The 72,089-nt window shown below is 45.1% G+C and overlaps 3 protein-coding genes across 3 annotated transcripts; 1 reads left to right on the forward strand and 2 right to left on the reverse strand.

Moving 5' to 3' along the window:
• Window positions 1-6,653: 6,653 nt before the first annotated feature.
• Window positions 6,654-8,573, forward strand: LOC123057478 (putative serine/threonine-protein kinase-like protein CCR3). The gene has a single exon (XM_044480437.1). It carries the CDS (start codon window positions 6,787-6,789, stop codon window positions 8,143-8,145), a length of 1,359 nt encoding a protein of 452 aa, XP_044336372.1. The 5' UTR covers window positions 6,654-6,786; the 3' UTR covers window positions 8,146-8,573.
• Window positions 8,574-27,155: 18,582 nt separating this feature from the next.
• Window positions 27,156-28,756, reverse strand: LOC123057479 (putative serine/threonine-protein kinase-like protein CCR3). The gene has a single exon (XM_044480438.1). It carries the CDS (start codon window positions 28,717-28,719, stop codon window positions 27,250-27,252), a length of 1,470 nt encoding a protein of 489 aa, XP_044336373.1. The 5' UTR covers window positions 28,720-28,756; the 3' UTR covers window positions 27,156-27,249.
• A 6,827-nt stretch (window positions 28,757-35,583) lies between these two features.
• LOC123059777 (disease resistance protein RGA4) lies at window positions 35,584-41,395 on the reverse strand. Its single transcript, XM_044482260.1, has 2 exons — window positions 40,486-41,395; window positions 35,584-37,919 (listed from the first exon to the last, which is right to left on the reverse strand). Exons 1-2 carry the CDS (start codon window positions 41,382-41,384, stop codon window positions 35,738-35,740), a joined length of 3,081 nt encoding a protein of 1,026 aa, XP_044338195.1. The 5' UTR covers window positions 41,385-41,395; the 3' UTR covers window positions 35,584-35,737.
• Window positions 41,396-72,089: the final 30,694 nt, after the last annotated feature.

Consider the following 72,089-nt stretch of genomic DNA (forward strand, 5'->3'; position numbering starts at 1 on the left):
GAATGTCCTAGACAAAATACACAACTCCAATAATTCTTAAGCATGTTTCTCTTTTGTCTGATTTTGTGCACGACCAACTATCTAAGTAGGTATTATCCATTATTACAATATCCATCAGGAGGAAGAGTGCTTTGCATTTAAGGAAAAGAAGTCATTGGCCGAAGCTATTCTTTTGCAAAATGAGTTACATAAAAAGGATGACATATGCTTTTCCCACACTTTTTTGAAAGAAATGCGACGATGGTGACAATATTATAATTCATTCACACTATACAAAAAGTTCAATTGCTAAGTCAGTACAAACAACTCCGACCAGTAAACACACCGCCTTGAGTATGATCTGGACAATCTTGAAGTCGGAGGTGACAAGGGCCTCAAGTGTTATATTATATGTTCTGGGGTTGATAATGGAACTAACGAACCTGTCCTCCCGAAAAAGGGAGAGAAAATGGAAGGTCAAGGATCTGAGATGTGTGGATGATCTTGAAGATGAAGACGGAGTTGGCAAGGGTTAGAGGTGGTGGAAATTCTGAATGTTGCATAAACCGCAATAGATGAAATATAAGATCCATAATATGGGTGTATGAAATGTGTGCATGTGCTATGTGCATATTCATTGTGTATGAAATTGTGTAATGAATGTCGAATGTGTGCAATGCATTTGATTTTTTTTTATGAATTTTGAAATGTGTATGAAATGTATATGATTGATTATGTGATATGCTTGACAACAGCTCGGGCTATTGAGAGGTAGTGTGTGATGGGTTGTACTGCTAGCGGTGTGTCTTTTGTAAGCTCTACTTGTAGATGCAACCCTAACCGCCAAAAACATTATAGAAGCCACCACTAATGGGTCCATACGGAAGGCCCCTCGGTAATGTCCTCACTGCTGACATGCCCCATCACTCGACCCATTAGTGGTGACCTATGTATCTAGGACACACTGCTCACAAACCGGCTATTCCATAGTACTGACTGACATTGTTCAAATCTGGGTTTAGCCACCCCAAACTGCTCAGGGGACCGACTGACGTTGGCAACTAGGGGGGGGGGGGGGGGGGGATTACACACATCAACAAGAAAAGGGATAAATTTACATGCCCGATAAGTTTAGAGATACAATGTATACTTACCCTTTTTTATAAGCTAGTATAATTCATTTTTTTAACCTTGAACACCAGCCATTCCAATAATTATTGGCCATGTCAAGATCGTTGGTGACCATGCTGGTTAGACCAACAAGCAGACTCATGAGGCTTACACACAATATGGCTGCACTGAACACTGCTAGCACCGATATTATTCACGAGCACATGCATGCGCTAGTTTATTGCAGAATTGAAAGGAGTATTCAACACGGTCACGCTATCATGGTTAATTTACGCAGAACGTGTGTACGTGAGCTAGGCCAGGGGTATGCAGAATGTGTGTGCGTGAGCTAGTCCAGGGGACGACGCGTGCCGTCTTTGTCAGCAGAGGTGAGCCCTGCCCAAAAGATGAGGGACTTAGACCAAATGTTAAATATACTAAAGTTTAAGTTTTGTTTCTACTATAAGTTCAATAATTTGCATTGGAGTGCAAGTTTGGATTGTAGTGCCATAGGTCCAATATATAGTTTGCATTATTCCACTGTCAGTTTGAATTATGTAGTGCCATAGGTTCAATAATTTGCATTATTATCGGTTCCATTCTAAGTTGGAAGTTGGCTGAAGCGAGTAGCTCCATATAATAAAATTAAGATTCCCCATAGAAAACCTAGCAACTAGCTCCACTTGTACTACGAGTCTACGACTACTTCTTCTGGTTGCTGATTATTAGCTAGTATATATTAATAGGGGAACACCACACGTACTTAGTGTTCGTAGACCAGTAGTACATTGTAAACTGTCATTGAGCCATCATGGCGACGCTTGCTGTTGTGGGGCATGTGGCGGCAGTGACGTAGCTCGTCGGCAACGCATTCGGGCTCATCTGCAAGATCAAGCGGGCGGTGGAGACGGCGTGCCAGAACAAGATGGAGTGTGACCTCATCGCACGCCATGTGCCCACCATCAACGGGGTGTTGTCTAGCCTGAAAATAATTGGATGTTGATGTAATCATGGGCTGAGTTTATTAAGAGTGAGGACATGCATGTGGATTCTTGTTGGGGAACGTAGTAATTTCAAAAAAATTCCGATGCACACGCAAGATCATGGTGATGCATAGCAACGAGAGGGGAGAGTGTTGTCTACGTACCAGCGCAGACCGACTGCGGAAGCGATCACACAACGTAGAGGAAGTAGTCGTACGTCTTCCCGATCCGACCGATCCAAGCACCGTTACTCCGGCACCTCCGAGTTCTTAGCACACGTACAGCTCGATGACGATCCCCGGGCTCCGATCCAGCAAAGCGTCGGGGAAGAGTTCCGTCAGCACGACGGCGTGGTGACGATCTTGATGTTCTACCGACACAGGGCTTCGCCTAAGCACTACAACGATATGATTGAGGTGGAATATGGTGGTAGGGGGCACCGCACACGGCTAAGGAACGATCTCAAGGATCAACTTGTGTGTCTAGAGGTGCCCCTTGCCCCCGTATATAAAGGATCCAAGGGGAAGGGGCTGCCCGGCCAAGGGAGGCGCGCCAGGAGAGTCCTACTCCCTCTGGGAGTAGGATTCCCCCCCCCCCCCAATCCTAGTTGGAATAGGATTCATCAAGGGGGGGGGAAGAGAGAGAGGGGGGCCGGCCACCTCTCCTAGTCCTAATAGGACTAGGGGAGGGGGGAGGCGCGCGGCCACCTTGGGCTGCCCCTTTCTCCTTTCCCCTAAAGCCCACTAAGGCCCATATGACTTCCGGGGGGTTCCGGTAACCTCCCGGTACTCCGGTAAAATCCCGATTTCACCCGGAACACTTCCGATGTCCAAACATAGGCTTCCAATATATCAATCTTTATGTCCCGACCATTTCGAGACTCCTCGTCATGTCCGTGATCACATCCGGGACTCCAAACAACCTTCGGTACATCAAAATGCATAAACTCATAATAACTGTCATCGTAACGTTAAGCGTGCGGACCCTACGGTTTGAGAACAATGTAGACATGACCGAGACACATCTCCGGTCAATAACCAATAGCGGGACCTGGATGCCCATATTGGCTCCTACATATTCTACGAAGATCTTTATCGGTCAGACCGCATAACAACATAGGTTGTTCCCTTTGTCATCGGTATGTTACTTGCCCGAGATTCGATCGTCGGTATCCAATACCTAGTTCAATCTCGTTACTGGCAAGTCTCTTTACTCGTTCTGTAATACATCATCCCGCAACTAACTCATTAGTTGCAATGCTTGCAAGGCTTATGTGATGTGCATTACCGAGAGGGCCCAGAGATACCTCTCCGACAATCAGAGTGACAAATCTTATTCTCGAAATACGCCAAGAGACACCTGTAGAGCTCCTTTATAATCACCCAGTTACGTTGTGACGTTTGGTAGCACACAAAGTGTTCCTCCGGCAAACGGGAGTTGCATAATCTCATAGTCATAGGAACATGTATAAGTCATGAAGAAAGCAATAGCAACATACTAAACGATCGGGTGCTAAGCTAATGGAATGGGTCATGTCAATCAGATCATTCAACTAATGATGTGACCTCGTTAATCAAATAACAACTCTTTGGTCATGGTTAGGAAACATAACCATCTTTGATTAACGAGCTAGTCAAGTAGAGGCATACTAGTGACACTCTGTTTGTCTATGTATTCACACATGTATTATGTTTCCGGTTAATACAATTCTAGCATGAATAATAAACATTTATCATGATATAAGGAAATAAATAATAACTTTATTATTGCCTCTAGGGCATATTTCCTTCAATTCTTTCTACTGATACTAACTCCTAATGAAAACAAGAGCATCATATCTCCCTTTCTTATTTGCTAAAATATTATCGTTCAATACTAAACATATTATTTGTTTCTAGAGGTACTATGTCGATTGTTCAAAGATCTCATCTTCATGAGACTAGCAAAGGGGTACACTTTAGGAAGAATGAGATGAGGTCACCTTTTGAAGTTCAACCTCCAATCCAAGGATCATAAAAGGTGAACATTACCATCCAAAGAAAAAATAACATATTAAATATTTTTAGAGGAATTAACCAATTTATCAAAAAACAATAGAATTAACCAGTTAGAATCTGACCCAATAAAGTGAGCTACATACTATTTTTAGAATGGTATGGTGCTGAAATAGAGGAGCCATGTTTGTTAGAGATATATCGAATTCTTATTTGAATGATTTTTCGGTTGTCAAAAAACATTACATTTATCATGACATATTGATATACGTGATAGCTTAGATTCATGGCTGTGTAGCTATGTTCCACAACACTGTCTCGAGGTTGGCCACGACGGTAAACATGGCTGGCCGGCCCTTTCCCTGCGGGCACAGGCACCACACCGGCATGATCTCTAGCGCCTCCAGTTGCCACACCGACGCCAGGTGGCGACCCAACATACCCTACAGGCTCCCGTTTCTTATGTGTTGGAGTATAGATTATGGAAGGATAGGATTTGTTAAGATTGATTGTATCAATTATATCTTTTGAACAAAATATCCGATTGACAACAATTTGGGATATTAGTACTCATGACATCTTCAAAACAAGATCAATTTTGGACATTTTTGAATTTTTTTCAAATCCAAAAAAAAAAAATCGCTGCAAGTTTTCATTGCCTTTTCATTCCAGATATTGGTACTATTTCATTCAGTTTTCGTTTCTATTTTTGGAGTCTTGAAATAAGTATTCATATCATTTTGGTAAATTATCTTTCATGGTTGGGTTGAGTTCTAAAGGTGTTATTTTCATATTTTCCAATATGGTTTCATTTCTGTGGCACGGCTATTTTACATGTTTTCATTATATTTTCATTCATGTTTGCATATTTTTCATCATTGTTTCATTCTATGCATCATTAATGTTTCATCTATGATTTGATATAAGTTTCATTATGTTTTATTATTATTTGTGCATGTTTTCATTATTGGTTCACTCCGGTTGTACCATCCGGTGTACTACCTCCGTTTCAGTTTACAAGTCCTACACGTATACTTAGGTTGCCAGTTTTATCACCCTAATATAAACTATATAACACAAAAATTATACATTTTAAAAGTAGAAACTTCGAAGTTATGTTGGTATATTTTTTGTAATATATGACTTGTATTAGGTTGGTCAAATTGATGACTTAGGGGTACGTGCACGCCCTGTAAACTGAGAGAGAGGTAGTACTATTATATATGTTTCATTACTGTATAAACATTCGAATTTGAACTTGTACAAACCATGTCCAAAATTGTTGTTGTTTTAACGATTTAAATGTCATGAACCTAAATCGGCAAACGAATTGAAAAACGCATCATTGGTGTAAAAGTTAAAAGTGTTATGAAGTGTGGAATCAAACTAAAAGTATGGCTGGTTGATCCTGGGCTGAAAGAATAAAAATATGTGAAGTGCAATACATTCCTGCTGTCAAACAGTGATTGAGCCCAGAGAAAAAAATCACATGTGTTGAAGCAAAATAAGAAGAAAAAAAATACTCCCTCCATTCTCTTATACAAGGCCACAAACTCAAATTACAGATATCAAGGTAAAAATTAATGACCCCTTTGCAAGTCAACTTTTCTTCTCGTTAAAAGATATCATTAATAAGCCCTCATGCATGCAAGGAAAGAATAAGAAAAAAACGCACAACATCATTATGACTGCATGCATGCAAGTATTAAACAAGTTGCTAGTTCAAGGAAACATCATTAATTTTTGTCTCAATTATTATTAGTGACCTTATATAGATGCAAAATGTATTTTTCATAGCGACCTTTTATAAGGGAATGAAAGGAGTACATCGTATCTGATATGTGTAAGCACATATCCCCGAATAAAATGTGCGGCTTCCCACTGCCCAGTAGAAACCCGGCAAGTTTTTCATTTCTGAGCTGTGGTGTCGTTGTCGCAGCTTAAAACTGGTTGTAATGGGGAGTATCATATACTAGTATCATGCATATGATACTAGTCTATGATACTACATCTCTAATGCATAGTATCATAAGTTGGTACCATAGAGAACTATATTTATTGTCATGCATAACACAAAGTAGCACATCATTTAATATGATACGGTATCATGATATGATATTCAAGCCTCTTTTTCTTCATTTAATTCTATGTCACCTTATCAAAATTGCTTAGTTGGCATGCATGATACTACATATGATACTTCCATTACAGGCAGCCTAACAGCAGGCAGGCGGACGTCTGTGCTGTAGTGAGTAGCTGCGTCACTTCACCCAGCCGGATGAGGAACCCAGCCCACTCCACAGCGTGTAAGTCTTTGTATGTCTAGCATTTTTGCTGTACTTTCTCCATCTAGAGAGCCGCGGACCAGTCCGTTCAAACCGCGTGTTTGACGGCTCATCGAAGATACTCATGGGGATTTCCTCGAACGCCTCGAGAGAAGCTCGCTTCCAAGTAGTATATCAGAATCAGAATTAAATGGGGAGAGCGAAAGCATTTGAAATTTTCTTCTCTGGGAAATTTTTCACACCGTGCCAATACCTAACGCGGCTAATATATCAAGGCCATGTATACCTCCTAACATACTCCACGTAGTACAGCATATATTACTCCTAGCTAGTACCAGTCTAGTTCTAGTACTATCTCCTCGTCTTCCTCCTCCTCCTCCTCCTTTTTCTTCGTATTACTACTACGTAGTACTACCTAGTAGAGCACAGTGAGTCATGGACATGCTTGGGAATGCAGCCTCGGTGGCTCAACTCGTCGGGACTGTGGGCAGGCTCATCTCCAAGATCATTGATGCGGCGAGGACGGCGCGCCAGAACAAGCGGGAGTGCCTGTACCTCACGGTCCGCCTGTCCATCATCGGCGAGGTGCTGCCTCGCCTGCCGCAGGACGCCAAGGTGAAGCGGTCGCTCACGGAGCTGGGCAAGACGCTGGGCGAGGCGCACGAGCTGGTCCTCGACTGCCAGAACTGGAGCACCGCCCGGCAGCTCATCGGGGCCCGCCGCCACGCCGACAGCTTGAAGGAGGTCAACGGCAGGATCGACTCCCACATCAACCTCCTCAACTTGGTCTTTAACACCTCCGGCCGCTTCGACCAAACCCGCCCTCCCAACCACACGGCGACGGTGCCGTCGCCGGGCTCCTCCTCGGGTCCTGCCGCCCCCGTGAGGCTCACGTGGGCGCAAATTGCAGCGGCGACCGATTACTTTGCCGACGAACTCAGCCGGCGCAGCTCACAGGTGTTGTACAAGGGCCGTCTCCGCAACGGCCGGGAGGTGGCCGTGAAGGTTCTTATCAAGAACGGGCGGCAGGACGTGGAGGGCGCGGTCGTGACGGAGGTCGAGATCCTCTCCCCCCTCCGCCACCCACACATCGTGCGACTCGTCGGCTGGTGCTCCGAGGAGGAGGACCACATCGTCGTCTACCTCCACGAGCATACGAGCAACGGCACGCTCAGAGACCACCTGCTGCGCCTGCGCGTGCGCGTGCGCGTTCGAGCGCGCCTGAGGGGCCGCTCTAGCTTTAGGTCGTCGCCGGTGAGGTCGACCTGGAAGATGCGCGTCGAGGTGCTGCTGGGCGCATCGCGGGCCATGGAGCACTTGCACCGTTTCGGGGTTATCCACCGCAACGTGACCTCGTTCAACATCCTGCTGGACGGCAGCTGGGCGCCGCGCCTGTCCGGCTTCGGCCAAGCGATCTTGCTGGCGGCGGCCGGAGACCAGGTCGACACTGAGGTCGTCGGCACTCCTGGTTACGTCGACCCGGAGTACGGCCGCACTGGGCGTGTGAGCGCAGCGAGCGACGTGTACAGTTTCGGGGTGGTGATACTAGAGACGCTGACGGGGGAGGATGCCGCCACCATGCAGATGGACTCGGTGCTCCTGGCCATACGCAACAGGAAGCTACGGGATGTGCTGGTCCGCCGCCCTGCGGCGACGCCGCGGCAGCTGGAGGCGCTGGAGCTCGTGGCGCACACGGCGGAGTGCTGCCTGTTTCCACATGGGAACGACCGGCCTGCCATGTCGAACGTTGTGACCAACCTCGAGAGGGCGCTCACGATCATAAATACGTACTAAGCAGTCAGAAATGAGCTGAAGCTAGCTATTATGTCCGTAATAGCTATTTTTAAGCTGCCTCACAGCCGGAGGAGAGGCAACGACAAGGAGATGAGGGGTTGCTGCCATGCTGGAGGAAGAAGAAGAAGTCTGGGCCATTGGGATCTCAATCCAACGACGAGGAAAAATCGACTGGTTCTGGATAAAAAAAATCTGGAAACCTATATATTTCGTTCCTCGTTATAGTATTAATACCATTTGAGTGACGGCGACGGCTCACCAAAATGTTTCAGCCGTGCTTGTACACCGAACATAATTGTTTCAGTGTATATGGTGTGTACTACTACATGTATCGTTGTGTATGGTATACCATCATAATTGATGACTTCCCCCAATCCCGTGTAAGTTGAGTTAGCTTTTTTTGTGGTTGTTTTTCTATTCTAGTGGTTGTAGAACAAGAGAAATGCGCCGAGTAATTTCAGCCTCTAGTGCTACGAGTGAATCGTATACGGACAAAGAAAAATGCTTCAGATTTTGCTGCTAGGCATCCATCCAGCACAACAGAACAAGAAAAAATGGTTCAGACTTGGACGCTTTCAGCCATTAGAAAATAAAAACAGCAGCTTTTCAGTTAGTTAGCAATACAAAATAACTGTTTTCAATTAGTTAGCAATACACATATTGTACATATACATTAGAAACTAGCATTGTATATGTACACTATAAGCTGCTACATTGTAGAGAAGCTATCATGTATACTTCAATTGATGCACAATATGGCTAGAACAGTAGCGCTGATATTATTCACGATTACATGCATGCGACAGTTTTTTGCACAATGGAGAGGACTACTCAACACGGTCACGCAGTCGTGGTTTACGCAGAATGTGTGTGTGTGTGTGTGTGTGTGAGCTAGGCAAGGGGACGATGCGTGCCGTCTTTGCCAGCAGAGGTGAGCCCTGCCCAAAAGATGAGGGACGTAGACCAAATGTTAAATATACTAAAGTTTAAGTTTTGTTTCTGGTGTAAGCTCAATAATTTGCATTCCAATGCAAGTTCGGATTCGAGTCCCATAGGTTCAATATAGTTTGCATTATTCCACTGTGAGCTTGCATTCTATAGTGCCATAGGTTCAATAATTTGCATTATTATTTCAGTGTAAGTTGGAAGTTGGGACAGACTTGGTCTCTGAGCGGGGATCTCCCTATAACAAATTAAGATTCCCCATATATAGAAAAACCTAGCAACTAGCTCCACTTGTACTACGACTACTACTTCTTCTGGTTGCTGAGCATTAGCTAGTAATAGGGGAATACCACACGTACTTAGTGTTCGTAGACCAGTACACTATCATTGAGCCATCATGGTGACGCTTGCGGTTGTGGGGCCACTGGTGGAAAAAGGGCCTTTGGTCGCGGTTCGCAACTGCCATTAGTCGCGGTTGCGCAACCGCGACAGACCGGGCGCGACTAAAGGCCCCCCCTTTAGTCGCGGTTGCTTAAGAACCGCGACTAAAGGACCGTCCACGTGGGCGCCAGGTGGCCGTCGGGGCGGAGGACCTTTAGTCGCGGTTCTTCTGGCCAATCACGACTAAAGGCCGCCGCAGGTTTAGGGTTTTAGCCCCCCCCTTAAACCTGTTTTCTGTTTAATTTGTATTATTTTATTTCTTTTGTGCTTTATTTTAATTTTGAAGGAGTTTCATATATTCTACGGTACTACATACATGCATATGAATGTACAATTTCAAATAAATTTGAAATTAGAACCAAAAAGAATTCAAGAGGAATATACAATATATATTCAATATCATCGGATGACCATATACAATTTTGAACAAGTTTCCATACATGATTTAATGCATATAAAGTTCTACGTCCTCGTAATAGTGTTCTCCTTTAGGATGGAGGACTTCCCTGCTGAACCATCCAGCTAGTTCCTCTTGAAGTGGTCGGAAGCGAGCTTCTGGACTAAGCATCCACCGGAGGTTATTCCTCTGAGCATTGGTATCACTCGGAACCCGCTCAGAGGTGTATCTCCGGATCATCTCACAGACATAGTATCCACATAGATTGGTCTCCGGTGGCTGAATATCCCCAGCATTCTTAGCCTTTAACATTTTGAATTCTAGCTCTTTTTTGAATTCACCGACCTTTGTATCTACGAACCGTCTCCAAACCCTACGAGGCAAAGAAAATTAAATGAACAAGAGAGTTATTAATTAGTTACTTGATATTAGGAAATGAACGAAATAGGCCGATCGATATAGAGCGCAAATGAATGAAAATAATTACTTCTGCAGCATTCTTCTCATGCCGCCCCAAAGCTTTGGATCCATATTCACAGAGTCGTGGACGAGACATTCTGAGGTGTTAACTTTAATTACTAGCAGAATCCAGTGGAACCTGCGGACACGATACATGCACAGTACGTCATGCATAACTCATCGATTAGCCGGCCACATACCATGCATGGAGTAAACAAAAGAGAATGTGCTCAAGACAGAAACACTCACTCAAAATGGTAAGGAAATAGAATATCACTTTTGAGTTCCTGCTTTGTAAGAAAGTGCCACAGGTCTGCCTCCACGTCGGCGGGGTGACGCTCCAACACATGTCCATTAACGATGTGTGGGTCAATGAACCCAACATCATGGATGTTCCTTACTCTGCATTCCTTAATCTTCATTCTGCATGTATAATAGCGGACACAACAATATAGTTAGGACATATATATAGTGCAGGCAATATGAACGAGATGGGGTAGAAATTAATAAATCACTTACAGAACATAGCAACTGATGATAGATTTATCGAGCTCGCGCAGATTGAAAAGCTGGAACAATTCACTCAGTTCAATTTGTACATAGTAATGTTTGAAGTGATGCTCATGTCTAACTTCCGCATAAATATATTCTTTGGCGTTTTTATTTTTTATGTAACCCTTGTACCATTTCAGCAGACCTTTCATTTGTGGAGGTAGATCCTTTTCCTGCGCAGGCTCGACGAGAGGCCCATTCTTGACATATGTAATTACTACCTCCTTCACTGGCGCCTCATCAAGGCCTAACAGTTCACGAAGAGTAATACCTAAGTTGGCCGCTTGTTCTCTGGCACTCGTTACAGTCAATCCCTGTGCTGCCGCAGCTTGTATGATCTCGGGGGCATCCGGACAGAAGGCTTCCACTATAAGCGGGGCAATCGATTGTTTACTTTGTTCCCCGAGCTGGGCAACTTGTTTCCCGCTTTTTTTACTTTCGGCCTTCTCCCGCTCTTTGTTCTCCTTGAACATGAGTGCCTGCCTGCGAAGTTCACGTGCATAGTCGTTAGGCAGATTCTTCGCGGCTTGGGACGGTGTGCTCAAAAATGACTTAGCCCACTTCTTTTGCTCATCAGAAAATACTGGCTTGGGCTCGGGCTCTCTTTTCTTCTTGCAGTCCGCCTTCCATTTCTCCAAATCAGCAGCCGAGGCCGCGTCGACTTCCTCGGCACTACGTTCCCAAGGCCTTGTGGGGAGAGGCTTCAGTGATGGCTCCGGTACCTTTGTGGTCTTAGGTACATAAGGGTCCGGGTTAATAATCCAGGACTGCTTCTGCTTCTTTGCCGGAGGTGGATTGGGGGGCGGCGTCTGATCACCCGCCGGACGAGGACTGGGGGGCGGCGGCTGATCACCCGCCGGACGTTGTGGACTGGGGGGCGGCGTCGGCTGACGTGACGGAGGTGTAGGTGAACCGCCACCACCACCACCACCACCACCACCACCACCACCGCCACCGCCACCACCACCACCGTAGGGGGGTGGACTTGTTGTCCTTGGCGCCTCGCCTGGAAACTTGATAAACTTCTTTTGCCATAGAATGAAATGGCGCTTGACATCTCCAAGTCTTTTCTCTCCTTCAGGTGTAGCAATGTCAATCTCCAGGTCCTCAAACCCTTGGACTATGTCCTCCACCGTGACACGAGCATAGCCATCTTGAATGGGGTTGTTGTGGTGGAGTGCTCCAGGTAAACATGGTAAAGCACTGCCGATGGCTACCTTCATGGACATGTTCCCGATAGGATAATACAGATGACATTCTTTCATCTCCTTTATATCGTCCACGGGGTAGCGAGGATGCTCCGGTGAAGTAATTTCGACCACCAGAGGCTCCGGTGCAGTAATTTGGACCACCAGAGGCTCCGGTGCAGTAATTTCGATCGTCGGTGCATCTGCACCAGCCGGTGGGGCCTCCGTGGAAGCCACGCTGCTTCTCCGCTGCTGGCTTCCGAGATCCGCTGGATGATCTTCATGCTGCACCCGAGCTGCATCTCTTTCGGCTACTAGTACACTCATGGTTTTCTTCATCACATCCATTTCCGATGCCAACCGCGCCACAACATCTGCTTCCCGATCCATCTTTCTCTTACGGCTTCTGTAACCGTACGGGTCATCGTTCTGGGGGAACCCTATTTTCCACGGAATGTGCCCCATGCCTCGTACACGTCCTCCGTGTTCAGGATTCCCGAGGGCTTTTGTCAGCGCGTCGTTCTCTCTGTTGAACTTGATCTTCCCCTGTTGAGCATCCCTCATTGCGTTAATAAGGGCTTGGGTGGGTTTAATTAATTTGCCCCGGTAAACACACTCCCCTGTCTCCGGGTTCAGCGTTCCCCCATGCCCGTACCACCAGCTTTTGGCCCTTGGGTCCCATCCCTCCGTACCTGGACGGATTCCTCGCGCCCTCAGCTCGTTCTCCATCTTCTCCCACCTAGGCTCCCAAAGGCGATACCCTCCTGGCCCCATAACATGATTGTACTCCTTCTTAGCCGCATTTTCCTTATTTTTTTTCGATATTTGAATGAACTGCTCCGATTTCTTTTGCTTCACAAATTCTGGCCAATCATCTTTCAGTTTCTCATATTGTCCTTTGAAATCCGGAGTCTTGTTCTGCTTGACAAAGTCATGGGCTAGATTTTGCTTGAATTTCCGGAATGCGTCGGCCATCTTATGAAGAGCGAACTGTTTGACTAGCCTCCTCCTCTCCTTGTTTTCCTCAATCTTGTTACCCTCCTCATCGAATTTGTTGTATTCCGGAGGTAGAACGAAATGTTCCATAAGCTTCTTGAAGCAATCTTTTTTTGTTCTCTTATCGACAAAAGTGAAACCATCAATTCGTGCCTTCTTTGGCTCATTCCACTCCTGGACGGTGATCGAGACGTTGTCTCTAACAATGGCTCCGCATTGGCTGACAAACTTGGTGGCGTTCTTGCGGGGCTCCAGCGGCCTGCCGGTTGCACTGTCGACAACCTCGATGGTGCATGTTTCTCCTTGTTTCATCGTCTTGGTTGCGCCACGCTTTGACGACGTACTCGATTGTTTCGACGATCCGGCCGAGGGCTAAAATAAGAAAGAGTCGCGCGCGTTAGTACACACATAAGAAAGAGGCTCAATGTATATATATACCTCGGCGCCGAAGGTGGTTGCTACTTCCATTTGAAGATCGTCGTTTATCGACGTTTGTTCGGCATCATCTTGCTGACGGCGCCCTTCATCTTCACCGTCAAGGTTCAGATAAGAAGAGATATCATCTTCTTCTTCTCCGGTCGGCACATATAGAATATCGCCGTTTATGATGCCGAACATATGTGCTTCACCGTCCGGATCATAGTTGTCCATAATCGGGTCAGCTCTATCGTCCGCCATTATGTCAGTCCTGAAAACATGTAGTAAAAACAAATTAATTAAGTGAAGAAGGGGGTGAGGAAGGGGGCGAGGAAGGGGTGGGAGAGGGTGTCGCGGTAGAGGGGGCGAGGAAGGGGTGCTGGCCACACTCTTTTTTCTTTTCTTTTTCATTTCATTTCATTTTTTCTTTTCCTGTTTTTATCCTTTTTTTTCTTTTCTTTTTCATTTCATTTTTTCTTTTTCATTTCATTTCATTTTTTCGTGTATTTCAAAAAATTGATTTTATTAGACACAAAAAAATTCATCAAAACAAAAAAATATTAATGAATTCCAAAACATATTCTTTCTTCTTTCTTTCTTCTTTCTTTTTTTCTTCTTCCTTTTTTTTCTTCTTTCTTTTTTCTTCTGTTGTTTTCTTCCTTTTCTTTTTTCTTCCTTTTTCCTTTTTTCTTCCTTTTTCTTGTTTTTCTTCTGTTTTTCTTTTGTTTTTTTCTTCCTTCCTTCTTCTTCTTTCTTCTTCTTCTTCTTTCTTCCTGCAGGGCGGGCGGCAGGGCGGCGGGCGGCGGGCGGCGGGCGGCGGGCAGGGCACGGGCGGAGGCGGGCAGGGCACGGGCGGAGGCGGCGGGCAGGGCACGGGCGGAGGCGGGCAGGGCACGGGCGGCGGGCAGGGCACGGGCGGAGGCGGCGCTCACTCGGGACGGGGCGGCGGCGCGCAGGGCTTCGGCGTCGGCCGGGGCAGCGCTTCGGCGTCGAGAGAGAGCAGAATGGGAAGTGGCAAAACTGCTAAGTGCAGTATTTATGGACGCACCTTTAGTCGCGGTTGGAGAGGCGGATCGCGACTAAAGGTACCCTTTAGTCGCGGCCCGCCACCCCAACCGCGACTAAAGGGTGCCCTTTAGTCGCGGTCCGCCTCCCCAACCGCGACCAAAGGGTTTTGGCGCCGCCTCCGTTCCCGCGCAGAAAGACCCTTTAGTCGCGGCCCGCCACCCCAACCGCGACTAAAGGTATCCTTTAGTCGCGGTCCGCCTCCCCAACCGCGACTAAAGGGCTGTGCTAGAACTGGCGCGGTGCGGTGGGATGTTTAGTCCCACCTCGCTAGCCGAGAGGCTTCGACAGTGGTTTATAAGCGCGGCTGCGCTTACCACTTCGAGCTCCTCTCAATTGCAGGCTTACGGGCCTATTCTGTCACTGTGTGCCTGTGGGCCTACTGGGCCTTCTGCGGGCCTGAATCCTGGCCCGTTAATGGGTTTCTAGTCGTATTCCGGCCGTGGTGGCCCAGTAGGTGGCATATTTTCTTTTTTTCTTCCTTTTTTCCTTTTTTCTTATGTTTTTCTTCTGTTTGTTTTTTTCTTCTGTTTTTCCTTTTTTCTTCTGTTTTTTTCTTCTGTTTTTTCTTCCTTTTTCTTCTGTTTTTTTCTTCCTTTTTCCTTTTTCCTTTTTTCTTCTGTTTGCTTTTTTCTTCTGTTTTTTTCTTCATTTTCAAATCTTAAAAATACAATTATATATCAAAAAAATCAGAAAAATAAAACTAATTCATTTTAAAACCCCTTGAAGGTTTGACAAAAGGTTTGATACAATAAATTATTACACATCATTTCTTCCCTTGTGTCCCTGCTTGCTTACGATTGTGCCGTATCCATGGAGCATCCTCATCATTTAACTTAATGCTTGGGTCGGTGTTCACTTTGAAGGGCGGAATTTCAGCAAACATATTATAATCTTCTGACATGTCTGTCTTGTCCTCCACTCCCACGATGTTTCTTTTCCCTGAAAGAACAATGTGGCGCTTTGGATCATCGCATGATGCACTGATCGTTTTCTTATCTTTCCGTTTCCTCGGTTTGCTACTCATGTCCTTCACATAGAAAACCTGAGCGACATCTTTCGCTAGGACGAATGGTTCGTCAAGGTAACCAAGATTGTTGAAATCCACCATTGTCATTCCGTATTGCTGGTCCACCTTTACCCCACCTCCTGTTAGCTTGAACCATTTGCACCGGAACAAAGGGACCTTAAAGGAGGGTCCATAGTCAAGTTCCCATATCTTCTCTATGTAACCATAATATGTGACCTTTTGCCCATTCTCGGTTGCTGCATCAAAGCGGACACCACTGTTTTGGTTGGTGCTCTTTTTATCTTGGGCGATCGTGTAAAATGTATTCCCATTTATCTCGTACCCTTGGAAAGTCGTTATAGTCGAAGATGGTGTCTTGGCCAACATGTACAGCTGATCTACAACATCATTGTCATTCATTAAATGTTTTTTCAACCAACTGCCGAAAGTCTCCATGTGGGCCTTCCTAATCCAGGATTCAGGCTTCCCCGGGTTGTCCGAGCGTAAAATATTCTTGTGTTTCTCAAAGTACGGAGCCACCAAGCTGGAATTGGTCAGTACAGTGTGGTGTGCTTCAGTCAGAGAATGGCCGTCCATACATATCGTTGATTTCCTTCCGATCGTGCCTTTTCCACTTAGTCTCCCCTCGTGCCGCGATCGAGGAAGACCAATCGGCTTAAGGTCAGGAATAAAGTCAACACAAAACTCAATTACCTCCTCATTTCCATAGCCCTTGGCGATGCTTCCTTCTGGCCTAGCACGGTTACGAACATATTTCTTTAATACTCCCATGAACCTCTCGAAGGGGAACATATTGTGTAGAAATACAGGACCGAGAACGAAAATCTCTTCGACTAGGTGAACCAGGAGGTGCGTCATAATATTGAAGAAGGATGGTGGGAACACCAACTCGAAACTGACAAGACATTGGATCACATCGTTCTGTAACCGTGGTAGAACTTCTGGATTGATTACCTTCTGAGAGATTGCATTGAGGAATGCACATAGCTTCACAATGGCTACTCGAACATTTTCCGGCAGGAGCCCCCTCAAAGCAATCGGAAGCAATTGCGTCATAATCACGTGACAGTCGTGAGACTTCAGGTTTTGGAACTTTTTCTCCGCCATGTTTATTATTCCCTTTATATTGGACGAGAATCCAGACGGGACCTTCATACTGCTCAGGCATTCAAAAAAGATGACCTTCTCTTCTTTGGTCAGAGCGTAGCTGGCACGACCTTGAAACCATTCCGGATGCCGGTCATCAGGGTCTTTCAAACGTTGCTGGTCCTGCCGTGCTTCCTTTGTATCATTTGTCTTCCCATACACGCCCAAGAAGCTTAGGAGGTTCACGCAAATATTCTTCGTAACGTGCATCACGTCGATTGCAGAGCGGACATCTAGGACTTTCCAATATTCTAGCTCCCAGAATATAGATTTCTTCTTCCACATGGCTGCGTGCCCGTCAGCTCCCTTCGGAACTGATTGTCCGCCAGGACCCTTTCCAAAGATGACTTTCAAATCCTTGACCATATCAAATACCTCAGCACCAGTGCGTTCCGCAGGCTTCGGCCGGTGATCTGCCTTGCCGTTGTAATGCTTGCCTTTCTTTCTTACTGGATGAATTTTCGGAAGAAATCGACGATGCCCAAGGTACACGTTCTTCTTACAATTTGGCAAATGTACACTTTCAGTCTCATGTAAGCAGTGCGTGCATGCATTGTATCCCTTATTTGACAGTCCCGAAAGGTTACTAAGAGCAGGCCAATCGTTGATGGTTACGAAAAGCAACGCTCGTAGGTCAAATTCCTCTTGTTTGTGCTCATCCCACACACGGACACCACCCCACAGCTGTAAAAGTTCATCAACTAATGGCCTTAGGTACACATCGATGTCGTTGCCGGGTTGCTTCGGACCTTGGATGAGCACTGGCATCATAATGAACTTCCGCTTCATGCACAACCAAGGAGGAAGGTTGTAGATGCATAGAGTCACGGGCCAGGTGCTATGGCTGGAGCTCTGCTCGCCAAAAGGATTCATGCCATCCGTACTTAGAGCAAATCTTATGTTCCTTGCGTCAGCTGCAAAATCTTTGAACCATCTGTCGATCTTTCTCCATTGCGTTCCATCTGCGGTGTGTCTCAACTCCCCGTCCGACTTACGGTCCTCTTTGTGCCATCGCAACAACTTGGCATGCTCTTTGTTCCTGAACAGACGTTTCAACCGTGGTATTATAGGAGCATACCACATCACCTTGGCGGGAACCCTCTTCCTGGGTTTCTGGCCCTCAACATCGTCACCAGGGTCATCGCCTCTGATCTTATAACGCAATGCAGTGCATACCGGGCATTCATTCAAATTCTCGTATTCACCGCGGTAGAGGATGCAGTCGTTGATGCATGCATGTATCTTCAGAACCTCTAAACCTAGAGGGCAGACAACCTTCTTTGCTTCGTACGTACTGGCGGGCAACTCGTTATCCTTTGGAAACATATTCTTCAACATTTTCAGCAAGTTTTCAAATGCCGAGTCAGCTACACCTGCCTCTGCCTTCCATTTCAGCAAATCCAGTGTGCAGCCCAGCTTTTTCAGACCATCATCGCATCCGGGGTACAGCGCCTTTCTGTGATCCTCTAACATGCGATCCAAATTCTCCCTCTCCTTTTCAGTTTCGCAGCGTCTCCGTGCATCAGCAATGGTCCGACCAAGATCATCAACGGGATCATCACGTGCCTCTTCTTCACCTTCCCCTTCACCTTCAGCATCCTCCATGAAAGTATCACCGAAATGAGCAAGATAGCTTTCATCGATGAAATCATCCCCTTCTTCATCTTCTTCCATTATAACCCCTCTTTCTCCATGCTTGGTCCAACAATTATAGCTTGGCATGAAACCGTGCCGAAGCAGATGCATGTGAACATCTCTTGAGGAAGAGTAACCCTTCTGATTCTTACAGATAACACATGGACAGATAACAAAACCCCCCTGCTTGTTCGCATTAGCCACTACGAGGAAATCTTTCAAACCCGTAGTGAACTCGTCGGAGAGTCGGTTACCGTACATCCATTGCCGATTCATCTGCATTATTATAATATAAAATATATAATTAACCATCATGCATTTGTTAAACTAACTAGCTACAAACAATATAAATTAAACAATGAACTGCACACATGCATATTTTATCAATGACACACATGCATGAAAGGTTCAAGTTGCTAACCGCGATCGAGGAGGAAAAAATAAATGAGGAACCTCAAGTGTGGCTCCAACACTTCATATCATGTTTGTTTCACCCTCTTAGGGTATTTCATCAAACACCTTGTGTGCATAAGAGGAACCAAAAGCAAACCTACACCCCCTTGTGAAGCTTGTGAAGAGAAGTGGCACCAAATGGCTAAGTGAGTGTGCTGAACTGGTATATATAGGGGAGGAGCTTTAGTCGCGGTTGGCCTGGACAACCGCGACTAAAGGCCTTTGCGTACCTTTAGTCGCGGTTGGCCTGGCCAACCGCGACTAAAGCCCCTCACGTGCACCAGCTGGCCACCGAGCGCCCTGGGCCCAGGCCTTTGGTCGCGGTTCGTCTGCCGAACCGCGACTAAAGACCTCATTAGTCGCGGTTCCTACAGTTTCGCGACTAATGGGGCTGGACGGAAGCCTCTTTTTCTACCAGTGGGCATGCGCCGGCGGTGATGCAGCTCGTCGGCAATGCGTTCGGGCTCATCTACAAGATTAAGCGGGCGGTGGAGACGGCACACCAGAACAAGCTGGAGTGCGACCTCATCAAGATCTCTTCAATGGAGATTTTAGTTTGGTTGCGGTAATACAAGTTATGCTGGTTCGTCAAGTCCAGCCTTGCAAACGCCGGCCTCTTCGCCTATGGGAGTTCAATCCCGAGGGACCGCGTGTCATTCAAGATTTTCTCGGCCTGACGCACGAGGAGATGTACAAGTCATTCTTCGGACCTCAGGTGGAGTGTCCGGAAATCACCGAGGATGTGGGCCTGAGTAGTAACCGCGCCGCCGAACAGGTAAGGTATCCTCCAGCCGAACATACTATCTCTCTTTTGTTACGAAGGTTTTTTTTTGAGAGTTTGCTTTTTGACCAGGACTGGCTAACAAAGGCGAAGTTGATTCGGTGTTCGGCCCCCCTCCCTGAGGGTTTGGAAAACTCGGTATTGGAAAAGATGCTCCAGACCGCACCTTGCCCGGAGCCCTTGAAGGAAGATACTGTGGAGGATAATGCGGGCGGACGCGGACCCCCAACGCTGCCCATTCTAACCGACGGAGCAAGCGTCTCCATGAAGGAAGACGACCTGAAGAGGAAAAGGACTGCGCCCGGGGATTCGGAAGCCGAAGCTTCCAAACGGGAGAAAAAGTCTCCCACAGAGGGTCCTTCCTTGGGGGGCGTTGTTGCCGCACAAAGTCCGCGGGGGGATCAATTCTTCCGTGAGTCATAAGTGACTCGAAATACTTTAATAGTACAGATATGCCATCCTTTTCTTCTGAGAAGATAACCACCGCATATATTTTTGCAGTTCGGGCCTTAGCCCCTCTCAAATGAGCTCGTCTTCGGGGGATCTTCTTCCAGAGATGATGGAGAGCGAAACGCCTCCTCCACTCCGGAAGCGAGCGACCCTGAAGTGTCGTCGCGGAGGGCCTCTCCGAGTCCGGTGAGGCCAGAAGATAATCCCATTGACCCCCGAAGCTCCCAGTGTCCGGCTCCCGAAGAGAGCAGACAAAAGAGTTCGGCACCGTCTAGTGTGCGATCAGATGTTCTGAGGGAGTTGGTGGGGCGAGCGGCCATCTCAGATGAACATCGTGTGCTGATGAATACGATGATGGAGAGAATATTGTCCACCGAAAGCGGATTGCATGAAGCTTTTATAAGTCTACTGACAGGCTTTGAGGTACGTAAAAGAATGTATGATAGTCCTGCACATACTAGGTGTGCCCTGTGTAGATAGTAGCCCCTGAGACTCTGGTTGTCATCGAAAACGACGACGAACAGAGGATCATATTCCCAGGTAATAACCATACTGCCTCTATGTGCAGGTGATGGAAGCTCCGGTGGCTAGCCGGACTAGCGAGTTTGCCCATTTAGAACGGCAGTTGGATGCGGCGGACGCCGACATCAAGCTTGTTAACAAAAGGCTTGACGAGGGACAGGGTGAGTGTCCTTATCTGATAAACGCCATAATAGGGAGAGCAGTATGATGCCAGCATCTTTAATATGTTGTGACTGCAGATGGAGCTGCCACTGTTGAAGCCTTGCGCGCAGAACTTGCTCGAGCCAAGGAACACGCGAGGTTGGGTAATGCGGCTGCTTTGAAGGCGGCCGAAGAGTTTCAAGCCGAGAAGGCCGCACATGGCGAGAGCCGAGACAAGATGGCCAAGATGGCCAAAGAATTAAAAGCCTCCGCCGACCGTTGCCGGGTTCTTGAAAAGGAAAACCAGGCGAAGGCATTGGACCTTGAGAAGGCTGATGCGACGAGAAAAGACCACCGCTCTGCTATGAGGGCAAAGAAGGAGGAGCTGCGGTAAGTCGGGGATATTGTAGCTGGGAAATCATTTATGTTGCAGAGGAGGTTCAGAGATCCACGGTATGCCCCTCTGGATCGGCTGTGGAGTTCGGAGGATGTGTATATGGATTTGGCGGCGAGCGCTGCCGATGCGGCCAAGTACTTCCAGGGTCAGACGGACCGTGAAGTAGATCAGCTGTTTTGGAGACAATTCCATTCTCCCGAGCGTCTGCTGTCATTAACTGACCAATTAGCCGAATGGGACGAACTAAATAGGTTGTCCAGACTCTCCATGAGGTCTGTTGTGGATCAGTTATGGCCGGAAGGGTCAAAACCGAACAGCTATTTCAGCTTGGTGCAGCAGTTACTTGATGTGGTGCCACGCATTGGTGCAATGAAGAGGTCGGCGTGCATAGAGGGCGCACGGATGGCCTTTGCCTGTGTCAAGGCATACTGGGCGGAGATGGATGCTACCAATGTTGCAGCGCGGGATTCGGCCATAGGCCGAAAGGCTGCTAAGCACTACTTTGAAGAGGTTCTTGAGGGTGCCCGTTTGGTAGAGGCCCAGTGTTCAAAAAAATATTATGTTTGAGTGATATGTAATCTCATTGTAAGCGAAATGCTTTTATAGAGTTTGATAAGGCTATTTTTATACTTTTGCCTGAAAGTAATATGATGCCTCCTGGGCGGCCGTTTTTGTATACGTGTGTATAACCTGAAAGATTGCAGTCGTCGGCTTCAACCCCCACGCATATAATACGGAGGTGCTAGCAAAAACACGCATTCACACTTAACCCAATGTCTTGGTCCTATTAAGGAGGTGATAGCGGAGCGAGCGAGGCAACCGGACTATAATGCTTTAACACTTTCACTTAGCCATAGGAGTTTGACAGTGGGGCTACTAGATATCCCCTGGTGGCTCCGTACTCTCCCGTGCATACATGCCTGGCCGGAAAACGGCCCTTCGTTTAGGCGGAGGAATTCTAGCATTCTCATAGGTCATCGAGTGGTTGACCAGTCTCACGCTATATCATGACAGTCTGTTTTCGGCTTTCTCTACTGAGGTACTCGTCCGGATGAACCAGGGCACAATCGCAGTAGTTCTCCTGGTGCTACCTTAGCCGGTAAAGCGGAACGTAAGGCACAAAACACAGGAGCCGGGCAAACCCAACATTTGACCAAAGACAATGATTCGGAGCTGATGCATATAGGGCCAAACTCGCGACGCCGAAACACTCCCTAGGGTATTCGGTCTTTGTGGTATAAACCGGGCCTAAATAATGGCCTTTGTAAGAAGCCCCTTGTGTCCAGGTACGTGCATTGTTCTGGCATGGCCACATGCCAAGACGTCAGCATCCTTCACAACGGTGGATATGTATCAACAAGAGGCAGTAAAAAAGGTTTACGCAGGGTCTTAATCTAAAAAGAATCCTTTGAGCGGGTCCCTGCTGGCTGCACGTCTGCGCCTGTGTCTCCGTTGTGCCGTATCCTGGACGGGTGTAGCACGATGATCGTCTGTAAAAGAGAGGAAGTTAAGTGAGAAAGTTGTCGTGCGAAAAGGTGTTTTTTAAAGAAACCATGTATAATTGAAGATGATAAGAAATTGCCACTTGTCTGCGCGCGTTGAGCCCCTTGTATTGACAAATAGGGGTGTGGTCACTTATTCGGTGTAAATAGCGGCGCCGGACTCGATCGCTGGTCCGGACGCCTTTAATGTTCGGCTGCCAAGGCAGCCTCACTCTCTTCGGCGCGCAGAGAGCGCTTGATATCTCCGTGCACTGTAATGATGCCACGTGGACCGGGCATCTTGAGTGTGAGGGAGGCGTAGTGTGCAAAAGCTTCGCGTCCGAGCAGTGCTTGATAGCCACTTTGAAACGGAGCAATGTGGAAAGTTAAATGCTCACGACGGAAGTTATCGGGGGAGCCGAATGTAACATGTAATGAGAGGGAGCCCGTACAACGGGCCCCTGAGCCTGGCGTTACTCCTTTAAAGGTAGTATTGCAATGGCGAATTTGTGTTGGGTCTAACCCCATCCCGCGGATTGTATCCTGATATATTAGGTTTAGGCTACTGCCGCCGTCCATCAAGACTCATGTGAAGTGATATCCGGCAATTACTGGGTCTAATACCAGGGCCGCCCATCCTGCGTGTCGGATACTTGCTGAGTAATCACGATGGTCGAAAGTGATCGTTTGAGACGACCAGTGGCAGGACTTCGCAGTGATAGGCACTTGGGTATATGTTCCTGAGAGCACCGCATTGTTTCTTCCCTTGATCACGTGTAACACGTTTACTGTTTTGACTTCTGGTGGGAATTTCTTTTGCTCCGCCGCGTCTTGTTTGGGAGGCTCGTCCTCGTCTGCACTTGGTGTATCCTCCCCCTTGGATACAGCGTTGAGCTTGCCGGACTGCTTGAAGATCCAACATTCTTTGTGGATATGATTAGCGGGTTTACCAGGGGTACTATGGATCTGACATACTTGGTCTAGAATTTTGTTGAGGCTGGACAGTTCATCCCTGGTGCCTTTAGGGGGTGGCTTTTGACCTGGCCGAGAGCCTTTGAATCCGGCATTTACTGCCATGCCCTTCATGCTGTCTTCTTTAGTCCGGCGCTTGTTATTGCTATTGCGCCGTGATTTCCCGTTTCCATCTCTAACTTCAGATGTACTGGGGTCGCTGGTGCTGCATCTGGCTAGCCAGCTGTCCTCACCCGCGCAAAAGCGGGTCATGAGGTTTGTTAATGCGGCCATCGTTCTCGGCTTATTTTGGCCGAGGTGTCTGGCGAGCCATTCGTCACGGACGCTATACTTGAAAGCTTCCAAGGCTTCGGCGTCCGGACAGTCGACAATCTGGTTCTTTTTAGTAAGAAACCTGTTCGAAAGCTTTCGGGTTGACTCTCCGGGCTGTTGAGTTATATGACTCAAATCGTCCGCATCCGGAGTTCGGACATAAGTCCCTTGAAAATTTGCCGGAAAGGCGTCTTCGAGCTCTTCCCAACTTCCAATGGAGCTTTCGGGGAGGCCTTTGAGCTAGTGACGAGCTGGCCCTTTGAGCTTGAGGGGTAGGTACTTGATGGCGTGGAGATCATCTCCTCGAGCCATATGGATGTGAAGGATGTAGTCCTCAATCCAGACCCAGGGTCTGTTGTTCCGTCGTATGCCTCTATGTTTACGGGCTTGAATCCCTCTGGAAATTCATGGTCCAGCACCTCATCGGTGAAACATAGGGGGTGTGCAGCACCCCTGTAGCTGGGTGTACCACGTTGTTCGAGTGTTTGTTGTGTTGCATTGTATGCTCAGGCGCGCTTGCGTGGTCCATAGATGGATCTTGTTGCGCCGTCCTTTGGGTGCGAGCCCTTGCATGGGTCACGTATTGTATTGTGAGCGGTGTTGTATGCTGCTCTGTGTTGGTAGAGGGGTTGTCTATCCGACCAAGTGGCTGCTTTGATATTTGGTTGTGGGGGGTCTGAGGCCTCCTCATCGAATTCGGGTAGCAGCTTCCGCTTTGGGTAGCTCTTGGAGGGGCGATTGGCGTCATACCTCGCTGCTGTGTTGAGTATTTTGCTCCATCTAATGTGGAGTGTGTCTTGCGCAGCCTTGAGCCTTTGCTTCTGCTTTTTCAGACTCCTCGCGGTGGCAACAAGCCTTTTACGGGCAGTCTGCTGCTCCGGGTGTCTGTCCGGCGCTATGTCGTCCAGACCATTATCCTTGATAGGATTTGTTTGTTCGGTTTGATTATCCGGATTACCGTTGTCCGGTAGCGGTTCGCCCTGCTCCAACGCTGGGTCTGTGTGATCGCTATTTCTGTCGAGGCGGGATTTGGGGTGGCGCTTGCATCGCCGCTTTGACTGCTTTTTCGAGGGAACAAGCCTTCGGTGCGTCCTTTCGCTCCTCGTCGTCATCTTTTGGCGCGTCCATCGTGTATACGTCATATGACGGGGTGGCGTTCCAAGGCCCAATAGGCGCTGGTTCTTCCTCGTCTCCTTCATCGGCGTCCATACCGTCGATGTCTTCGGAGTCGAAGTCGAGCATATCGGTTAAATCATCGACAGTGGCTACAAAATGGGTGGTGGGTGGGCTTTGAATTTCTTCATCGTTCGAATCCCAACCTCGCTAGCCACAGTCCGGCCAGGGCTCTCCTGATAAAGAGAGAGACTTCAGTGACTTCAGAATATCGCCAAAAGGCGAGTGCTGAAATATGTCCGCGGCAGTGAACTCCATGATTGGCGCCCAATCGGATTCGATAGGCCGAGGCGCGGAGGGTTCGGAGTCCGGAAAAGAGTCCGGCTCCTTGGAGTCATGAGTCTCGCGGAGTGCGGGGCTGGTGTTCGGCTCAATCGCCGTTGGGATCGCAGCCCCCCAGGTGGCGTCCAATCGCCCATCCTCGATCGGCGCAGTTGGCTCGGAGTTAGGGACCGGAGCCGATGCGGGTGCGGCCTCCAAGGCATTGTTCGGCGGCAGAGCTAGATCATGCTCGTCGGGACAGTGCGGCGCGCTCGGCAGTGGCTCGAATCCGTCGAAGATCAAGTCCCCACGGATGTCAGCCGTGTAGTTAAAACTTCCGAATCTGACCTGACGGCCAGGGGCGTAGCTTTCGATCTGCTCCAGATGGCCAAGTGAATTGGCCCGCAGTGCGAAGCCGCCGAAGACCAAGATCTGTCCGGGGAGGAAGGTCTCACCCTGGACTGCATCGCTGTTGAAGATCGTAGGGGCCATCGGGCCTGACGACGACGGCATAGAGGAACTCTCAATGAAAGCACCAATGTCGGTGTCAAAACCGGCGGATCTCGGATAGGGGGTTCCGAACTGTGCGTCTAGACCGGATGGTAACAGGAGGCAGGGGACACGAAGTTTTACCCAGGTTCGGGCCCTCTCGATGGAGGTAAAACCCTACGTCCTGCTTGATTAATATTGATGATATGGGTAGTACAAGAGTTGATCTACCACAAGATCAGAGAGGCTAAACCCTAGAAGCTAGCTTATGGTATGATTGTTGATGTGTATGTTGTCCTACGGACTAAAACCCTCCGGTTTATATAGACACTGGATAGGGTTAGGGTTATATAGAGTCGGTTACAATGGTAGGAGATCTGAATATCCGTATCGTCAAGCTTGCCTTCCACGCCAAGGAAAGTCCCTTCCGGACACGGGACGAAGTCTTCAATCTTGTATCTTCATAGTCCTGGAGTCCGGCTGAAGGTATAGTCCGGCCAACCGGACACCCCCTAATACAGGACTCCCTCAGTCATGGGAATGGGTTTGTATGAGATGCGATATGTTGCAATTATTATTTTACATGGCATGTGTTTTATGGTAGCATGATGGCAAGAGCCATTTAATTGTCATTTCTTCAACCTGCATGTCAAATTTCATGTAATGCATTCATTTTAGTAGCTATAGAGATAGTTATAGTTGTACTAATTGCAAAGACGTTGAAGATGATTATCATGCATTGGTGGACCTTGATGTTATGTTGTTGGCGAAGAAGAGGTGTTCTCGGTCAAAGGTGTTGGAGCAAGAGGACACGACAATACCATATCACATAAATATAATGAATTGTATCTGATGTTAATCATTTTTATGCACCCTCTTTGATGCATGGTAGTATCATGTCGCGTCATTTTCTTATTATTTTTTCCAGTGGGTTCAAAGAAGTTTTAGCAACGTATTTATACTATTCTCCTCATATTTTTTTCCACATGATTTTTGAAGAAGACTTTAAAGATTACACAAAGGATTTTTTAAGATAAGTGGTGAATATGCAAGAAGCTTTCTATGATGGATTATTTAAAAAATAAGCATTGTACAAGAGGAGTGTTAGAAATAGATTAGGGTTAATATAATCGGTAATTGCTTGCTTGCCCGTGAGTTGTTTGTGTTCAGTGCCAACGGACACGTCCCTGCGTGGATGCAACACATCTGCCTCTCTATGTAACCAACGCCTCTCCAATATGTATACAAAGCCAATCATCAATGAAATCATTAACCATTTAACCATTACTCCTACTTTTCATTCTTCACAAAATCGATGGGAGGTGAAAGAAATCGCGGAGAATTAAATGGATATTTAAAAGATACGGAGACATTCTTGTAGTCTCACTAATTCTCAGTCAAATTAATTGCTGCGTATGGTCTGGAGCGCCCTGTGGAGGTTGGCCACGACATCAGACATGGCCAGCCGGTTGTGCCCGCGCGGGCACAGGCAGCGGCTCGCCGTGTATGCCACGAGATCCAGCGCCTCCATCTGACGCGGCGTCGGCTGCAGCGCCGAGTGGCCATCCAGCACCTCCCGCAGCTTTCCCTCCTGTACGCTCGGGAGCACGGAGTCGACGAGGAGGCCGAGCGTGACGCCGTAGATGTCCGGTGGCCTCCCCGTCAGCGCCTCCAGCACCACCACCCCGAAGCTGTACACATCGCTCGCCGCGCTCACGCGGTGCGTGCCGCTGTACTCCGGTTCTATGTAACCCGGCGTGCCGACGACCTCCTCGACGAGCTGGCCGCCGTGCTCCTCCACACCCGCCGCTTGAAACACCGCTGAGCCGAAGCCGGACAGGCGCGGCGTCCAGTTGGCGCCGTCCAGGAGGATGTTGGACGAGCTGACGTTGCGATGGATGACCAGCGGATCCGCGCCGCAGTGCAGGTAGTGGATGGCCCGCGCCACGCCCAGCAGCACCTCCACGCGCGTCTCCCAGGACGTCGTCACCGGCGACGAGCTAGGGCCACCGCCGAAATGCTGAAGGTGGTCTCTAAGCGTGCCTTTTCCCATATGCTCGTAGACCAGCATGCGGTAATCCTGCTCCGCGCACCAGCCGACGAGGCGGACGATGTGGTCGTGCCGGAGGCCGGAAAGGATGTTGCTCTCCGCCATGAACGCGTCCTCCACGCCCTGCCGCCTGTGCTTTTCCAGCACCTTAACGGCCACCTCCGTGCCGTGGTGGAAGTGGAACTGGAACTGGAGACGGCCCTTGTATACCCTCCCCGAGCTGCCTCTGCCGAGCTCGACGGAAAAGCTGGTCGCGGCTGCAATCTCCGCCCACGTGAGCGCCCTGGGGTTATCGCTGGAGATCGAGCTTACCTGCGACTGCTGCGACACCACCATCAGCGTCTGCAGGGGGGCAGAGCTGGAGCCTGGCCACGGCGCCATGGCTATTGTGGCAGTCGGTACGCCGATGTGACTGGGTTGAAGGACTTGGTTGGAGTGTCGCCGAGCCATGTAGCTGTTTAGGCTGAGGTTGAGGATGACGATGTCGGAGATAATCCTGTTGTTGACTTGATTGAAGCAATCGGCGTGGCGGCGGGATCCGAAGAAGTGGCTGGCGGCGCCCCGGTTCTGGCAGGCGATGACCATGCGGTGCGCCTCCTCCAGCGTGTTTTTCAGCACCTTGAGCGGCGGCGCCATCTCCTGGTCCCGCGGCAGGTTAGACAGCACCCCGTCGACCGTGGACACGCGGCAGGCGAGGTGCTCACACTCCAGCCTGTTCTGGCGTACCGTGTCCACCGCCCGGATGATCATGGCGACGAGCCCGATGGCCTGCCCGATGAGCTGTGTCACCGCCGCCGCATCCCCCACCCCCGCCAACGCCATGATACTCAACTCACTGTACTCTGTAGTGTACTACGTGCGGTACCAAGTGCACGTTTCCCAAGGAGTAGACTGGAGGTAGCCTTTTTATCAGCGCGCGCGAGGGCGAAGCAACGCGGAAGGCCGTGGCCAGTGGGCACTAGCCTCCGCGCCATGCCTTCGTCCGTCGCTCCCTCTCTGCACCATGTCGGCGATGACCGGAGGAATTGTCAAAGTCAAGCTCGTGTGACAAGCCGTGCATCAACCCGCCCACATGCACGAGTTGCAAGCCCTTCTCTCTGCATAAAACCACAACCATAGAGCGGTTTCAAACTTTTGGTCCACGGTTTGAATGTTTCTTCTTTTTTTCTCTCTCGCATCAAATCGTTATATTCTTTTTGAACACAGTACATACGCAAGGGGCTCATATACACGCGCATACACTCACCCCTATGAGCCGGCATATCGTCTTGAAATAGGCACCTCGTCGACGGGAACGTCTCCTCCCACTGAATGCGCATCGCTGGAAATCCTAAAATAAATTCAGGAATAAATGCGAGCACCAGGATTTGAAACCTGGTGGGCTGGGATACCACACTCCCTCAACAAATCGTTATATTAGTTCATTATAAGCAAAGAACTTCTGATCTAGTTTTAAATATTTTTATTATGTTTAAGATTAATCGAGATTACCATCATGACAAACTTATTGGCACGACAAGTCGCATACAACATACTAGGAACATGTAGCATATAGGCATATGGATCAGTGGCACATTGAGAGAGAGAGAGAGAGAGAGAGAGAGAGAGAGAGAGAGAGACTGAGAGAGAGAGAGCGCATAAGCGGATCTCCAACTCTGGCCCGTAAATTTCCTCCCGCATTCATCCACGTATAGGGGGAACAGTCCGCAGACATGGATGCGGGAGCCGGCAATCCAACGCTACCCGCATACAATTGATTCCAGATATGAACAAACCAGACAAAATTCATGAAAACCGGCTGTATTTCATATAAACCGGACAAAATTCATGGAAATTGGCTGGATTTGATATAAACCAAACAAAATTGTGCATGAAAAATATCAAAATTCTGATACAGCACACATTATTTTAGTTTGATAATAAGCCATGAAAAATATCAACCAGTATTTAATATGACCAGGTAGTTTAGAAAATCTTAGTTTCAAGTCTAAACCCTGGACAACATGAAAAGAAGTAACGAATGTGCAATTGTGCATGCATTGACCCGATGGAATTCAAGCTTTGCCAGTCTGTTTACATGGAAAACTACCACAAAAAAGGAATTACAAAAAATATAAAAGTTCAACGGTGGCCAAGCCGTTGAAACCGCTGAGTGGTTGTGGTTTATGCAGAGGGAGTGAGAGGGATGGATTGGTACGATGAGCTTGACTTGGCCGACTACTTGGGTTGGGTCATGAGTCATCCGGCAACCAGTTCAGCGTACTCAAGGGAGTGAGGAACCAAGTCGCCTCGCGAGAGCTACAGCTCCCGGCTTTGCCAGAATTTCAACAAACGCCTCGAGTTCACACGCCGGGCTTGAGTAAGATTCTAGTACGAGCGAAGGATCCTCTGAACGTTTCTCCCCTGAAAATTACACCCGTCACCTTCACGAATGCCTTGATTTCCACGATTACCGATGACGCTGTGTAGACGTAGACTCGGGTGGTAATCGTGGGGCATGCGGTTGACACCTCCTATGAGATCTCCTAATCGGCGGTTTAAGCGCAAGCTAGGTTGTTCGAAGGCTGTGGATTATTAATCTAGAGGAGGAAGTATCGAGGTCGAGATGCAGTCGGTTTCGACGTGGTTCTCGACCAGATTGGAAAAGGCAATGGAAGCAGGAGTCGACGAGATTGGATCGAAAGAAGCAGGAGCTAGACGTGCGGCGATCGGTTGGTGGACCGGTCGGGCGAGCGTATAGGCTGTGTGCTGTGCTCGAGGTCTGATCGTAGCGACGATGTAACGCAACGCGGGGCAGCAGCAAGACTCTCAGCGGCTGCGGCGCGTGTCACGAGGCCAAGGCCCAGGTGCGGAAGGACCAGGGGCGGCAGCTAGCGCGATGCTTGGCTGGACGTGAGGCTGCGGAAGCTGCGTACTGTACGCGAGATTTGTTTTAAAAAAAACAGACACGTGCGTTCAGGCAAGAGGCAAACAGCAGCGGATCAAATCGGCGCAAGAGAAAATCCATTGTGGTGATACGCATTCATCGGAATTAGCAAGAAAGAGTTGGCAAGGCAAAGGCAGCATCGGAAGTCGTGTAAAGGGAGCACACCACGTGAAGAGGCCAAAAGGTTTCTTTGGCTAGGATTCGCTGCATGCACACGGTTGTGTACTTAGGCATCGCGTGGGAGCTCAGTTATTTTTCAACGAGTTAGCCTTCATACCGTGACGCCAATGGGTATTAGGTTTGAGATGGAGCAGTTCGTGGAACTGAAAATCTTGGGTTATGGCAGATACAGGTGAAAGATTTGTTCACGCGACTGAGATGCTTGAAGGTGTTGCGGGAAGTCAATTCAGCTAAGATGGAAGTATCATGTGATGGATGAAAATTCTTGGAAGACGATTTGGGTGCTTCGAGCGTGTCATGCAGCCGGAAAAGTTCGGCTAGGTCGGACTAGATAGTCTGATGGATCGACGCAAGTCGGTTGGTACAGAAAACGGTGCGGGATCGGCGACGGCGACATAGGAGCGTGATGCTGATGGTGATCGTCTTTTGGGGCGTGGAAACACGTGGCGCAGGCCCAAGGGCTTGTGTGGCTTCGACAAGACTATGGCGCGGGGTTGATTCAACGTGGTGTATACACGGAGCTTGAAGTCGCTGAGGCGCAGGGGTGGACTGATCATCTACCATGGAGTCTCGTTGAAGGTGGAGCTGGATTGAGGGGCTACGGCGTAAGAGCTCAGAGAGTCGAAGCCTATTCAACGGGAAAAAGCGAGGGACGCGTAGTTCGGACTGGAGCCCAGTGGTCTGATGGAAGCGTGAAACTCGTCATCGGTCGGTGATGATCGGTGGTACTCTGCAGTGGGGGTTGAGTGGTGTGGGCGCGACCCTTGAGACTCGACTGGGACAGCGGAGGCTCGACGCGGTAATAGCGGCGAGGCGTGCGGTATGCACGGGTCATGGAGACGGGTCAGGGCTCTGGTGGTCATACATGTGGTGAGACAACTGCGAATTTGACTCGGGATGACTACAAGCAACGGTGAAATTCCTTCAAGTTTCAGACATGCGGTCAAGAAAGGAGCGGTGATGTTGAGTTCAGGTAACTCTTATGTGTGACACCCAATATGTGAGTTGTTCACTTTCACGCAGGTCAGTGATCAGTGTGTGATGGCGTTGGACTGATACTCTAGAAGTTGGGAGCACAAACTAGAGTAACAAGAAACTTAATTTTGCTCAAGTGTTGACTATGCTCAAGAAAAGGAGGGACTACAAGTTGCAGGTGAAGTCACATGGAATCTTTGAAGTAGCAGCGGTACTCATGGGATAAGCTCAAGTCCAATGTACATGGAAGTTTGACGCATGGACAAATTCAAGGTGATGGAGAATATTCGCCAAGGTGGAGTTTGTTAGAGTTGTGTCGAATATAGTGTACAAAGTAGGTTACAGTTGGACTTGTAGTTGTATTGTGTTTAGATAGGATATGGAGTCGTGTCCTAATAGGACACTTATATCCTATGCTTCTCATATATAGTGGGGCTAGACACACGATGTAACCTATGCCAACATAATAGCACCGGAACGCAGGGGAAACCGGCGGCATGTGCCGGTGTCCAGGGCGACCGGGTGCGGTATTGTAGCGGTGTCATGAGGAGGAGCGCCCATAGTCAAGCCCTGGGAATGTAGCCATATCGGTGAACCTCGTTAATAAATCTCAGTGTCGTGCTCGTATGATTGTTTGATCCTCAGATAATTAGCGGTATGCCTCGAATTTATTCTAACACCGGAGAACCGGATCAGTCGTTGTTTCGTTCAGTCTCTCATTACCTTCTGTTTCATTCGTTATATTTTCTTTTATTTCTCTAATTCCTTCAAATACGTCCGTGGTTCTCTGTTTCCTTCAGTAGTGTGTTTGGTGTTTCTCTGTTTTTAGTTTTCTTATAGAGTAGTTTTAACAAGAGCCCTAGGGCCGCGTTGGTGTACCTAGGACAGGACATGCCATAATTTCACAAGAGCCCAAGGAGTCAAACAACCACATCATCATCAGTAGATAAAATCAAAGCAAAATATTTAGAGAAAAGGCCATAAGGGGCTGCTTTATAAGGAAGCAAAGATTTAGGCTGGCTAAACCATTCCTCTTAAATATCACATAGCCAAAACAAACCAACCACTGGCCTCAAGATCAACCAAGCACCAATTACAACCAGCATACACATTGCCCAGCACATCGATAAGGGAAACACTCCAGCGCATGCTGCATAGCACACAACTACATGCTTCAAAAGAGAGAAACCAAGAATCATCTAACTATTATATTAGAATCACGGAGAAAAACTCGCATAACTAAACTTGAGGGCTAAATCCACTAACTATTATACTAGAATCATCTCGAGAACCTCAAATGTTTGCATCAAAGACCATCAACACAACCTAGAATACTAGGAATTGCCATAAAATTAAATGTACCAGCACACAGTGGCTTACCTACGCAAGAAGAAGTGGTCACTACAATAGATAGAGGGAGCTCGAGAAGAGCAGCAGAGGCAACTATGCGCAGTATTATCAAGCGTTTGACGGTACGATCACTTTAACTATGAAGAGTATTATTTTATAATACTGGTGGGACCCCTTATTTGTTGCATTCTGCAACAGAATGTCGCGGCTTCGCACAGGACAGTCCTCCGACTGGGCCGGCCCACGCGGCAGCTACGAGCAGTGTAAAAATCAGAAAAATGAGAAGTGAAAGTTAGGTTTCAAACTCACTATCCCGCTGTTGTAGCCACAAGTATTTCTTGAGTGGTTTGTAGCCACATGGAGCTAGCAACTGCGACTGATTACGATTTCGGAAGAATAGGCAGCGTGAATACTTTAGAACTTGCTACCTTGGCACATTGGACTTTGTTAAAAACTTCAGAGCGTTTTTGACAAACACACATGAGTTCTGAAAAATTGTGAATAGTTCTCGAATTTTAACCAAATTTTAAAACTGGAACAAATTTTGAAACTGTGAGCAGAATTCGAAATTTGAAAAACAGGAATATTTTAAAAATTTCAACCAATTTTGATAAACCTGAACCAGTTTTTAAAAATTATGGACAATTTTTTAGTTTCCAAACCGAACATAGAAACATATTTTTTTTCCAAATTGTGAACAAATCTTGCAAAATGGGAACATTTTTTTAAATTCCGAACAATTTTTGACAATAATAAACAGGTTAAGAAAAAAATGTGAACAAATTTTCAAAACAAGGATCATTTTTTGCATTTGTTATCAAATCTTAAAAAATGGAACTTTTTAAAATTCCAAACAAATTTTGACAATCACGAACAACTTTTGAGAAGATATGAACATTTTTTGAATTTGTTAAAAAGGAACATGTTTGAATTTGTGAACAAATATTGAGAACAAGCACATTTTATAATTTGTGAACAAATTTTAAAGACGGAGATATTTTTATAAATTTCAAACACTTTTTGAGAAACCCAAAAATATTAACTACAAATAATTTTTGAAATTCCAAATATTATTTTTGAAATTAGCGATCAATTTTTAAAAGTGTGAACATAATTTCAAAAACAGGAACAAACTACTGAATTCCGAACATTGTTGGAAATTTCCAAACATTTTGTTAAGAAAGTAAAGTAAACTTGAAAACTGAAAAGAAAAGAAAAGACGAAAAAAAACTATGACCGTGACAAAAAAAAACGTCCCAAAACCGGAACGAACTAACTGGTTAAATGGGCCGGCCCAGTTGCTTCGCTAGTGAGCCCGCCTGTTCGATGCAGCGACAATTTGCTGCAACGCGCGGCAAATAGAGATTTCCAGTACTGGTGGCTAGTGAGCACGGTGATTAAGTGGCCGTACCACTTCGTACTATTCGGGCCCTGCACACTATACATAGCTCGTTGTAGCCAGCGTGAACGTTTCGATGGCATGGCATCCACAGATCGAAACCTTCAATCGGTGTATCTGCTAAGAAGATACGCCGATCAGTTGCACGTTGCAATCTTTCAAGCCTAAACAATAAGTACATTAAATGTCACAGAACTACTGAAACAATCAGAGTGGCACAGCAGAAGCGTGGTCGGCCCATAAGCAGTTCCTAGGATCTAAACCTGGCTCTGCTAATTTTTTTTTTAAATTTGGCTTTCTTATTTCTGTTGGCCCATTGTATTTTTGCGTACAGTAGGCTTCCATTTTCTGTTGGATCCATTTCTGTTTTTCATAGTTGTCAGGCCCATTTCTTCGATCTCTACTTACCTTGTCAATCTCTAACTGGGCTTCGGATTTTTTTGGTAGGTCCATCACTTCTCTGTTTTTGTCTAATTTTCTTTCCCTCTATGTGATATTCCTCAGACTATGTACTTACAACAATCTCAGGCAAAGGTAGCATTCAGTTCAAACGTGATGATGTGAGGCATATCATGGAGATGGAATCTCCCTAGTGTATGTGAACAATCTCAGGCAAATGCTTGAAAATAAAAAGTCCACGAAATCAAAAGAGAAAAACGATATCCACTGTTTATTTGGTAAAACATATTATAACAAATCAGATCATGAAATATGCATTACGGTCATGCATTACCTTTGTACACATGGAGGGTGAGCTACCTGCAAGAGTTATTAACCATCAAATAGAAGAAAAAATCATTGCAAAAAAACACAACTTTTTTTTACATGCAAGAACACAAACAATTGTGGTGTAATGTTGTGTGCTAGACTCATAGTCATGTAATTATGGTGCACTTACAAAATATTTGTTGCTTGGTAACAGAAAGTAGTGAACGTACATACTATCTCGAACATTTGTCGACGTGCAACACGACTGAACATAAAGAAAAGCACATAACTAACAGCCAGGTTCACCTTGCACAAGGAGGCATTGCACTGTTCCCAGCACTGAACAGCTCGCGTGCAACCTGGGGGAGTTCTGAAACTACCGTTTTCTTGGAAGCTGAATTGTGTGTGTTCACTGAAATTGATTGGACTGACCGGATCATGCATTCGTTCTGCAACATATTCTGCGCTGATTGAACTTGGATGAGTTCAACAGATGATGCCTTCTCGCGCATCGGTCCCTCTGTAGCCACATATTTCACACCAGACTCAGTTTCGCTTGGATCAATCCTTCTGAGAAATGTAACTTTTGGTCTCTTCGGATGCTTCTTCGCTGCAGTTTCCCACATTTCCACTGTATTTGTACTGACCATAGAATCCAGAGCAACTTCCTGCAGGTCACGATGGTATTCGATCTTGATGCCTGAAAGATCAACAAGATCTTTACAGAGCAGGTGAAGTGAGACAAGACGTGGCAGAGCTCCTTCTGCGATTGTAGGCAGGACGGGTATTTGCACAATAAGGCATAAGCGTAGCAGGCTTGGGAAACCCCTGTCTTTTATGATGAAGCCGCTAAGGTCAGCTTCAACCAGTTTGAGATAAAGCAAAAGTCTCATCTGACACAGGTTTGATAGATCCTTCCCTGCCAGATTAGTTGATGAAAGGCACAATTCCTTGAGGCCACACAGGGATGTAACAAAGTGAGGCAGTAGACTCAGTCCGCCACGCAGTTTCAGTGAGTTAAGATAGCACAATTTCTCTATAGAATCCAGGAAGTCCCCCAAGGAATTTCCAAAATCAAGTGACAGAGAACGAACATCTGCCGTGTCCATACCACGCTGAGCAAACTTCTCAACTGCCTCTGCAATGTGATTGTTTGTACCAGTGGATTCACACCATATCTTAACCTTTTTCAATTCTGTCATATGAGCCATCAGTTGTAGAAACCCAGGGCTTTCATCTGCAATAAATCCTGCAAGAGTCTTCAAATTACATTTTTTCGGTTGAAACTTCTTTAGTTCATCCACTTTCATGTCCTTTTTCCCTAGCTTTAACTTTCCAAACAGGTGAGCTAGGTGAGGCAACCCGATGACTTCCACTGGCAATATCTCTATCTTTGACTTCCTCAGGTCCAGTGTCTCCAAGCAGTGTAACTTGTCAATATTCTTTGGAAGGTTTCTGACTGTGCCACCAAGGCTCAAATATTTTAGATGCCACAGCTTATGGATGTCTTTGAGATGGCCGTCCGCCAAATCGCTGCATGCTTCCAGATCCAGCACTCGCAGCAGCTCGCACCTACATAACTCAGAAGAAGCATCTCCTGCATTCCCAAAGATTGTCAGAGATCGGGCACGGAGTTTTTCACTGCCACTGCCACATACGCTGTTGCTTGCTGGGCTTGTATGCTGGTCCAGGCCCAAGGTGCTGCCACTTGTAGGGTTCTGGATGAACAGGTGACGGCATTTACTTCGATTTTGATCATGAAGAGATGCGATGAAGTTATCAGACATGGACTTGTGCAACAAGAACTCGTGCATGACACCATGAGTTTTGCACGTCTTCACTTTTGTGTTGTTGCTAGCATCGATCGGCCGAATGATATTCCGGTCAACAAGTTTCCGGAAGTTGTCATCTGCTACCTCCAGGTCACTGCGTTTGTACCCACACTGTACATACCCTTCTGCTATCCATCGCCTGATTAATGTATTCTTCTTGATCGGCCGATCATTTGGAAACAAACTTGTGTATAGCAAGGAGGTCTTGAGAGGATAGTCAGACAGGCTTATGTAGTTATGTACAAGAACCTGCTGCAGTTTTGTGAATTCTGCATTCACCTCCATATGATGCCCGAGAATACGGCAAACTTCTTCACAACGACTTCCAGTGAGCATTTCCTCGCCTAGCAAAAATTGGGCCACGCTGACAAGACCAAGAGGAAGGCCATCACACTTGTCCACAATTGCTGTTGCACCCAGCTCCATGTCAGGTGAAAATTCGTGAATGGAAAACCTCTTCATTAGCAAAACTTTAGAGACTTCTGCATCAAGAACACCCATCTTATAAACATAGCCATCACCTGATCTGCAGGCATTAGCTACCGAGTGAAAAGCCGTGGTTACAATGATTATCCCTTCTATTTTCCCATGGAAAGAAGCTTTTACGTGATCCCAGTGTTGCTGGTTGATGTCATCGATTACAATTAAGCACCTGTGAGGCAGAAAATTGACAAATGAGTAAGTTAATACATCTGTGGGCTGGAAGCAATTGGTTGTAATTTACCGATTTGTTATAAACAGATAAAACATGCATAAGCACTCAATCGTGCATAGAATTGCCAACTTTTTATATGTACATAATAAGAGGGAATGCAAATTAACAGTACATGTGATGGAAAATACACAGGAGCTCCTCGGTGCTCCACACCTCTATACGAATATTAAATGTAAAAAATACCAAAAAGATTCAAAACAATCTGAAAATCAGGGTTATCAAACATGGTTTCCCAATCTACTCCCGTGCGAAGTTTTGTGAAAAAAATACCAGGAAACGTATCCGTGACGAAGGAAATACTGTTCGAACAAAAATTGATCCAAACAGTTTTTTTTCTATACATAGATTTTTATTTGTCTTTTTTGCTACGGATACGTTTTCTGGTATGTTTTCATGAAATTTCACACGACAGCAAATCGGACACCCAAGTATAATATCCCAAAATCCTAGTTTTTTTTCAAATTTCTTGGTATTTCTTTGAACTCAATGTTCATATAGGGGGTGGAGTACCCATGTGCTATATATCCGCTTCCTACATGTGACACTCTATTGTTGCAAGTACAAAGCTAGACTTGTTTTTCTAGAGGGACAAGAAACCACACTCTACATGTTGTTTACACACAAAAAAAGTGGTCGACTCTTGGATTGTAATCAGTTTGTCCAAGTACTGCAACATAAGTTAATGCGGGAAATCGGTTTGAATGTCTGACTACCAATTCATACTTGTAATTGCACCCTAAAAGCAAAATGGGACTAATCCTATTTGGCACCTATTTTTCACAAAATTTCGTTGATACATCTCAACATTTCATTGATACATCTCCCTGATTTTACTGAGGATTGATCTCAAATCAAGCACACACAAATTATAAAGAGATAGCATACCAGAAATTGCGAGTTTAGTGTCTAGCTAGTAAATTACGTGCATTCTTCCAAATTCAAAACAACATGGCTGTAAGGGCATGTACATGGTTCAGGCTGGACGTACCGAGCGGGCTTTTCGGCCCGCTCGTGGACCGATCTAGACCGGACCGATCAGTCCCGGCTCGCTGGGAAAACTGGCCGGTCCGAGCTGGGAATTTCGGCCCGCGAAAATCGACCGGTCCGGTCCGGGCTTAGCTCGGTTAACTCGACGGGACCGAACGAGCTCGGCTGTTTCTTACGCAGGAACTCACGCGATGGATTCTTTGGCAGGTAGAGAGTTATCTCCATGATTTACTCCACGTTATTGGAGAGACAGTTATCTCCACGATTTACTCCACGTTATTGGAGAGACAGTTATCTCCACGATTTACTTCGTAGGAATAGGAATTCTATTGCCTAACACGTTGGAGTTTCCCTTTTATTCAACGGAGCAGAAACAGAAAGAACGAGAAAGATGGGCACGATCGCATGCGTTCCTTCCATCCTACACCTCCCCACGATCCTATTAACCTGTGCCAGATCAGAATTTGTACGACTGAATGTACATTTGTACGTGTGCATACACGTTACAGGCCCTACTTATTTGCAACATGCAAACTGTAAAAAGGATAGTTATGTCACATGCAACAATACTATAATGTGGACTCCTATCGACTCAACAGATTTAAGGTGATACTTTCAAAAAACAAACAGTATTAACGTGACAGAAAATAGAAAATACCCTAAAAAAAGAAAATAGGAAACACCGAGGCAACGAGATTAATTGCGTGTCGCCACGAATAGACCTGCCCTTGGATTTCATTCGCTCGGTGGCCTCCGAGATGAAGAACTCCAGCAGCCTCATGTCGAGGTGACCTCCACCAGCTCCTGCGACGCCACCACCTCTACGGCAACATCTCCATTCATTGCCGTCGTCATGTATCTGGCCTCTCCGACCTCTTTAAACGTGCTCATGATGGGCACGCGGCTGTGTCTCTCTCCTTCCTCTCCTCCCCGTGCCCCGTAAAGCTCGCAGTCGCCATGCGCCGCCGCTCGCCGTCGCTGTACGACACCATGGGCGGTCCTCTCGGTCCGGCCCCAGCTTTACCACCGGCGGTCCGGTCCATGGAAAGCGAACCGCGGCACTGCTCGGTCCGGTCTGGTCTGGTCCGCCGGCGGCCGGTCCAGACGGCGGCTCGGTCAGGGCCCGGATCGGCCTGGACCGTGTCCACCCTGATACATGGTACTATCATAGGTATGCCACATAGGATAAATGTTGTAGTGGAGGAGAGAGAATCTATAAGAAAAGGCTTGTCTTCTTTTATTTAAGAGATGATCTCTTAGCATAATATGTTTAATCATATTTTTAAGGATATCTAGTTATTGAAGATAAAACTAAGAGATAACCCATTATAAACATATTTTTATTATCATATCTAAATTACATGCAAGGTTTAAGATAAGGTTATCTTATCAACCATTGTATGTGTCCTAACTGTGCACCACCAAAGTGTGTGCAAAAAGTTCCCGAAAAAAAATTGTGCAAAAATGATTCTAGCGCAAGCTGGCGAGGCCGGAAGTTAGTGCAGAGTATGCTCACTTTGTAGTCGGCAGAACATCATTGCTGTGATTGTTGGCGGTGGGGAGCTCCGAACATATGAAATTCACGAGCCCAGGGGCGTCCGTGTGGTCCGACCCCTTGGCCCAGGCACGGGCAGGGAATTCCAAGGCGACAGCCGGGCAATCATACACTGCCCTGGTGAGCGTCGTCTTCCCCGAGCCGCCGAACCCCACGATGGATATCACACTCAGATTCCTTGGCTTGCTGCCCAGCAGCAGGTCGACGAGCTCCTGCTTGGGCTTGTCGATGCCCACAGGGTGAGTTTCGGTCGCGGGAGGAGTGGCTACTCCGGCTCCGGCTGCGGCGGAGGATCCCCCGCCGTTGAGGCCGTAGTTGGCCCTTCGCTCGTGCGCGACTTTGACCCTGTCCCTGAGCCCCCGGATCTCCATGGCGAAACGGGATCCGTTACTGGAGAGCGCCTTCTTGAATCGGCGGACGAACGATGCTGCTGCTTCCGCCTCGCAGGCGGCGCAGGGCAGGAACCGATCTATACAATCCTCGATGTCGTGCGCCAGATCGCGCATCTCCTCCATGGAGACGACCCGCGGGCCCGAGGGCCTCGGATCCCCCAGGTGCTCGTCCATTTCGCTCAAGATCATCTTTAGCTCGGTGTGGATGGAATGGATGTCATCCTTGAGGCGCTTTGTCAGCTTGTGCTTCTCGCTCAGCAGCGAGGCCAGCTTCAGTAGCACCTCCTTGGCCAGAGCGCTCGCCAAGGCAGCCTCCATGCCTGCTGCCGGCCTTTCGCAGCTCCGACGACCGCCGCCGGGTGGGAATACGGGGCTGGACTGCCGCCGGCTGGACGGACGGAGGATAGAACAAAGCAGCAGGCAGGGGATGATGAATGGGCGTTGGTGGTGCTCTGGAGAAAATTCCATGCAATAACAACTGCCACCCACCACACAACCAACGACACATCGACGAGATAAGATAATTGGCTCGTGAGCGTTTGTGACCCCCCTATCCAAGTGGTCCGAGAAAATTATAAACTTATACTTCCTTGTTCCTAAAATATTTGTCTTGTTAAAGATTTCAACAAAGTGACTACATACGGAGAAAAATGAGTGAAATTACACTCTAAAATATGTCTCTATATATCCGTATGTCGTAGTCCATTTAAAATATCTAAAAATACAAATATTTAGGAATGGAGGGAGTAGCATTTACAGACCCATACACCTAATCCGGCACTCAAACATTCACGGATGCGTTCGGTCGCGTCCATGAGCAGTTATTGGTCACCTATCAAATTTTCATTTTCACAGTGATGTTCCCAACTTTTCCTATATTCCTGAGTTGACATGCATGTGATTGTTGAAGATGAAGAAAATGAAGAATAAACAAAAAATGAAAAATGATCTCTTTTTTTCGCGGAGAAGAGAAAAGATGATCCTTGGTGGGCCAAATCCTATTGCGCGGACGCAGAACCATTGACCGGACACGTCTGGGCACTCCTCATATTGCCCGGACAGCCAAAGCATTTAGGGAGGCTTTGAGGGGTCCGGTTGGGTCAATTTTTTTCTGTCTCGTTTATGTCTTGTCAATGGTCCTCTGTCCATCCGCTCAACTTAGGAAGTCCGGATGTAGATACTCTTAGTCCTCAAACTCACTAGCAGTGCATGTTTTCAGTAGACTTCCCTTGGTCCAGGGGGACGGGGAGGTATGCCTGGTCAGATTGGACCACCTATGTATGATCGATTTCAACCAAAGCCCTAGAATCCTCAATTTCAGCAGGTGAATCAACGGCATCCTGCTAGTATGCGCGTGAAAAAGGAAAAAAAATCAGGCCTCTTGGATCGCTCGCTCGGGCGACTCCCGGGGAAACCCCAAACCATAGCGAGCAACTCCTCCCCTCGAATCTCTCCTCGACACCATCGTCGCCAACATGTGGTGGCGGCGGTGTTGTTCTATCCCTGTGGGGCATAGGGGACTCAGGCTGGCATTATTTCCTTCACGAGAGACGAGGTGTGTCACCGCCCAGTGGCAGCGGCGCTGCTCTCTCACTACAGGTGGGGGGGGGGGGTAGGGGCTGATGAGTGATATTTTTATACTCATTCACCCTTGTTTAAACCGATATATTTCGTTAAAACCGAAATATTCACTCCGATATTTCTACTAATGACTAATGAATGCAAAGGATTCCACAAATCCTCTCTTTGATGTGTTTTCACGGGAAATAGGCTAAAAAGGGAACAAATCACGTGTGAACATGGAAAGGAGTGGAAAGGAGATAGAAGAAATCAGTAGGGGGCACACCAGCAAAGATAGCACAACGTTCCATACGACCACGAGCGCTCGTATTAGCGCTTTTATGCGTGAACTTCGAGGTGCCACGTCCACCTAAACAATTTTTATAAAGAGGACCACATCGAAATGTCAACAAACATCCACGAGTGAAGCCAGAACAGAACCATCTTCATCCCCTCTCTTCAACCCTAGCCACCGCCATTTTCCATCTCCGTAGACACCATCACCACCATAGTGTTTCCTCTCTAGATCATGCTTGTAATCATGCACCATACAAGGCATCCATTGTAAGATATATTAATAATCAATCGATCTTCAAGATGTGTTCTATATCGTGTTCTTCATGCGATCTGATCTCCATGTGTGAGTAGTTCGGTAAGGTATGCGTTGAGGCATAGGCCTTGCAACCCTCTTTATTTGTTGTGGGGATCAATGGAAGTGCTTTCAATTAACGTCCCATATGTGTGAAATAAAATTATTCCGTGGATGTCTCTTGTCTCATCTGCGTTCTTTATCCCTGCAGGTACCCGACATTACGGAGACCGAGCCACGGAGAGGCTAAGGACAAGGAGAACGTGAAGTGTTATTCTCAACACCAGTGACAGAAAGGTTTAGTACAGTGATACGTCTCCAACGTATCTATAATTTTTGATTGTTTATTATCAATCTTGGATGTTTATAATCATTTTATATCATTTTTTGGTACTAACCTATTGACATAGTGCCAAGTGCCAGTTGCTGTTTTCCCATGTTTTTTACGTCGCAGAAAATCAATACCATACGAAGTCCAAATGCAACGAAACTTCACAATGATTTTTTATGGACCAAAAGGAAGAAGTTGGGCCCTGGTTGCACCTGGGGGGAGTCCCGAGGAGGGGATAACCCACCAGGGCGCACCAGGAGGCCCAGGCGCGCCCTGGTGGGTTCTGCCCACCTCGGGTGCCCCCTGGACCGCCTCTTTGCTCTATAAATACCTCAAAAATACTAGAACCCTAGAAGCGTCGACGAAGTATTCATCCAGCCGCCGCAGAGTCCAGAATCACCAGATCCAATCTAGAAACCATCTCGGATGGGGTTGGTGCCTCTTCGATGATGCGTGAGTAGTTCTTTGTAAACCTTCAGGTCCGTAGTTAGTAGCTAGATGGCTTTCTCTCTCTCTCTCTGAATTCTCAATACAATGGTCTCTTGGAGATCCATATGATTTAACTCTTTTTGCGGTGTGTTTGTTGGGATCTGATGAACTTTGAGTTTATGATCAGTCATATCTTTTCATATCCAGGAAAGTTATTTGAGTTTCTTTGATCTCTTATATGCATGATCTTGTATAGCCTCGTATTTCTTCTCCGATATTTGGGTTTTTTTGGTCAACTTGATATATTTATCTTGCAATGGGAAGAGGTGCCCGGTGGTGGGTTCGATCTTACGGTGCTTGATCCCAGTGACAGAAAGGAAACCAACACGTATATATCGTTGCTACTAACGATAAAAAGACGAGATCTACATCTAACACCATAGATAAACGGATCTTGTCTACATCATGTCATTGTTCTTATTGCATTACTCCGTTTTTCCATGAACTTAATACACTAGATGCATGCTGGATAGTGGTCGATGTGTGGACTAATAATAGTAGATGCAAGCAGGAGTCGGTCTACTAATCTTGGACGTGATGCCTATGTAATGATCATTGCCTAGATATTATCATAATTATTTGAGGTTCTATCAATTGCCCAATAGTAATTCGTTTACCCACCATTTGATATCTTTCTCAAGAGAAGCCACTAGTGAAACCTACGGCCCCCGGGTCTTCTTCCTCATATATTTGCTTGCGATCTACTTTTCCTTTTCATTTTTATTCAGATCTATTAAACAAAAAATACAAAAATACTTTGCTGCACTTTATTTATTTGCGATCTATTATTTCAATCTACTACAATTTTCTGGCATCGTTACCCAAAAGGGATTGACAACCCCTTTAACACGTCGGGTTGCGAGGTGTTGTTATTTGTGTGAAGGTGTTGTTTATGTTGTGTTGCTTGGTTCTCCTACTGGTTCGATAACCTTGGTTTCTTCACTGAGGAAAATACCTACCGTCGCTGTGCTGCATCATCCCTTCCTCTTTGGGGAAATAACGACGTAGCTCAGAGAGCAATCATACGTAACACAGACCCAACCCTTGGGGATTCATGAGGTGTAGTCATTAAACGCCCAAAGCTCTTGTCTCATTATAATAATATTAATTATCAAGGAAACCCCGCGCAATGGATAGGGCCTTCGGTTGGACAATGGATTCTTGATTCAGGACTGATGCTGGTCAAAATGTTATTTGGACATCCCTCATTTCGGTTTGTAACAAGCAGATCTCGTTGTGTTACTTCCAATGCACAAATTAAGATCATATTTGATCCCAACAAAAATGCATGGTTGTAAGCATTAAGACCTGATACCCATACCTATTTCTTATTATAAGTGTTTCATCACAATTAGCTTAATTGATCCGGTCAAAAGTTGGAACCTGGAATTATTTCTTTGACAGAAGCTTGCTAGAGACCATCGCTTCAAGGAAACCTTCCTATCACTTTCTCGATAGCCCAAGGTCACCTATTTGGGGAAATAGGTGTGGGGTACTTTCTGTTCCTTTACCAGATCACTAAAAAGGAAGTATCAAGCCCTTTTTCTGGCGCCGTTGTGTTTAGAGTTTTTGTTGAAGTTTAGTTTCAGTTTTTTTGAAGGTTTGAGCCACCGAGTATGAGATCAAACCGAACTTAGTTTTCATGGTTTAGTGGGACCAATTTGGATGCTCTGCTTCTGAAGATGTCGGTATGCACTTGCATAATATCACTGAATTGTGCAACATGACATGCATTAGAGTTTATGACCCCGACGCTTTGAAGTTGCATCTATTTCCTTTCTCTCTGAGAGAAAAAGAAAAAGAATGGATTCTAGCTTTACCTAGAGGCAATATAACTTCTTGGGCTGATTGTTGCAGCGAATTTTTCTGTAAGTTTTGTCCACCTCCGAAAATATGCAACTTCGTTCTCTAATTATAGGTGATACGTCCATTTTGCATCATGCTTTTATATCGATATTTATTGCATTGTGGGCTGTTATTACACATTATGTCACAATACTTATGCCTATTCTCTCTCATTTTACAAAGTTTACATAAAGTGGGAGAATGCCGGCAGCCGGAATTCTGGGCTGGAAAAGGAGCAAATATTAGAGACCTATTCTGCACAACTCCAAAAGTCTTGAAACTTCATAGAGGCACGTTTTGGAATATATAAAAAATACTGGAGAAAGAATCAACCAGAGGGGGCCCACACCCTGGCCACGAGGGTGGGGGGCGCGCCCTACCCCCTGGGTGTGCCCCTGCCTCGTGGGCCCCCTGGCAGGCCTCCGGTGCCCATCTTCTTCTATATGAAGTCTTTCACCCTGGAAAAAATCATAAGGAAGCTTTCGGGACGAAACACCGCCGCCATGGGGAGGAACCTTGGCGGAACCAATCTAGGGCTCCGGCCGAGTTATTCTGCTGGGGAAACATCCCTCCGGGAGGGGGAAATCATCACCATCGATCCTCTCATCAGGAGGGGGTCAATCTTCATCAACATCTTCACCAGCACCATCCCCTCTAAAACCCTAGTTCATCTCTTGTATCCAATCTTTGTCTCAAAGCCTCAGATTGGTACCTGTGGGTTGCCCGTAGTGTTGATTACTCCTTGTAGGTGATGCTAGTTGGTTTATTTGGTGGAAGATCATATGTTCAGATCCTTTATGCATATTAATACCCCTCTGATTATGAACATGAATATGATTTGTTAGTAGTTACGTTTGTTCCTGAGGACATGGGAGAAGTCTTGCTATAAGTAGTCATGCGAATTTGGTATTTGTTCGATATTTTGATGAGATGTATGTTGTCTCTCCTCTAGTGGTGTTATGTGAACGTCGACTACATGACACTTCACCATTATTTGAGCCTAGAGGAAGGCGTTGGGAAGTAATAAGTAGATGATGGGTTGCTAGAGTGATAGAAGCTTAAACCCTAGTTTATGCGTTGCTTCGTAAGGGGCTGATTTGGGTCCATATGTTTCATGCTATGGTTAGGTTTACTTTAATACTTATTTTGTAGTTGCGGATGCTTGCAATAGGGGTTATTCATAAGTGGGATGCTTGTCCAAGGAAGGGCAGTACCCAAGCACCGGCCCAGCCACATATCAAATTATCAAAGTAAAGAACGCAAATCATATGAGCGTGATGAAAACTAGCTTGACGATAATTCCCATGTGTCCTCGGGAGCGTTTTCCTTCATATAAGAGTTTGTCCAGGCTTGTCCTTTGCTACAAAAAGGATTGGGCCATCTTGCTGCACCTTATTTACTTTTATTACTTGTTGCCCGTTACAAATTACCTTATCACAAAACTATCTATTACCGATAATTTCAGTGCTTGCAGAGAATACCTTACTGAAAACCGCTTGTCATTTCCTTCTGCTCCTCATTGGGTTCGACACTCTTACTTATCGAAAGGACTATGATAGATCCCCTATACTTGTGGGTCATCAAGACTCTTTTCTGGTGCCGTTTCTGGGGAGTGAAGCGCCTTTGGTAGGTGGGATTTGGTAAGGAAAATTTTATATAGTGTGCTGAAATTTACTGTCACTTGTTACTATGGAACATAATCCTTTGAGGGGCTTGTTTGGGGTATCTTCACCCCGGCCAGTAGAGCAAAGAGTTGCTCCTCAACCTACTGAACCTACTGAAAATGTTTACTTTGAAATTCCTTCGGGTATCATAGAGAAACTACTAGCTAATCCTTTTACAGCAGATGGAACATTACATCCCGATTTGCACCTAATCTATGTGGATGAAGTTTGTGGATTATTTAAGCTTGCAGGTATGCCCGAGGATGTTATCAAGAAGAAGGCCTTCCCTTTATCTTTGAAGGGAAAGGCATTGACATGGTTTAGGCTATGTGATGACATGGGATCATGGAACTACAACCGATTGAAATTGGAATTTCATCAGAAGTTTTATCCTATGCATCTTGTTCATCGTGATCGCAATTATATATATACTTTTTGGCCTCGTGAAGGAGAAAGCATCGCTCAAGCTTGGGGGAGGCTTAAGTCAATGTTATATTCATGCCCCAATCATGAGCTCTCAAAAGAAATTAAAATTCAAAAATTTTATGCTCGGCTTTGTCTCAACAATCGCTCCATGCTTGATACTTCTTGTACTGGCTCTTTTATGATGAAGACTATTGAATTCAAATGGGATTTATTGGAAAGAATTAAATGCAACTCTGAAGATTGGGACCTCGATGAAGGTAAGGAGTCAGGTATAACACCTAAGTTTGATTGTGTTAAATCTTTTATGGATATCGATGTTTTTCGTGAATTTAGCACTAAATATGGACTTGACTCTGAGATAGTAGCTTCTTTCTGTGAATCATTTGCTACTCATCTTGATCTCCCTAAGGAGAAGTGGTTTAAATATCATCCTCCCATTGAAGTAAAAGTAGTTGAACCTATTAAAGTTGAAGAAAAGACTATCACTTATAATGTTGATCCTATTGTTCCTATCGCTTATATTGAGAAACCACCTTTCCCTGTTAGAATAAAGGATCATGCTAAAGCTTCAATTGTGTTTCGTAAGAGTAATACGAGAACACCTACACCCTTTGAGCAAATTAAAGTTGAACCTAGTATTGCTATGGTTAAAGATCTCTTAGCCGATAATATTGATGGGCATGTTATTTATTTCTGTAATGAAGCTGCTAGAATTGCTAGACCCGATACTAAGGGTAAACATAGACCTGTTGTTGGCATGCCTATTATTTCTGTTAAAATAGGAGATCATTGTTATAATGGCTTATGTGACATGGGTGCTAGTGCAATATCTCATTCCTTATACAAGAAATTATGCATGATATTGCACCTGCTGAAATAGAAGAAATTGATGGTACAATTAAGCTTGCCAATAGAGATACTATTTCACCAGTTGGGATTGTTAGAGATGTTGAAGTTTTGTGTGGGAAGGTTAAATATCCTACTGATTTTCTTGTTCTTGGTTCCCCACAAGATGACTTTTGTCCCATTATATTTGGTAGACCCTTCTTGAATACTGTAAATGCTAAGATAGACTGCGAAAAGGATATTGTTACTGTTGGTTTAGGGGATATGTCTGATGATTTTTAACTTTTCTAAATTTCGTAGACAACCCCATGATAAAGAATTGCCGAGTGAAGATGAAATTATTGGTCTTGCTTCTATTGCCGTGCCTCCTAATGATCCTTTAGAGCAATATTTTCTAGACAATCAAAATGATATGTTTATGAATGAAAGAAGGGAAATATATGAAATATTCTTTAAACAGGGACCTATTTTGAAACACAACTTGCCTGTTGAAATACTAGGGGATCCTCCTCCACCCAAGGGTGATACCGTGTTTGAGCTTAAACCATTACCTGATACTCTTAAATATGCTTATCTTGATGAAAAGAAGATATATCCTGTTATTATTAGTGCTAACCTTATAGAGCAAGAAGAAAAGAAATTATTGAAAACTCTGAAGAAGCACCGTGGTGCTATTGGATATACTCTTGATGATCTTAAGGGCATTAGTCCCACTCTATGCCAACAAAAAATAAAATTGGAGAAAGACGCTAAACCAGTTGTTGACCACCAACGACGGTTAAATCCTAAGATGAAAGAAGTGGTAAGAAAAGAAATACTAAAGCTTCCGGAGGTAGGTATAATTTATCCCATTGCTGATAGTCAGTGGGTAAGTCCTGTCCATTATGTTCCTAAGAAGGGAGGTATTACTGTCGTTCCTAATGATAAAGATGAATTGATCCCACAAAGAATTGTTACAGGTTATAGAATGGTAATTGATTTCCGCAAATTGAATAAAGATACTAAAAAGGATCATTACCCTTTACCTTTTATTGGTCAAATGTTAGAAAGATTATCCAAACATACACATTTTTGCTTTCTAGATGGTTATTCTGGTTTCTCTCAAATACCTGTGTCAAAAGAGGATCAAGAAAAGACCGCTTTTACTTGTCCTTTCGGTACCTTTTCTTATAGACGTATGCCTTTTGGTTTATGCAATGCACCTGCTACCTTTCCAAGATGCATGACTGCTATAATCTCTGACTTCTGTGAAAAGATTGTTGAGGTTTTCATGAATGATTTCTCCGTATATGGAACTTCTTTTGATGATTGCTTAAGCAATCTTGATCGAGTTTTGCAGAGATGTGAAGAAACTAATCTTGTCTTGAATTGGGAGAAGTGCCACTTTATGGTTAATGAAGGTATTGTCCTGGGACATAAAATTTCTGAAAGAGGTATTGGATTTGATAAAGCTAAAGTTGATGCTACTGAAAAGATGCCGTGTCCTAGGGACATTAAAGGTATAAGAAGTTTCCTTGGTCATGCTGGTTTTTATAGCAGGTTCATTAAAGACTTCTCAAAAATTTCTAGGCCTATGACTAATCTCTTACAAAAAGATGTTCCTTTTGTCTTCCATGATGATTGTGTAGCATTTGAAATACTTAAGAAAGCCTTGATTTCTGCACCTATTGTTCAGCCACCTAATTGGAATTTACCCTTTGAAATTATGTGTGATGCTAGTGATTATGCTGTAGGTGCTGTTCTAGGACAAAGAGTTGATATGAAGTTAAATGTTATAAAATATGCTAGTAAAACTCTAGACAGTGCGCAAAGAAATTATGCTACTACTAAAAAAGAATTTTTAGCGGTTGTATTTGCTGGTGATAAGTTCAGACCTTATATTGTTGATTCTAAAGTAACTGTTCACACTGATCATGCTTCTATTAAATATCTTATGGAAAAGAAAGATGCTAAACCCAGACTTATTAGATGGGTTCTCTTACTACAAGAATTTGATTTGCATATTATTGATAGAAAGGGAGCTGAGAACCCCGTTGCAGACAACTTGTCTAGGTTAGAGAATGTTCTTGATGAACCACTACCTATTGATGATAGCTTTCCTGATGAACAATTAGCTGTCATAAATGTTTCTCGTACTGCTCCATGGTATGCTGATTATGCAATTACATTGTTGCTAAATTTATACCACCTAGTTTCACATACCAGCAAAAGAAAAAGTTCTTCTATGATTTAAGACATTACTTCTGGGATGACCCACACCTTTATAAAGAAGGAGTAGGTGGTGTTATTAGACGTTTGTGTACCTGAGCATGAACAGGAATAGATCCTATGCAAGTGTCACTCTGAAGCTTATGGAGGACACCACGCTGGAGACAGAACTGGACATAAGGTATTGCAATCCGGTTTTTATTGGCCTACTCTCTTCAAAGATGCCCGTAAGTTTGTCTTATCTTGTGATGAATGCCAAAGAATTGGTAATATTAGTAGACGTCAAGAAATGCCTATGAACTATTCACTTATTATTGAACCATTTGATGTTTGGGGCTTTTATTATATGGGATCTTTTCCTTCCTCTAATGGGTACACACAGATTTTAGTTGCTGTTGAGTACGTTACTAAGTGGGTAGAAGCTATTCCAACTAGTAGTGCTGATCATAACACCTCTATTAAGATGCTTAAAGAAGTTATTTTTCCGAGGTTTGGAGCCCCTAGATATTTAATGACTGATGGTGGTTCACATTTTATTCATGGTGCTTTCCGTAAAATGCTTGCTAAGTATGATGTTAACCATAGAATTGCATCTCCATACCATCCACAGTCTAGCGCTCAAGTAGAACTTAGTAATAGAGAGCTCAAATTAATTTTGCAAAAGACTATTAATAGATCTAGAAAGAATAGGTCCAAGAAACTTGATGATGCATTATGGGCCTATAGAACTACATATTAAAATCCTATGGTATGTCTCCCTACAAAATGGTTTATGGAAAAGCATGTCACTTACCTCTCGAATTAGAACACAAGGCATATTGGGCCATTAAAGAGCTCAATTATGATTTCAAACTTGCTGGTGAGAAGAGGCTATTTGAAATTAGCTCACTTGATGAATGGAGAACCCAGGCCTACGAGAATGCAAACTGTTTAAAGAAAAAATTAAAAGATGGCATGACAAAAGGATACAAAAGCGTGATTTTAATGTAGGTGATTATGTTTTGCTATACAACTCTCGTTTAAGGTTTTTTGCAGGAAAACTTCTCTCTAAATGGGAAGGTCCTTACATTATCGAGGAGGTCTATCGTTCCAGTGCCATAAAAATCAACAACTTCGAAGGCACAAATCCGAAGGTGGTGAACGGTCAAAGAATCAAACATTATATCTCAGGTAATCCAATAAATGTTGAAACTAATGTTATTGAAACCGTAACCCTAGAGGAATATATAACGGACACTTTCCAGAACGTTTCAGACTCTGAAAAGGAATAGGTCTGTGGTACGGTAAGTAAACCGACTCCAAAATAGTTCTAATGGCAATTTTCTCCGTTTTGGAATATTTAAGAAAATAGGAAGATAAGAAGTAGTCCGAAGAGGACACGAGGCATCCATGAGGGTGGAGGGTGGGCCCTACCCCCTGGGCGCCCCCCTGCCTCATGGGTACCTCGTGTGCTCTCCGGACTCCGTTTTCTTTCATGATACTTCTTTCGGTCGGTAAAAATTCATTATATAATATCCCGAAGGTTTTGACCACCGTAACACGCGAATATCTCCTGTTTTTGTTTTGAGCTGTTTTTCTGACAGTTCTAGATCACCATGACGTCTTCGAGCGCACCCAAGGACAAGTTTTTCGAGAAGGTCATCAACCCCTAACTCGCGGAGGTGCTGCAACACCCTCAAACCATTGAGATGCATGAGGGGGTGCTGCACATCCGCAATGTTGAGGGACCATGGAAGACCGGAAGCGCGGAGACAAGGCTCGAAGCAATGGAGCAACAAGTTTTCAAGTGCTAGGAGATGGTGGAACGTGGACTCGACGCCAATCACATAATGATCATGGAGTTCACCAACAATCACAAGCTGGATGCCAAGAACATAGGGGAGGCCATCTTCAAGCTTCATGAGAAAATCGAGCGCCTCCAAGCCCAGATCTATGACCTGCAAAACCAAAACTGTGAGTATGAATACATATTCAAGAGGATGAGTTTGGCTGCAGATTTGAGGATCCCGGAGACTTGATCATCCTTTTACTATGATGAGCCTATGCCCTGGAAGATGGAAGAAAATCCTACATCATCAACAACTCCATCATCACCACCCCCGAGGAAAGAGATATAATCACATGGGTATGGGCACTCCCCTTGGCAACTGCCAAGCTTGGGGGAGGTGCCCCGGTACCGTATCACCATCACACTCCTATCTTTACCGTTTTGCTTAGTTTGATCCTTTTGGTTATATCTTGATCTAGTAGAATAAGTTTAAGTATGATCTAGTTTTGAGTTTGGCTTTATGATCCTTCTATGTAATCGAGTCCATGAGCTATATATATATAATAAAGATTAGTGTTGAGTCAAGGGCTTGATTATCCTGCTATGATCTTGAGGGAATAAAAATAAAAGAAAAGATAAAGAATAAAAAGAATTAAAGAGATCATATTGATCTTATGGAGATTAATGACTTCACATATAAAGAGTATGATGAATAAAAGTTGTTGAGAGTTGACAAACATAGTTTTGGTCATCATTGCAATTAATAGGAAATAATAAAGAAAGAGAGTTTTTCACATATAAATATACTATCTTGGACATCTTTTATGATTGTGAGCACTCATTAAAATATGACATGCTAAAGAGTTGATGTTGGACAAGGAAGGCAACATAATGGGTTATGTGTTCTTATATCCGAAATAAAGTATATTGTCATGGATCATCCAACATGTTGAGCTTGCCTTTGCCCCTTATGATAGCCAAATTCTTTGCACCAAGTAGAGATACTACTTGTGCTTCCAAATATCCTTAAACCCAATTTTGCCATGAGTGTCCACCATACCTACCTATGGATTGAGTAAGATCCTTCAAGTAAGTTGTCATTGTTGCATGCAATAAAAATTGCTCTCTAAATATGTATGATCTATTAGTGTGGGGAAAATAATCTTTATATGATCTTGTGATGTGCAAGCAATAAAAGTGACGGACTGCATAATAAAGGTCCATATCACAAGTGGCAATATAAAGTGACGTTCTTTCGCATTAAGATTTTGTGCATCCAACCATAAAGGCACATGAAAACCTCTGCTTCCCTCTGCGAAGGGCCTATCTTTTATTCTTGCCTTATACCTTATGCAAGAGTCATGGTGATCTTCATGTTTCCTTTTTACATTTTATCCTCTGGCAAGCACATTGTGTTGGAAAGATCTTGATATATATATATATATATATATATATCCAATTGGATGTAAGTTAGCATGAACTATTATTTTTGACGTTACCCTTGAGGTAAAAGGTTGGGAGGCAACACTACAAGCCCCTATCTTTCTCTGTGTCCAATTAAAAGTTCATACCCATAAGTATTGCGTGAGTGTTAGCAATTGTGAAAGACTAAATGATAGTTGAGTATGTGGACTTGCTGAAAAGCTCTTACAATGACTCTTTCCGATGTTATGATAAATTGCAATTGCTTCAATGACCGGGATTATAGTTTGTTGGTTTTCAGTAAAGTTTCTGATTCATACTTGACATTGTGAATAGATTGTTACTTTAGCATAAGAAATCATATGACAATATTTATATATGTTGCTGTTATAATAATGATCATGATGCCCTCATGTCCATACATTATTTTATCCACACCTCTATCTCTAAACATGTGGACATATTTTTTGTTATCGGCTTCCGCTTGAGGACAAGCGAGGTCTAAGCTTGGGGGAGTTGATACGTCCATTTGCATCATGCTTTTATATCGATATTTATTGCATTATGGGCTGTTATTACACATTATGTCACAATACTTATGCCTATTCTCTCTCATTTTACAAGGTTTACATAAAGTGGGAGAATGCCGGCAGCCGGAATTCTGGGTTGGAAAAGGAGCACATATTAGAGACCTATTCTGCACAACTCCAAAATTCCTGAAACTTCACGGAGGCACGTTTTGGAATATATAAAAAATACTGGAGAAATAATCAACCAGAGGGGGCCCACACCCTGGCCACGAGGGCAGGGGAGCGCGCCCTACCCTCCTGGGTGCGCCCCCTTGCCTCGTGGGCCCCCTGGCAGGCCTCCGGTGCCCATCTTTTGCTATATGAAGTCTTTCACCCTAGAAAAAATCATAAGGAAGTTTTTGGGATGAAACACCGCCGCCACGAGGCGGAACCTTGGCGGAACCAATCTAGGGCTCCGGCGGAGCTGTTCTGCCAGGGAAACATCCCTCCGGGAGGGGGAAATCATCACCATCGTCATCACCATCGTTCCTCTCATCAGGAGGGGTCAATCTCCATCAACATCTTCACCAGCACCATCTCCTCTCAAACCCTATTTCATCTCTTGTATCCAATCTTTGTCTCAAAACCTCAAATTGGTACCTGTGGGTTGCTAGTAGTGTTGATTACTCCTTGTAGTTGATGCTAGTTGGTTTATTTGGTGGAAGATCATATGTTCAGATCCTTTATGCATATTAATACCCCTCTGATTATGAACGTGAATATGATTTGTGAGTAGTTACGTTTTTTCCTGAGGACATGGGAGAAGTCTTGCTATAAGTAGTCATGTGAATTTGGTATTCGTTCGATATTTTGATGAGATGTTGTCTCTCCTCTAGTGGTGTTATGTGAACGTCGACTATATGACACTCCACCATTATTTGGGCCTAGAGGAGGGCATTGGGAAGTAATAAGTAGATGATTGGTTGCTACAGTGATAGAAGTATAAACCCTAGTTTATGCGTTGCTTCGTAAGGGGCTGATTTGGATCCATATGTTTCATGCTATGGTTAGGTTTACCTTAATACTTCTTTTGTAGTTGCGGATGCCTGCAATAGGGGTTAATCATAAGTGGGATGCTTGTCCAAGGAAGGGCAGTACCCAAGCACCGGTCCACCCACATATCAAATTATCAAAGTAACGAACATGAATCATATGAGCCTGATGAAAACTAGCTTGACGATAATTCCCATGTGTCCTCGGGAGCGTTTTCCTTCATATAAGAGTCTGTCCAGGCTTGTCCTTTGCTACAAAAAGGATTGGGCCATCTTGCTGCACCTTATTTACTTTTATTACTTGTTGCCCGTTACAAACTACCTTATCACAAAACTATCTGTTACCGATAATTTCAGTGCTTGCAGAGAATACCTTACTGAAAACCGCTTGTCATTTACTTCTGCTCCTCGTTGGGTTTGACACTCCTACTTATCAAAAGGACTACGATAGATCCCCTATACTTGTGGGTCATCAATAGGTTTCAAGCACGAAGAACATGAGTCACTAGCGTTTGCGTGGGATGGAATGAAAGAAGGCATAGGGAACTATCCTAACAATGGAATGGAGGAATGGATAATCCTTCATATGTTTTATAATGGTTTAAATCATATGTCAAAAACTATGTTCAATACAACTGCAGGGGAACAATCATGGGAAATCCCATGGATGATGTCAAGAAACTACTTGATGATATGCAAGAAAACCATACCCAATGGCATCTTGAATGAACTACCACCAAAAGAGTGAAAGCAATTGAAGATAACAATGAGGAGTTGACAGCCCGTCATGAAAGGTAAAGAAGAGGTAAATGGGAATGCCATCACTAATGAAGAAATTAGTGATGTGAACTTTATTGATCGCAATAGCTATAATCCGAATTACAAAAATAATGGATATCCTCCTAGACTTCCTTATCATACAATAGTGGAGCATCAAATAATTTTAATGGAGCTAGTAGCAGTAATAGAAATACTCTTGAAGATACTTTGAAAAGTTTTATCGCTAGTTAAACTCAGCAAAATGAAAACTTCAAAAATATTTTGAAGAATCATGATAACTTATGTGGTCAATTGACTAGTAAGATTGTTGGACTAACAAATGATGTGCATATGTTTGAAGTAAGATCTAAGAATATGGAAGCACAAGTGACTAAAATTGCAGAGAGACAAACATTGATCCTAGCTACGTTTGCAGGTAAACTGTAACCTAACCCGGTTGAAATGTCAAGATGGTAAGAAGCAACAAAGAGAAGAACAAATGACTAAAATTGCACGAGCCAAACATTGATCCTAGCTAAGTTTGCAGGTAAACCATAACCAAACCCAGTTGAAGATGTCAAGATGGTAAGATGCAACAAAGAGAAGAACAAGTGACTAAAATTGCAGAGACCCAAACATTTATCATAGCTAAGTTTGTAGGTAAATCGTAACCTAGCCCGGTTGAAGATGTCAAGATGGTAAGAAGCAATGAAGAGAAGACCGAAGAACTTGACACAAGTCATGTACCAGAATATAACCACACCATTGCGGACTTCGTAAACATGATATCAATGAAGTACCCACTACCTGAGGTATCTAACAACGAGGCATATAATGTCTTTGTTGACCTGGTTGTAGACAAGGTACGTGAGTTAGATGATAAAAAAGCTTTACAGTAAGTTACCAGCTAAGTCGAAGATGCTTTTGAGCCTACTATAGAGATTGAGATTGGTTTAAATAAGTTGAGCGCCTTATGTGATCTAGAGGCTAGTGTTTCTACTATCCCTAAGTCTGTTTATGATAAACTCAATCTCTAGGTCCTTATGTTATTACTGTGATTAGATTGAATATGGCTAATTCTACTTTTACTCAGGCAGTAGGAATTAAGCATGGAGTTATAGTTCAAATAAATGGTTTCCATGTCATGATTGATCTTGTGATAGTTGATATGCCTGAAGATCCTATTGCTCCAATAATTCTCGGTAGACCTTTTCTATGGACTATCAAAGCTGTGATAAATGTGTTTTAGGAGAATCTTAGATTTGATTTACCAACTAAAGATCCTTTTGTAAGACATTTCCTTAGGAAAAACAAAATGAAGGCCTACACCGGAGAAGGCATTGTTGTGAATGCCAAAAGCTATGGTCTCAGTGTGCTGCACCACCTTGATCACCACTACGATCGAGCTAGCTGACTGAAAACAAGCGCTTCGTGGTAGGCAACCCATGCGAATAAAGTTGATAAGTAATTTCTATTTTTGTTTCAATAAAAAGAGTGCTTCATGTTCTAGATAAAGAAGTTGAATTTGGAAGAGTTGTTCTAATAAAGGCCTTGCTATGTGCAAATTAAATTATGTGTTGTATTGATGTTTGGATGCCTGGAAATATGCTTATGTATTGTGTTGGAACTAACCCCATAGGAGAAAGAGGAAAAAAGAGAAGTTTCAGAAGAAACAGATCAAAAGGCGGCATTTCAGGCGACCATGGCGGCCGTTTGGGCGGTTGCATGACCTACTAGCGGTTCCAGCAGAAAACAACGAGAGGCGACAGGACATGCGCCCATATGAGCGGTCGTTTGAAACCTTCACAGAAAAGAAAGAGAATCCAGTGTGTTTGACGGTGTTCCATATGGGCCATGGGCAGCCGTGCCTGTTTCAGCGGTCATATGACATCCTCGACCAGAAGAAGAAAACAACCAGAGTGTTCGATAATGTTCTTAGAGGAGTATGATGTTGTTACTATCGTAGGAGTACGATGTGGTCATATTCATATTTTTTTTTATCCAAATTTGAGTTTGGCTTGGATTCGTTAATGTTCACATGGAGTATGATGTTTTCTTCTTCTGGTCGAGGATGTCATATGACCGCTGAAACAGGCACGGCATATTCAGCGAAGTATGATGTTCTTAGAGGAGTATGATGTTGTTACTATCGTAACAACATCGTGCTTGTTTCAGCGGTCATATTCAGTTCAAATCCTTTGATCCCCAATTTATTTTCCTAAACAGGCACGGCATATGACCGCCCATGTCTAGGAAATGCATATTTTTTATCCAAATTTGAGTTTGGCTTGGATTCGTTAATGTTCTTAGAGGAGTATGATGTTGTTACTACCGTAGGATCAATATTGTTTAATTGTAATGGACTACAATTTTTTTGGTAGATGTCTACGAGGAGGTCCACTCGCGTACGCAGTGCTTCGAGTTCATCCACCGCACCACCACAACAAGTTTTCACTCAATGGATCATCTTCACCAACCGTGAGGCAAGGTAGAAATTTCAGATGCTTAGTACAAGAACATCAAAGCAACAAGGTGGGGTTGCGAGTCAACACTCGCTAAGCTAGGTATTACCAATGATCACAATTTGGTATGTGATAATGTTGGGTTGCATCATTTGGTGTATCACAGATGTGAGACATATGAACGCATGCCGCTTCAGTTCCTTAGTACTCTCTTGCATGGGCTCATGCCAAATTCATATGAGGAAGAGAGGATCACGTTCCATCTCTTGGAGCAGGACTTCAACATCACTCTCAATGTGTGGTGTAACCACTTCAGCTTCCCCAAAAATGATGATGGCATACGTTATGATTATGATTTTACTAACATGCACCCAAGGCAATCCTTCTACTAGATGAGTGTCCATTGTTGGGGAACGCAGTAATTTCAAAAAAATTCCTACGCACATGCAAGATCTATCTAGGTGATGCATAGAAACGAGAGGGGAGAGTGTTTTCTACGTACCCTCGTAGACCGAAAGCGGAAGCATCCAGTAACGCGGTTGATGTAGTCGAACGTCTTCGCGATCCAACCGATCCAAGTACCGAACGCACGGCACATCCGTGATCTGCACACGTTCAGCTCGGTGACGTCCCTCGAACTCTTGATCCAGTTGAGGCCGAGGGAGAGTTTCGTTAGCACGACGGCGTGGTGACGGTGATGATGAAGTTACCGACGCAGGGCTGCCTAAGCACTACGACAATATGACTGAGGTGTAAAACTGTGGAGGGGGGGGCACCGCAAACGGCTAAAGGTCAACTTGTGTGTCTATGGGGTGACCCCTCCCTCGTATATAAAGGAGGGGAGGAGGAGAGGGCCTGCCTAGGAGGAGGCGCGCCCAAGGGGGGGCAATCCTACTCCAAGTAGGTTTGCCCCCCTTTCCTATTCCTACTAGGAGAAGAAGGAAGGAGGAGGAGAGGAGAAGGAAAGGGGGGGGGGGGGCGCCCCCAAACCCTAAACCAATTTGGTTTGGGCCTAAGGGGTCGCGCCCCACCACTTGCCTGCTGCCCTCCTTGTCCACTAGGGCCCATTAAGGCCCATTGACTCCCCGGGGGGGGGGGGGGTTCCAGTAACCCCCCGGTACTCCGATAAAAGCCCGAACTCATTCAGAACCCTTCCAATATATCGATCTTTATGTATCGACCATTTCGAGACTCCTCGTCATGTCCATGATCATATCCGGGACTCTGAACGACCTTCGCTACATCAAAACACATAAAATCATAATACCGATCGTCACCGAACGTTAAGCGTGCAGACCCTACGGGTTCGAGAACTATGTAGACATGACCGAGACTCATCTCCGGTCAATAACCAATAGAGGAACCTGGATGCTCATGTTGGTTCCTACATATTCTATGAACATCTTTATCGGTCAAACCGCATAACAACATACGTTGTTCCCTTTGTCATCGGTATGTTACTTGCCCGAGATTCGATCATCGGTATCTCAATACCTAGTTCAATCTCATTACCGGCAAGTCTCTTTACTCGTTTTGTAATGCATCATCCCGTAACTAGCTCATTAGTCACATTGCTTGCAAGGCTTATAGTGATGTGCATTACCGAGAGGGCCCAGAGATACCTCTTTGACAATCGGAGTGACAAATCCTAATATTGATCTATGCCAACTCAATAAACACCATCGGAGACACCTGTAGAGCATCTTTATAATCACCCAGTAATGTTGTGACGTTTGATAGCACACTAAGTGTTCCTCCGGTATTCGGGAGTTGCATAATCTCATAGTCATAGGAACATGTATAAGTTATGAAGAAAGCAATAGCAATAAACTAAACGATCATAGTGCGAAGCTAACAGATGGGTCAAGTAAATCACATCATTCCCTAATGATGTGATCCCGTTCATCAAATGACAACTCTTGTACATGGCTAAAAACTTAACCATCTTTGATTAACGAGCTAGTCAAGTAGAGGCTTACTAGTGACACTCGGTTTGTCTATGTATTCACACACATACTAAGTTTTCGGTTAATACAATTCTGGCATGAATAATAAACATTTATCATTATGTAAGGAAATATAAATAACAACTTTATTATTGCCTCTAGGGCATATTTCCTTCAGTCTCCCACTTGCACTAGAGTCAATAGTCTAGTTCACATCTTCATGTGATTGAACACCAATAGTTCACATCTTTATGTGATTAGTTCACATCTCCATGTGACTAATACCCAAAGGGTTTACTAGAGTCAGTAGTCTAGTTCACATCGCTATGTGATTAACACCCAAGGAGTGATCATGTTTTGCTTTGTGAGAGGATTTTAGTGAACGGGTCTGCCACATTCAGAGCCATATGTATTTTGCAAATTTTCTATGTCTACAATGCTCTGCACGAAGCTACTTCTAGCTAATCGCTCCCATTTCAATATGTATCCAGATTGAGACTTAGAGTCATCCGGATCGGTGTCAAAGCTTGCATCGACGTAACCCTTTACGACGAACCTTTTGTCACCTCCATAACCGAGAAACATGTCCTTATTCCACTAAGGATAATTTTGACCGATGTCCAGTGATCCACTCCTGGATCACTATTGTACCCTCTTGCCAAACTCATGGTGAGGTACACAATAGGTCTGGTACACAACATAGCATACTTTATAGAACCTATGACTGGGGCATAGGGAATGACTTTTCATTCTTTTTTCTATTTTCTGCCGTGGTCGGGTTTTGAGTCTTTACTCAACTTCACACCTTGCAACACATGCAAAAACTCCTTCTTTGACTGTTCCATTTTGAACTGCTTCAAAACCTTGTCAAGGTATGTACTCATTGAAAAAACTTATCAAGCGTCTTGATCTATATCTATAAATCTTGATGATCAATATGTAAGAAGATTCACCGAGGTCTTTATTTGAAAAACTCCTTTCAAACACTCCTTTATGCTTTCCAGAAAATTCTACATCATTTCCGATCAACAATATGTCATTCACATATACTTATTAGAAAGGTTGTAGTGCTCCCACTCACTTTCTTGTAAATACAGGCTGCACTGCAAGTCTGTATAAAACCATATGTTTTGATCACCTTATCAAAGCATATATTCCATCTCCGAGATGATTGCACCAGTCCATAGATGGATCGCTGGAGCTTGCACACTTTGTCAGCATCTTTAGGATTGACAAAACCTTCTTGTTGCATCATATACAACTCTTCTTTAAGAACTCCATTAAGGAATGTAGTTTTTGACATCCATTTGCCAGATTTCATGAAATGTGGCAATTTCTAACATGATTCAGCCAGATTTTAAGCATTGATACGAGTAAGAAAATCTCATCGTAGTCAACATCTTTAATTTGTCAAAAACCCTTTTCGACAAGTCAAGCTTTGTAGATAGTAACACTACTATCAGCTGTTGGGGAATGTAGTAATTTCAAAAAAAAATCTACACACACGCAAGATCATGGTTATGCATAGCATCGAGAGGGGAGAGTGTTGTCCACGTACCCTCATAGACCGAAAGCGGAAGCGTTATGACAATGCGGTTGATGTAGTCGTACGTCTTCACGATCGACCGATCCTAGTACCGAACGTACGACACCTCCGCGATCTGCACACGTTCAGCTCGGTGACGTCCCACGAACTCTTAATCCAGTAGAGCTTCGAGGGAGAGCTTCGTCGGCACAACGGCGTGATGATTGTGATGATGAAGCTACCGGCGTAGGACTTCGCCTAAGCACTACGATGATATGACCGAGGTGAATTATGGTGGAGGGGGGCACCGCACACGGCGAAGAGATCAATGATCAACTTGTGTGTCTATGGGGTGCTCCCCTCCCCCGTATATACATGAGTGGAGGAGGGGAAGGGCCAACCCTCTACTATGGCGCGCCCTAGGGAGTCCTACTCCCGGTGTCCCCCATTCCATGTAGTAGGAGTAGGAGAGAAGGAAGGAGGAGAGAGGGAGAAGGAAAGGGGGCGCCGCCCCCTCCCCTTCCTAGTCCAATTCGGACCAGAGGGGGAGGGGGTGCGCGGCCTGCCCTGGTCGCCCCTCTCTCTCTCCACTAAGGCCCATAAGGCTCATTAAACTCCCCTGGGGGTTCCGGTAACCCCTCGGTACTCCGGTATATTCCCAAACTCACTCGGAACCCTTCCGATGTCCAAACATAGTCATCCAATATATCGATCTTTATGTCTCGACCATTCCGAGATTCCTCGTTATGTCCGTGATCATATCCGGGACTCCGAACTACCTTCGGTACATCAAAACACATAAACTCATAATACCGATCGTCACCGAACATTAAGCGTGCGGACCCTATGGGTTCGAGAACTATGTAGACATGACCGAGACTCATCTCTGGTCAATAACCAATAGCGGAACCTAGATGCTCATTTTGGTTCCTACATATTCTACGAAGATCTTTATCGGTCAAACCGCATAATAACATACGTTGTTCCCTTTGTCATCGGTATGCTACTTGCCCGAGATTCGATCGTCGCTATCTCAATACCTAGCTCACTCTCGTTACCGGCAAGCCTCTTTACTCATTCTGTAATGTATCATCCCGTAACTAACTCATTAGTCACATTGCATGCAAGGCTTATAGTGATGTGCATTACCGAGAAGGCCCAGAGAAACCTCCCCGACAATCGGAGTGACAAATCCTAATCTCGATCTATTCCAACTCAAAAAGTACCATCAGAGACACCTGTAGAGCACCTTTATAATCGCCCAGTTACGTTGCGACGTTTGGTAGCACACAAAGTGTTCCTCCGGTATTCGGGAGTTGCATAATCTCATAGTCATAGGAACATGTATAAGTCATGAAGAAAGCAATAGCAACATACTAAATGATCAAATGCTAAGCTAACAGAATGGGTCAAGTCAATCACATCACTCTATAATGATGTGATCCCGTTAAGCAAATGACATCTCATGTCCATGGCTAGGAAACTTAACCATCTTTGATTCAACGAGCTAGTCAAGTAGAGGCATACTAGTGACACTCTGTTTGTCTATGTATTCACACATGTACTAAGTTTCCGGTTAATACAATTCTAGCATGAATAATAAATATTTATCATGATATAAGGAAATATAAATAACAACTTTATTATTGCCTCTAGGGCATATTTCCTTCAGTCTCCCACTTGCACTAGAGTCAATAATCTAGATTACACAGTAATGGTTCTAACACCCATGGAGTCTTGGTGCTGATCATGTTTTGCTCGTGAGAGAGGCTTAGTCAATGGATCTGCAACATTCAGATCCGTATGTATCTTGCAAATCTCTATGTCTCCCCCCTTGACTTGATCGTGGATGGAATTGAAGCGTCTCTTGATGTGCTTGGTTCTCTTGTGAAATCTGGATTCCTTTGCCAAGGCAATTGCACCAGTATTGTCACAAAAGATTTCATTGGACCCGATGCACTAGGTACGACACCTCGATCGGGTATGAACTCCTTCATCCAGACTCCTTCATTTGCTGCTTCCGAAGTAGCTATGTACTCCGCTTCACACATAGATCCCGCCACGACGCTTTGCTTGGAACTGCACCAACTGACAGCTCCACCGTTCAAAATAAACACGTATCCGGTTTGTGACTTAGAGTCATCCAGATCAGTGTCAAAGCTTGCAACGATGTAACCATTTAGGACGAGCTCTTTGTCACCTCCATAAACAAGAAACATATCCTTAGTCCTTTTCAGGAATTTCAGGATGTTCTTGACCGCTGTCCAGTGATACACTCCTGGATTACTTTGGTACCTCCCTACTAAACTGGTAGCAAGGCACATATCAGGTCTGGTACACAGCATTGCATACATGATAGAGCCTATGGCTAAAGCAGAGGGAACACCTTTCATTTTCTCTATGTCTTCTACAGTGGTCGGGCATTGAGTCTGACTCAACTTCACACCTTGTAACACATGCAAGAGCCCTTTCTTTGCTTGATCCAATTGGAACTTCTTCAAAACTTTATCAAGGTATGTGCTTTGTGAAAGTCCAATTAAGCGTCTTGATCTATCTCTATAGATCTTGATGCCTAATATATAAGCAACTTCACCGAGGTCTTTCATTGAAAAACTCTTGTTCAAGTATCATTTTATGCTATCTAGAAATTCTATATCATTTCCAATCAACAATATGTCATCCACATATAATATTAGAAATACTACAGAGCTCCCACTCACTTTCTTGTAAATACAGGCTTCTCCAAAAGTCTGTATAAAACCATATGCTTTGATCACACTATCAAAACGTTTATTCCAACTCCGAGATACTTGCACCAGTCCATAAATGGACCGCTGGAGCTTGCACACTTTGTTAGCATCCTTTGGATCGATAAACCTTCAGGTTGCATCATATACAACTCTTCTTCCAGAAATCCATTCAGTAATTCAGTCTTTACATCCATTTGCCAAATTTCATAATCATAAAATGCAGCAATTGCTAACATGATTCGGACGGACTTAAGCATCGCTACGGGCGAGAATGTCTCATCGTAGTCAACTCCTTAAACTTGTCGAAAACCTTTTGCAACAAGTCGATCTTTGTAGACAGTAACATTTGAAGGAAATATGCCCTAGAGGCAATAATAAAGTTATTATTTATTTCCTTATATCATGATAAAGGTTTATTACTCATGCTAGAATTGTATTAACCGGAAACATAATACATGTGTGAATACATAGACAAACAGAGTGTCACTAGTATGCCTCTACTTGACTAGCTCGTTAATCAAAGATGGTTATGTTTCCTAACCATGGACAAAGAGTTGTCATTTGATTAACGGGATCACATCATTAGTTGAATGATCTGATTGACATGACCCATTCCATTAGCTTAGCACCCGATCGTTTAGTATGTTGCTATTGCTTTCTTCATGACTTATACATGTTGCTATGACTATGAGATTATGTAACTCCCGTGTGCCGGAGGAACACTTTGTGTGCTACCAAACGTCACAACGTAACTGGGTGATTATAAAGGTGCTCTACAGGTGTCTCCAAAGGTACATGTTGGGTTGACATATTTCGATATTAGGATTTGTAACTCCGATCATCGGAGAGGTATCTTTGGGCCCTCTCGGTAATGCACATCACTTAAGCCTTGCAAGCAATGCAACTAATGAGTTAGTTGCGAGATGATGTATTATGGAACGAGTAAAGAGACTTGCCGGTAACGAGATTGAACTAGGTATTGGATACCGACGATCGAATCTCGGGCAAGTAACATACCGATGACAAAAGGAACAACGTATGTTGTTATGCGGTCTGAACGATAAAGATCTTCGTAGAATATGTAGGAGCCAATATGGGCATCCAGGTCCCGCTATTGGTTATTGACCGGAGACATGTCTCGGTCATGTCTACATTGTTCTCGAACCCGTAGGGTCCGCACGCTTAAGGTTTCGATGACAGTTATGTTATGAGTTTATAAGTTTTGATGTACAGAAGGTTGTTCGGAGTCCTGGATGAGATCAAGGACATCACGAGGAGTCTCGAAATGGCCGAGACATAAAGATTGATATATTGGAAGCCTATGTTTGGATATCGGAAGTGTTCCGGGTGAAATCAGGATTTTACCGGAGTACCGGGAGGTTACCGGAACCCCCCCGGGAGCTATATGGGCCTTAGTGGGCCTTGGTGGAAGAAGAGGAGAGGCGGCCAGGGCTGGGCCACACGCCCCTCCCCCCTAGTCCGAATAGGACAAGGAGAGAGGGGGCCGGCGCCCCAGTCCTTCTCTCTCTCTCTCTTTTCCACCTCGCGAATCCTATTCCAATTAGGATTGGGGGGAGAAGCCCTACTCCCGGAGGGAGTAGGACTCCTCCTGGCGCGCCTATGATGGCCGGCCGGCCTCCCCCCTTGAGCCTTTATATACGGAGGCAGGGGTACCCCAGAGGAACACAAGTTGATCCACGTGATCTTATTCTTAGCCGTGTGCGGCGCCCCCTACCACCATAGTCCTCGATAATATTGTAGTGGTGCTTAGGCGAAGCCCTGCGACGGTAGTACATCAAGATCGTCACCACGCCGTCGTGCTGACAGAAATCTTCCCCGACACTTTGCTGGATCGGAGTCCGGGGATCGTCATCGAGCTGAATGTGTGCTAGAACTCGGAGGTGTCGTAGTTTCGGTGCTTGATCGGTCGGGCCGTGGAGACGTACGACTACATCAACCAAATGCTTCCGTTGTCGATCTACAAGAGTACGTAGATCACACTCTCCCCTCTCGTTGCTATGCATCACCATGATCTTGCGTGTGCGTAGGATTTTTTTTGAAATTACTACGTTCCCCAACAACATTACCGTCAGCGTCAGTCTTCTTCTTGAAGATCCATTTATTCTCGATGGCTTGCCGATCAACGGGCAACTCAACCAAAGTCCACACTTTGTTCTCATACATGGATCCCATCTCAGATTTCATGGCTTCAAGCCATTTCGCGGAATCTGGGCTCATCATCGCTTCCTCATAGTTCGTAGGTTCGTCATGGTCAAGTAATATGACCTCCAGAACAGGATTATCGTACCACTCTTGTGCGGATCTTACTCTGGTTGACCTATGAGGTTCGGTAGTAACTTGATCTGAAGTTACATGATCATCATCATTAGCTTCATCACTAATTGGTGTAGGAATCACATGAACAGGTTTCTGTGATCAACTACTTTCCAACAAGGGAACAGGTACAGTTACCTCATCAAGTTCTACTTTCGTCCCACTCACTTATTTCAAGAGAAACCCCTTCTCTAGAAAGGATCCATTCTTAGCAACGAAAGCATTGCTTTCGGATTGGTGATAGAAGGTGTACCCAGAAGTCTCCTTTGGGTATCCTATGAAGACACATTTCTCCGATTTGGGTTCGATCTTATCAGGTTGAAGCTTCTTCACATAAGCATCGCAACTCCAAACTTTAAGAAACGACAACTTGGGTTTCTTGCCAAACCACAGTTCATATGGTGTCATCTCAACGGATTTAGATGGTGCCCTATTTAACGTGAATGCAACCATCTCTAAAGCATAACCCCAAAACGATATCGGTAAATCAGTAAGAGACATCATAGATCGCACCATATCTAGTAAAGTACGATTAAGACGTTCGGACATACCATTACGCTGTGGTGTTCCGGGTGGCGTGAGTTGCGAAACTATTCCGCATTGTTTCAAATGAAGACCAAACTCGTAAATCAAATATTCTCCACCATGATCAGATCGTAAAAACTTTATTTTCTTGTTACGATGATTTTCCACTTCACTCTGAAATTCTTTGAACTTTTCAAATGTTTCAGGCTTATGCTTCATCAATAGATATATCCATATCTGCTCAAATCATCTGTGAAGGTGAGAAAATAACGATACCCGCCGCGAGCCTCAACATTCATTGGACCACATACATCAGTATGTATGATTTCCAACAAATCGGTTGCTTGCTCCATTGTTCCGGAGAACGGAGTTTTAGTCATCTTGCCCATGAGGCATGGTTCGCAAATACCACGTGATTCATAATCAAGTGATTCCAAAAGTCCATCAGAATGGAGTTTCTTAATGCGCTTTATGCCTATATGACCCAAACGGCAGTGCCACAAATAAGTTGCACTATCATTATCAACTCTCCATCTTTTGGCTTCAACATTATGAATATGTGTATCACTACTATCGAGATTCAACAAAAATAGTGTTGGAAATATGCCCTAGAGGCAATAATAGAATGGTTATTATTATACTTCCTTGTTCATGATAATTGTCTATTGTTCATGCTATAATTGTATTAATTGGAAACCGTAATACATGTGTGAATACATAGACCACAACATGTCCCTAGTGAGCCTCTAGTTGACTAGCTCATTAATCAATAGATGGTTATGGTTTCCTGACCATGGACATTGGATGTTGTTGATAATGGGATCACATCATTGGGAGAATGATGTGATGGACAAGACCCAATCCTAAGCATAGCACAAGATCGTGTAGTTCGTTTGCTAGAGCTTCTCTAATGTCAAGTATCATTTACTTAGACCATGAGATTGTGCAACTCGCGGATATCGTAAGAGTGCTTTGGGTGTATAAAACGTCACAACGTAACTGGGTTGCTATAAAGGTGCACTACAGGTATCTCCGAAAGTGTCTGTTGGGTTGGCACGAATCGAGACTGGGATTTGTCACTCCATATGACAGAGAGGTATCTCTGGGCCCACTCGGTAATGCATCATCATAATGAGCTCAATGTGACTAAGGAGTTAGCCACGGGATCATGCGTTACGAAACGAGTAAATAGACTTGCCGGTAACAAGATTGAACGAGGTATGGGGATACCGACGATCGAATCTCTGGCAAGTAACATACCGATAGACAAAGGGAATTGAATATGGGATTGATTGAATCCCCGACATCGTGGTTCATCCGATGAGATCATCGTGGAACATGTGGGAGCCAACATGGGTATCCATATCCCGCTGTTGGTTATTGGCCGGAGAACGTCTCAGTCATGTCTGCATGGTTTCCGAACCCTTAGGGTCTACACACTTAAGGTTCGGTGACGCTAGAGTTGTTATGGGAAATAGTATGTGGTTACCGAAGGTTGTTCGGAGTCCCGGATGAGATCCCGGATGTCATGAGGAACTCCGGAATGGTCCGGAGGTGAAGATCGATATATTGGACGAAGGGTATTGGAGTCCAGAATTGTTCCGGGGGTACCGGGTGACGACCAGCGTGTCAGAAAGGGGTTTCGGAGGCCCCGACAAGAGTTGGGGGCCTTATGGGCCAAGGGGAGGGGGCACATCAGCCCACTAAGGGGCTGTGCGCCCCTCCCACCGCATCTCACGTAACGTGGAGAGGTGGGGGCGCCTCCCCTAGGGAAGCCACCCCTCCCAGCCTGGGAGGCAAGTTTCCTAGGGGTGGGAGCGCCCAAACCCATCTAGGGTTTCCCCTGTGGCCACCGCCCCTCCCCTAGGGTGCCTCCTCCTCTCTCCTTCCCCCTATATATAGTGAGGGGTGGGAGGGCAGCGGTGACCCTTCCCCAGGCGCAGCCCCTCCCTCCTCTAACACCTCCCCCTCCTCCATAGTGCTTGGCGAAGCCCTGCCGGAGAACCACGAGCCCCACCACCAGCACGCCGTCGTGCTGCCGGAGCTTTCCCTCAACTTATCCTCTCCCCTTGCTGGATCAAGAAGGAGGAGAAATCCCCGGGCTGTACGTGTGTTGAACGCGGAGGCGCCGTCCGTTCGGCGCTAGATCGGATCTTTCACGATTTGAATCGCCGCGAGTACGACTCCATCAACTACGTTCTTGTAACGCTTCCGCTTAGTGTTCTTCAAGGGTAAGAAGATGCACCCCCTCTCCCTCGTTGCTAGCATCTCCTAGATTGATCTTGGTGACACATAGGAAAATTTTGAATTATTGCTATGTTCCCCAACAGTGGCATCATGAGCTAGGTCTATGCGTAGATTCTATGCACGAGTAGAACACAAAGTAGTTGTGGGCGATGATTTGTTCAATTTGCTTACCGTTACTAGTCTTATCTTGATTCGGCGGCATTGTGGGATGAAACGGCCCGGACCGACCTTACACGTACTCTTAATTGAGACATGTTCCACCGACTGACATGCACTTAATGCATAAGGTGGCTAGCGGGTGTCTGTCTCTCCCACTTTAGTCGAATCGGGTTCGATGAAGAGGGTCCTTATGAAGGGTAAATAGAAATTGGCATATCACCGTTGTGGGTTTTGCATAGGTAAGAAACATTCTTGCTAGAAACCCATAGCAGCCACGTAAAACATGCAACAACAATTAGAGGACGTCTAACTTGTTTTTTGCAGGGTATGCTGTGTGATGTGATATGGCCAGAAGGATGTGATGAATGATATATGTGATGTATGAGATTGATCATGTTCTTGTAATAGGAATCACGACTTGCATGTCGATGAGCATGACAACCGGCAGGAGCCATAGGAGTTGTCTTAATTTATTGTATGACCTGCGTGTCAATGAAAACACCATGTAATTACTATACTTTATTGGTAACTATTAGCCATATTAGTAGAAGTAATAGTTGGCGATACAACTTCATGAAGACACGATGATGGAGATCATGGTGTCATGCCGGTGACGAAGGTGATCATGCCGCACCTCAAAGATGGAGATCAAAGGCGTAAGATGATATTGGCCATATCATGTCACTTTATAATTTGCATGTGATGTTTTTCATGTTTACATCTTATTTGCTTAGAACGACGGTAGCATAAATAAGATGATCCCTCACTAAAATTTCAAGAAATGTGTTCCCCCTAACTGTGCACCGTTGCGAAGGTTCATTGTTTCGAAGCGCCACGTGATGATCGAGTGTGATAGATTCTAACGTTCGCATACAACGGGTGTAAGCCAGATTTACACATGCGAAACACTTAGGTTGACTTGACGAGCCTAGCATGTATAGACATGACCTCGGAATACAAGAGACCGAAAGGTCGAACATGAGTCGTATAGCAGATGCGATCAACATGGAGATGTTCACCGTTGATGACTAGTCTGTCTCACGTGATGATCGGACATGGCCTAGTCGATTCGGATCATGTATCACTTAGATGACTAGAGGGATGTCTATCTGAGTGGGAGTTCATTAAATAATTTGATTAGATGAACTTAATTATCATGAACCTAGTCTAAATTGTCTTTGCAAATTATGTTGTAGATTAATAGCTCGCGCTTTAGCTCCCTGTTTGAATACGTTCCTAGAGAAAGACTAATTGGAAAGATATTGTAAGCAATTGTGCGGACTAGGGCCATAGTCTGAGGATTGTCCTCACTGCCACAGGGAAGGCTTCTGTCCTTGATGCACCGCTCGCTGTGCCAACCCCTCTCGCATCGTCTATGGATGTTGTGAACATCTGGCAGACACGTTCTGATGACTACCTGATAGTTTAGTGCACCATGCTTTACGGCTTAGAGTCGGGGCTCCAAAAGCATTTTGCACGCCATGGAATATATGAGATGTTCCAAGAGCTGAAATTGGTATTTCAGGCTCATGCCCGTGTTGAGAGGTTGAGACCTCTGACAAGATCTTTGCCTACAAGATGGGGAGAATAGCTCAGCCAGTGAGCATGTGCTCAGAATGTCTGGGTACTTCAATCGCTTGAATCAAGTGGGAGTTAATCTTCCAGATAAGAGAAGTGATTGACGGAGTTCTCCAGTCACTATCACCAAGCTAACTAGAGCTTCGTGATGAATTATAACATGCAAGGGAAGATGATCC

This window comes from Triticum aestivum, chromosome 3A (assembly GCF_018294505.1).
Source record: "Triticum aestivum cultivar Chinese Spring chromosome 3A, IWGSC CS RefSeq v2.1, whole genome shotgun sequence".
NCBI classification, from domain to species: domain Eukaryota; kingdom Viridiplantae; phylum Streptophyta; class Magnoliopsida; order Poales; family Poaceae; genus Triticum; species Triticum aestivum.

What these genes read in the sequence shown, in the direction of transcription:
- LOC123057478 (XM_044480437.1), top strand. Translation starts at nt 6,787, where the DNA reads ATGGACATGCTTGGGAATGCAGCCTCGGTGGCTCAACTCGTCGGGACT.
- LOC123057479 (XM_044480438.1), bottom strand. Translation starts at nt 28,719, where the DNA reads ATGGCGTTGGCGGGGGTGGGGGATGCGGCGGCGGTGACACAGCTCATC.
- LOC123059777 (XM_044482260.1), bottom strand. Translation starts at nt 41,384, where the DNA reads ATGGAATTTTCTCCAGAGCACCACCAACGCCCATTCATCATCCCCTGC. An exon ending in GATGTTCTGCCGACTACAAA is followed by an intron (nt 37,920 to 40,485) that starts GTGAGCATACTC and finishes TCTGCCTCACAG; the next exon opens with GTGCTTAATTGTAATCGATG.